The 72,089-nt window shown below is 42.8% G+C and overlaps 1 protein-coding gene across 3 annotated transcripts; it reads left to right on the top strand.

Moving 5' to 3' along the window:
• The first annotated feature begins 19,844 nt into the window (after window positions 1-19,844).
• Window positions 19,845-43,300, top strand: MAB21L3 (mab-21 like 3). 3 transcript variants are annotated; one of them, XM_012458877.3, is made up of 7 exons: window positions 19,845-20,114; window positions 20,656-20,907; window positions 29,803-29,943; window positions 33,033-33,324; window positions 36,523-36,701; window positions 37,202-37,396; window positions 42,237-43,300. In XM_012458877.3, exons 2-7 carry the CDS (start codon window positions 20,860-20,862, stop codon window positions 42,468-42,470), a joined length of 1,089 nt encoding a protein of 362 aa, XP_012314300.2. In that variant the 5' UTR covers window positions 19,845-20,114; window positions 20,656-20,859; the 3' UTR covers window positions 42,471-43,300. The 3 variants fall into 3 exon arrangements, with proteins under 3 accessions (XP_012314300.2, XP_064228730.1, XP_064228731.1); XM_064372660.1 differs by having other exon boundaries at window positions 20,653-20,907; XM_064372661.1 differs by lacking the exon at window positions 19,845-20,114 and adding an exon at window positions 20,131-20,461.
• The last annotated feature ends 28,789 nt before the right edge of the window (window positions 43,301-72,089 follow it).

The following is a 72,089-nucleotide window of genomic DNA, read 5'->3' as shown; positions in this document are numbered from 1 at the left end:
CAGCTTTGTTAGGGGTGGCAGGTGAGTGACATAGACTCTACGGCATCCCTTGATTATAGATAGCCTTGATGTGTTGGCTTTCCCAAATGCCAGTTGTAGACATGATGAACAGACTCAGGACCCCTGGTTAGCTGGGGTGGTGCAGGCAATGGTGATAGCTGAGGTCACACATGTTTTCTCCCTCCTGGGTGCTGTGCTGTTATACGTGGAGATGCTATAATGGATTGTGTTGGCTGGCTTCCAGCCAGGAGGTGGCGCTTGCAAAACAGCATGAGCTGTGGTAGTAGTGGTGGGATTTGTGCTTTCCTTCTGTTACCCAGGGAAGGTACTCTGGTTTCTCAGGCAATGGATGGGATCATAAAGCTCCCAGAAGTTTCTTTTCTTTGTGTTAAGCTACCAGAGTGGGTGGAGGGGCAAAATCAGGTGGGGACTGCGTCGGGCAGGTTCATGCTCAGAGACAAACAGTGGTTCCGGTTGGAGTTGGGGGTCAGTTCTCTGACCACTGGGGTAATGTTCCAAAGAAGAGCCTAGCTGCTTCTGCTGCACAGAAGAGTTTGCACAGGGAGTTGGGAGTAGCCAGTGTTTGTAAGCCCTACCATGATCCCACACACTTGGCAAGGCAGATCTCACACTCACAGTTTTCCACTAGTTAGCAGCGAGCTAAGCTCCAGGTTGTATATGCTCAGAACTCACGAATGCCCCAGGCCATAAACTTTCTCCCACAGAGATAGCAACCAAGGCTTTCAGACCACACCCTTCCCAGACACTCAGCTCCTGCACTTGTGGCTGCAACACACTTCCCACTTACTCCCTGGCCTTGGCCAAGGGAGTTCTTCTCCACTCAAGGTTATGTGGTGAGATTCAGTTGGGAGCTTCTTTTAAACTGCAACCACTGCCCGAGTTAGTTGGGAGACTTCTTTGAAGTCCTCTGTGAGGCAGAATAAGGAATGGCTTCTCTTGGTTAGTGCTGGAGACTGGGAACACATGCAAGGCACTTCCCACTGCCACTTCTACTTTTATATTCCTTACCACTCACTTAACCAGCTCCAGCACTGGGCAGGTTTAAGGCTTTCCCCTGTGGGCTGGATTTCCAGGCCCCGCTGTGGGGCTGTGTATCACCCTTTCACACTCTGGGGACTCAACAGTTTTTTGCCTGGCTTACAATGTAGGCTGCAGCCTGTTCCTTTCAAAGGTTCTGTGGACTTCAGTTCTCCTGTTAAGTGCCTGTGTTGCTTCTAGGAAAAAAAGTTCACAACGTAAATTTCTACACACAATTTTGTCTTTCCAAGTAAGGGAAGCATGTGCACATAGCCTCCATCCTCCTAGAAAAACAGCAGCAACAACAGCAATAAAATGATTTTGTTCTTTATTTTATTCTTCTACTATTCTTTTAGTCATTTGGTACAATGCCCTGTGAAGCCATCTGATCCTGAACTTTTCTTTCTAGGAAGTTTTTTGGTTACTAATTCACTCTCTTTCATTGTTATAGGTCTATTCTTCTTGAGCCAATTTTGAAAGGTTTTATCTTTCAAGAAATTGGTCCATTTAATTTAGGTTACCTAATTTGTTGACATACAGTTATTCATAGTATTCCCTTATAATACTTTGCATTTCTGTAATATCAATAGTGATGCCGTATCTTTCATTTTTGATTTTCATATCTTGAGTTTTCTCCCTTTTCTTCTGGTTATTCCAGCTAAAGTTTTGTTGATTTTATTGATCTTTTTAAAACAATCAACTTTGAGTTTCATTGTTTTTCTTTACATTTTTAAAATTCTCTTTTATTTATTTTAATTCTCATTTATTACTTCCTTCAGCTTTCTTTGAATTTGGTTTATTCTTCTTTTTCTAGTTTTTTTTTTTTTCAGGTGGAAAAAAATTATTGATTCAAGATTTTTCTTTATTTTTATTTTATTTTGTCTTAAGGTTATACCTGAATTTTCTTTATTTTTAACATAGTCACAGCTATAAATTTCCCTCTACACACAGTTTTAGCTGCATCTCAGAGATATTGGTATGTTGTATTTTCATTTTCATTCATTTCAAGGTATTTTCTAATTTCCCTTTTGATTTTATCTTTGGCTTATTATTTGGGATTGTATTACTTAATTTTTACAGATTTATAATGTCCCAACTTTCTTTGTTTCAGGTTTCTAATTTCATTCTATTAAAAGTAGAACATAATTTGTATGATTTCTACCCTTTTAAATTTAAATGTTGTTTTATGGTCAAGCATATGGTCTCTCCTGGAGAATGATCAATATGCATTCTGGAGGAAAGTCTATAATGCTGTGGTTAGGTGAACATAATATAGATGTTTCTTAGTCTAGTCAGTTTATAGTGTTATTCAAGTCTTCAGTTCCTTCTTGATCTTCTGCCTAGTGGTTCTATCCATTATTGAAAGTGAAACATTAAATTATTATTGAATTTTCTGTTTCTTCCTTTAGTTCTGTCACTTCATGGACATAGGATCTTTGCTGTTAGCTGTGTATATATGTTTATAATTGTTATACCTTTTTTTTTTTGAGACAGGGCCTTGCTCTGTCACCCTGGCTGCAGTGCAATGGTGTGATCTCAGCTAACTGTAGCCTCCACCTCCCGGGTATAAGTGATTCTCCCTCCTCAGCCTCCCGAGTAGCTGGGACTACAGGCTCATGCCACCATGCCCAGCTAATTTTTATATTTTTAGTAAAGATGGGTTTTCACCATGTTGACCAGGCTGGTCTCGAACTGGCCTCAAGTGATCCGCCTGCCTTGGCCTCCCAAAGTGCTGGGATTAGAGGCATGAGCCACCACACCTGGCCTTATAATTGTTATGTCTTCTTGATAAATCAACACTTTTATCATTTTAAAATATCCTTTTTTGTTTCAGTAAAAATGTTTATCTTAAAGTATATTTTGCCTGATATTAGTATATCCACTCTAGCTCTCTTTTGCTTACTGTTTTTTTGTTTGTTTGTTTTTGAGATAGTGTCTTGCTTTGCTTTGTCACCCAGGCTAGAGTGCAGTGGCATGATCTCTGCTCACTGCAAACTCCACCTTCCAGGTTCAAGCGATTCTCTTGCCTCAGCCTCCCAAGTAGCTGGGATTACAGGCACCCACCACTGCACCCAGCTAATTTTTGTATGTTTAGTAGAGACAGGATTTCACCATTTTGGCCAGGCTGGTCTCGAACTGCTGATCTTGTGATCCACCACCTTGGCCTCCCAAAGTATTGTTTGTTTTTTAATCCTTTTACTTTCAACCTATTTGTTTCTGACTCTAAAGTGCCTGCCTCTTGTGAATACCATGTAGTTGGTTTATGGTTTTAAAAATCTATTCTGTCAATCTCTGCCTTTTAATTAGCATGCTTAAAATGCTTACATTTAATGTAATTGCTGATAAGGTATAATTTACATTTGTCATTTTGCTATTTGGTTTCCGTATGTCTTATTTTCTTTTTGTTCCCATATTCTACCATTAACTGACTTCTTTTGTATTAGTTATTTTCTATTATACCATTTAAAAGTTCTTGTCATTTATTTTTCTATATAACTTTTTTTTTGAGACAGAGTTTTGCTCTTGTTACCCAGGCTGGAGTGCAATGGTGTGATCTTGGCTCACTGCAACCTCCACCTCCTGGGTTCAAGCAGTTCTCCTGCCTCAGCCTCCCGAGTAGCTGGGACTACAGGCACGCACCACCACGCCCAGCTAATTTTTGTATTTAATGGAGATGGGGTTTCACCATGTTGACCAAGATAGTCTCGATCTCTTGACCTAGTGATCCACCCTCCTCGGCCTCCCAAAGTGCTGGGATTATAGGTGTGAGCCACCATGCCCAGCCTTCTATATAATTTTTACTTATTTTCTTTACATAGGGATTACAGGTAACATTCCTAACTCATAACAATCTAATTCAGATTGATGCCAACTTAAGTTGAATTGGATATAAAAACTTTTCTCCTAGTTCTGTTCCCTAATCCTGCTTTTATGCAGTTATTGTCATACAGATTACATTTACACTTTATTTGCCCATAAACCAAGATTTATAATAATTGCTTTTTACAGTTGTTTTCTAAATCAGATAAAGGGAAAAAAATTATAAACAAAAATATACATTTGTACTATGTTTTATATACCTTTATTGATGCTTTTGATTTTTTTAATGTAGATTTATGCTACTGTCTAGTATTCTTTGATTTTAGCTTGAAGGACTCATTTTAGCATTACTAGTAGGGCCAGTCTGCTAGTGATAACTTCTCTGTTTTTTATCATCTGTGAATGTCTTAATTTCTTCAATTTGAAAGATAGCACTGCTTAGTATAGTATTCTTGGTTGACGTTCACAACAAATAATATGTCTTTATAATTGTTAAATATGTGAAATTCTTATATGTATTATTGCTAAATTGTTTTACATATGCTAAATTGTTACTATATTAATAATTCTTGATTTGAATGCCAACCAAGTAAACCATATTAAGTTTTTAGGTAATGGTTTTTAGGGTTTTTTTCTTTTGTTTCAGCACTTTGTGTATGTCATTCCACTGCCTCTTGTTTCCATGCCTTCTAAAGAGAAATCAGCTCTTAACCTTATTGAGAATCCCTTCCTTGTGTGTGACTCATTATCTTTCTCTTGAGGCTTTCAAGACTCTCTCTTTGTATTTCAGCAGTTTGATTATGATGTGTCTAGGTGTGAATCTCATTGAGATTTTTTTACTTGGAGTTGATTGAGCTTCTTGGATGTGTAGATAATGTTTTTCATCAAATTTAGGAACTCTTCAAACATTCTTTGCCCTTTTTTTCCTCTCTCTTCTTCCTCTGGGACTCCCATTATGCATTTGTTAGCATGCTTGGCTGTGTTCCGCAGATCTCTGAGGCTCTGTTAATTTTTACTTTATCCTTGTTATCATTCCGTTCATCAGACTGGATAATCTCAGTTGACCTATGTAAAGTCTTCCAATTCTTTCTTCTTCCTTCTCAGATCTGATGACAATCTTCTCTGTGATTTTTAAATTTTAGTTATTGTATATTTCAACTCCAGAATTTCTGTTTGTTTTTTTTTTTAATAAATTCTACCTCTTTATTGATAATCTCTAATTGGTGAGACATTGTTCTCATATTTTCTCTTTAGTTTTTTAGACATGATTTCCTTTCATTCCTTGAACATATTTAAGACAAGTGATTTGAAGTTTTGCTTAATAAATTTGATTTCTGGGCTCTCTTGGGGCAATTTCTATTGATTACTTTCTTTTTCCTATGTATGAGTCATCCTTTCTTGTTTCTTGATATGTCTTTTAAGGTTTTTTTTTTTGTTGAAAACTGGATTTTTTAAATAATATAATGTAGTAACTCTGGAAATCAGATTTGTCTCTCCCCGGTGTTTGCAGTTATCACTATTTCATATAATTATGAGTGTTAATTTGTTTAGTGACTTTTCTGAACTTTTTATCTTAGATCATAATAATTCTGTAAAATATGTGTTATTTGTTGAATGTGGCCACTGGTCCTTGCTCATTAAGCTTAGTGGTCAACTAATGATTACACGGATATTTTCTTAACCACCTGGAACCAATAGGTTTTCCAGCCTTTGTCAATGGTCTCTGTTGTGCATTGGAGTATGCCTTTAACGAGCAACCAGACAGTTGACAATTCTACCTCAATCTTCACTTCCTGCTTATGTAGAACCTCAGGTTATCAGAGGTGAGAGCCTAGGGCCTTCTCAGGTCTTTTCTGAGCCTATGTGTATAGCCCTGGGCATTTGTACAACCATATGTATAGGGTATGGTCTTCTAAATTCCCAGAAATATGTAAATTTTTAAAGCCCCCATGGACATCTTATTCCCTAGCTCTTCTTAAAAAGCTCTTTGGTCAGTGTATTGTTTGTCCTGTCTATTATCCACCTCTTCAGGCAGCCATGAAGTTAAACAATTGCCCACAATTATTTACACAAATGCTCTCAGGGAGAAAGGCTGTCTGCACTTGGGGAGCAATAAATCAGGTGAAATAGACAGCAAATGAAGTCTCCTAGAGAACAAGTAGCCAGGTCAAATAATGATAATTCTCTGGAATGAGACTTCAAAGGAACTCTAGCCCTCTTCTTTGTCTTCTAGTGACTGCCAAGTACTAGTTTTCAACATGAGTGTGGGCTGTTAATTTTCAAGGCTACTGTGGAGCTGAAGAGTAAATTATGGGACAAGTTAAAATACCACAAAGCCCACTCTTCTTACCAAGATTCAGTTTTTTTTTTTTTTTTTAAATAAATGCTCCCAGATTGCCATAAGTCTTTTGTTAATATCCTGATTTCTGAGAAAGTTGATTCTGCCAATCCAATTATTGCCAGTTTTCTCATTATTTTTATGAATTAAAGAATGTTGGAGGTTTTTACTCTGCCATTTTCACTGACATTACTTTCCCCATGCTTTTTTTCTTTTTTTAGAGACAAGGTCTCACTCTGACACCTAATCTGGAGTACAGTGGTGCAATCACAGCTCACTGCACCTTCAATTTCCTGGGCTCCGATGATTCTCCTATCTCAGCCTCCTGAGTAGCTGGGACTACAGGCACACATCACCAGAGCCCAGCTAATTTTTTTATTTTTTGTGGAGACGGAGTTTTTCTATGTTGCCCAGGGTGGTCTCAAACCCCTCGGCTCAAGCATTCCACTTGTCTTGGCCTCCCAAAGTGCTGGGATTACAAGTGTGAGCCATCGCATGCAGCCCACTTTGTGCTTTTGAACTTATTTTCTCTTCCTAGATCACCCTTCCCTTCCTAAACTCTTGCATGAATTCTTTCCACATTTCAATTATTTGTCTGTGTCTCTCTCAACACTAAAATGGACCTTTTCTATTTTATGAGTTTGCAACTCTTCAGTGTGGTGCCAAGTTTAATGTAAAGAAAGGTGTTATCAGTGTTCTATAGCTTAAATTAAATGCACACAGCTATCTTGGAAGGCTTACAGGGAGAAAATGCACACTCCACTTACCAAAGGAATAAAACTAAGTTGTTGGTAAACCTCTACATAATAGACAGATATGCCAATTATATATTCTTCTGCCTACCATCCTAGGAATCTTTCTGGGAGTAGTTGGGCCTTAGACAATTCAGGGTTATAAACTATATGAAGAATAATCACTGTGTGCCCAGCTTGAGGAGAAAAACTATTATAAATCTCCAGTAATTTCAGCTATGGCTGTGTCATCTCAATCTGAAATATAGAAGATATTTGGTTGAGAAAACTTATAGAGGTGGCTTATCAAAAGGAGTTATGGTGAGCTATACTGGCAAGCAAGCTAAGGTACAAAGAGCTGTAGATGTGGTTGACCTATATGCCATTTCTTTCATTTCCTTTCTGATAGAGCCCTTAAATGACTTCTTTTCTGCACAGTGCTATTCAGTGCTACTTTTTATCTTAGATCATTTTAATCTCATTGAATGATTGAGGCAAAGTTAAACAGCTGGGAAGCTGAGGGTGTGTATAATTTTGCTCTTAATTGGTTGTTACAGAAGAAACCAGAATCTGAGCACTGCTTGGTGTCAAAAGCCTAGAAGCCTCCTGTGCTAATGACTGGCTACTCAATGTTGTAATATGGCAAGAATTCACCAAGTGACAAGATCATTATTTGAAATAAAGCCACATGAACTAGGGATAAATGTCTGCTCTTTACTCCTGATTGGTAGTATCCTGGCTGCTTATGATTGATAGGGTTTCTCATGGTGACAGGAGAGAATGAATTGGGAGGTGCCTGTGATAGGCACTGCATTATGGAATAAAGGAATTTAACCTACATACTATCTAATAGGACTTTGTTAATAGCCTTTCTTTGCATAGGGCTTGAAATGTCGAGTTGCTCCATCTGATACTAGAATATAAAAATGAATACAGTAAAAGTATCCTGTAGTTCTGCAAATCAAAGTTATCTCTGTTTTTATGCCATATTCTGATGACCCCAAGGAGGCTTAGGTACTATGGCAGAAACTTGGTAGTGAGAACCATTGTAATGTTTTTATGATACATTTAGAAACCAAAGCCAAATGTAAAACAGCTATTTCAATTGGTGCCAGTCATTTGGCACTTTGTTTCATGACTTATGAAATGTTTAACAATACAGTCTAATTGATGTTTAGGTATCAAACGTCATTCATTTGTATTCTTTCCTATACTGTTGTGTCTGCATAGGCTGAACTTGACCACTTTTATTGATGGAGCTCCTGCCCAAAAGGCCAAATTTTATTTTCTCAACATTGATTGTAGATTATAAACTCCTATAAACTTATGGTAAAAAGCCATGTTCTCTGGGTATTTGGTTTCCTCAATCATGTTCAAGAACAAATATTATGGTCTCTGAATAGTGAAACCAAAATGCGTGATCTAAGTATTCCTTTTGGTGATAGTGACTCTAACATTCACTTTGAGAGGTTTTGTTATTCTTTCTCAGAAGAAGGACAGGGTATTATCCCCAAGGTAAACTTTGGGAGCTTTCTTAGCTTCCCAAGGTCCGGAGGGAAAGCTTAGAAGAAATCTTTCGGTTCCTAATTCAGATGCCTGAATCAAGAACTCTATGTTATCATGACTGATCACCAAGAGACTGATTTGAAGATTACCTGCCAGGCTTCCTAAAGAAAAATAATAAAGGAGGAATTGAGGTGGTGGTGGTAATAGTTAGCTTCCTATGATACTAGGATTGCAACTCCTTAGTAAAGAGGGAAGAGAAATCTGTCCAAAACTTCTGGTGGAGGGCGGAAGAGTAGCAGAAACGTGTCCCCAAAAAGCAAAAAACTCACCTTTCAGAAAATACCAGCTGATAGGTTGTTGTCCCTGCCTGAGGTAATTGATTGGCGGGTAGTAGGGAGTGCAGCAAAGGGTGGTGCCACTAAGATGTCTTTGTCTAGCTCTGGGAAACCCAAGTGAGTTCTTCAACAGAGGTATATGAATCTGCTTGGGCTGCCACAATAAAATACCATAGCCTGACCTGAATGACTTAAACAACAGAAGTTCATTTTCTCACAGCTCTGGAGGCTAGAAGTCCAAGATCAAAGTAATTTCAGACTTGGTTTTTCCTGAGACCTTTTTTGGCTTTCAGATGGCCACCTTCTCGCTGTATCTTCATGTGGCCTTTCCTCTGTGCACGTGTGTTATCTGTCTTCCTCTTCTTATAAGGATGCCAGTTTTATTGGGTTAGGACTCTTATGACCTGACTGAACCTTCATTGCCTGTTTAAAGGCTCTGACACCAAACACAGTCCCATTCTGAGGTACTGGAGGTGAGGACTTCAACATATGAATTTGTGGGTCATAGTTCAGTTCACAACAAGAGGAGACACTGAAGTTCACCGTTGGGAGGAGGCAGGGAGCACACAACAAAGAAGCTGTGATTGATGTGGGAGCTAACAATCACCAAAGTGTGGTCACAAGACCTCAAGTGCAGGCAAAAGAACTGAAACTGGGTGGGGAGGTTAGGACTCAGTGTAGCTTGCTCCTAATGCAGCAGGAGACGGAGACAGCAGTAATGACAGCATGATAGAAGGAGAAAAGCTAATGGAAGCTGGAGAAAGCCATTAACGCGTCCAATTAGCCAGAGATCTGTGGAGCACTCAAGAGAGTACTGAGTGGTGTAAGACGCAGACCCAGACATCAGAGCACACACAGGACCACATGAGACCATGTGAAAAGTTATTAAATGCAGAGAAACGATCCAAATAGCTACGAGTGTTTTGTTGAGCCCTCTTTGTGCTCAGTGGTGAGCCAGGCATGGAAGTTAACTTGTGAGCCCACCAGACCTGGCCCCTGGCCGCTGTGGCCTCCACTCCAGGGGTGGAGACAGATCTTGGTCTAATGGCCACACAGATTATTTCAAATGGTGACAAGTGCTCTGAACGCAAAGGACAGTGTAATGGGATTGAGTGCAGCAGAGAGAATAAATTCTGATCCCTCTCAAAGGAATTCCGAGGGACTGAGAGGTAGGTTGAGGCCTCACAGGTCAGGTAAGAATCGAAGGCACTTTGTTCCAGCAGACAGGGTCACATGTGCTAAAGCCTTAAGTGAAAACTAGCTTTTAAAGGAAAGGTAATGAGAAAACGTTTCTGTTTATATAAATGAGACATACTTATAGAAAATGTTTTTTACACAAGAGAGTATTTTTAAACTACCTGAAATTTTACATTCTTGAGATAACATTTATTCCTATTTTATTGGTCATTTTGAGGGGTGTGTGTGTGAGAGAGAGAGAAAGAGAGAGAGCGAGAGAGAGAGAGAGATTCTTCTTTTATGATCTTTTGCCTATATTTTCTATGGGATATTTATCTTTTTTTCTCATTTGTGAGAACTCTTTACTGGCACATATAGTGACCCTTTTTCTTTATTTGCCTTACAAGTATTTTATCATAAAATATTATTTATCTTTTCACCTATATAGTATCTCTTATTGACATAATTAGTTATAATGTTTATATTTTCAAATATATCTATCTTTTCATGCATAGCTTCTATATTTCTTGATTAAAAAGTTCATCCTAATCCCAGGATTATACATAAATTCTCTTAAAATTTATTTCAAGATTTAAAATTTTCAAATGTATTTTACATTAAAACTATAGTGTGAGGTAGATTTTAACTAACTTTGCTTCAAGATGGAGAGCCAATTTTTATATTATTATCCTTTCTATCTTGATGCTTTTGGAGAAATAATTTTTTTAAAAAAAAGGTCATTAGGGCTAAAACTTTAGGGGCGTGGGGAAGATAATAGTGGGAGATGAGAGCTGAAAAACTGGCAGGAATCAAGTCATGCAGGGTCACGGGAGCGTAGAAAAGGACTTCAGAACTTAACGATGTAATTCCATTTAAGAGGCTTTCAGCAGAACAGCACGATTCAATAGAAATTTTAAGACCACTCTGGTTCCAGTGTGAAAATGCTGCAGAGACAGAAATGAAGACGTGGAGGGACACATAGAAGGCATTGCAATAGTCCAGAAAAGATATGATGATGACGTTGCTTAGAGACGCAATGGCAGTGGTGGTCAGGAGGAATGGATAAGAGCTGTTTTAGAGGTGGACAGGATTGAATGGAAGAGTGAATGTGGGAGGTCTGAGAAGGACTCAAAGGTAACTTTAATTTGGGGATGACGGTGCCTTCTTGATCTTCATAAAACTGGAAGAAAAGCAAACTTAGGGGAAACATCAAGAGTTTCGTATAAAAGAGATGAAAAGAATCAGAAAGGAGCATTGTGTAAAAGTCTATGGCAGTACATTTGAAAGTTTAGAGGAAATGGATGATTTCTGAGTCAAATATAAACTAACAACATTGATCCTAGAAGAGATAGAAACTTAAACATATCATTAGCCATGGAGCTGTTCAAAAATAGTTGAGAGTTTTGATGTTTAAAAAAAGCCAGGCCAAATTGCTTTAGCAGCTGAGTTGTATCTAACCTGTAAGGAAAAGACATTATTTAAGCTATTCTGGATGATTGAAAAGAATACAGTAGGCCGGGCATGGTGGCTCATGTCTGTAATCCAAGCACTTTGGAGGCCAAGGTGGGCAGATCACCTGAGGTTGGGAGTTCAAGACCAGCCTGACCAACATGGTGAAACCCTGTCTTAAAAAAAAAAAGAAAAGAATAGAGTAATGGCAGCGTTGTTTGTTTTCAGGCAGAAACCCAGAGGCAAAGAGCATGCTGATCAGAAGCAGAGTTAAGTTATGGCACATTCATACTATAGACTATTATATACCTATTTACAGAATGAATTCTATCTATAGCTATAGACATGGCAGGCTGAAGAGGTGGGAATTTTCCACACTATATTTTAAGGACACGAGAACAGAGAGAGTATATACATAATATTATCCTATTTTTGTCGGTTTTTTTTTACACACAAATGATATGGAAAATATTATCCTATTTTTGTAAAACGAAACAACCAAAACAAAACCTAAATGGAACGTGGTAGTGCTGAATTTTGAATTTTCAACTTATCTTTTTATATCTTTGAGTGTGTGTGGGCATTTTGTTTGTTTGTTTATTTGTTTGTTTGTTTGAGACAGAGTCTCACTCTGTTGTCCAGGCTAGAGTGCAGTGGTGCAATCTTGGCTCAATACAACCCCCACCTCCCAGGTTCAAGTGATTCTCCTGCCTCAGCTTCCCAAGTAGCTGGGATTACAGGTGCCCGCCACCACGCCTGGCTAATTTTTGTATTTTAGTAGAGACGGGGTTTCGCCATGTTAGCCAAGCTGATCTTGAATTCCTGACCTCAGGTGATCTGTTCATCTCTGTCTCCGAAAGTTCTGGATTACAGGCATGAGCCTGGCCACTTTGAGTGGTTTTACTTGTTACTCTGAGAAATTTTTTTATGATAAGAATAAAAACCAATCAGTGAGGATTTATCTATGTTGATTTTGAGAAATCTTCAAGATATTTAAATAGAAATGCTGGGCGGTGAAGATGCTATAAGGTCTGATGTTTGGAAAAAAGGTGTGCACCAGGGTCATCCAAAGGAGTCACACCACCCAGGCGTTTGAAGTAGTTAGAGTGGATGAGACCACAAGGTGGGATGTATAGGTGAATGAAGTTAAATTGAGGACCAAACCAGGAAAGAGATGTTCAGTGGAGAAGGAAGAGCCAACAGAAGAGACAGAGATGGAGCAACCAGATATGCCATGGGGAAATCAGTGTTTCTGGGACAGCAGACGTTAAGTGGTCCAGGGCTAAAATGAACTTCACCTTGCTAGAAGTAGTCTTCATGGATGTCTCAGAAGGCTGTAAGAGAAATAAACGCCAGCTGCCTTCACTTCCTTTCCACCCCCAAACAGAATTAGCACTTTTCATAGCTTCTTTCTAAGATGCATGAGGGCAGTTACTTATAAGTACTATTAGCTCTCAGGCTTAAACATCATCAACTGGGAGTGGAAGAAACTGGAGCCAATCTATGAAGCCAATGCCTATGGACAAGACTTTGAGAAGCAAATTTTTCTAGTAGAGACATCATTGAGGAACTGAATGGAGCAATTTGTTAGAGAGGCCTGTGTTTATTATAGACAATACCCAGCATCCTTTGCAGCAATGATTCCTGTTAAAATGCAAGAAGAACGTACATGTCTCTTAGACACTTGTCTTACGTTTCTTCCCTCGTTTTCCACTGCCGTTACCCTAGTTCAGTGCCTAATCTGCTCACCGCTGAACCAGTCCCCTCCCTGTGGTTCCTTAGGGTTTCGACCTGATGTTATGCAGGTTGCATACTGCACAAGGATGTCTGAGTGAGGGGCAGGTGGGGCTGAAATCGAACGTGCTCTGCCTACCAATCCATGGATGCTTGTGTAGGCCCGCTGCTTCCTGGAGAATTTTTCTCACGGGAGTGGCAAGCTCATGGAGCCTTGACCCTGCAGGGCTAGGTTCACCCAGAGGGGTTGCTTTCACTATTAGCACAGTGATGTTGAAGTGGCTAGTAGCAGCCCTGAGTCCCATGGCAACAATGAACCAGACACACTCTCTGCCCTTAAGATTGACAGGTTAGTAGAGATGGATAATTCCATAGACAACTAGCTGCAAAGCAAACACTTTAAAGAACGATTGCTATCGTATCACTCTTCTTTCAAAATCCTTCAAAGGCTCTCTATCGCCTTCCTTAGCCTTGAATTCAGAGCGTTGTGTAATCTCTCTAAGCTAATCTGGCATCCTCTAGGTGAACAACTTTGACCCCTGTCCCTGAGCAAGTCTATGCCTGTGCCTAGCTGTTATTTCTGGCTTAGGACACCCCTCCCACCCACCTCTCTGGGCAGTCACCTCTTCAGTGTGCACTCAGCCTTCCCGCCCATGCCTCCCTCAAGCAATTATGACTGGGGCCAGCTGGGACTCGACCCATTATTACAAGGCTGAGGACACCCAATCTTTATGCTTTGGTCTTGACACTCTAATTTTACCTGAAGCAGGAATCTATGGAATCAGTAGGATCATTGGATTTTCGGTACCCAGCACAGGACTTGTACCAAGAAGGAGTGCAATGGGTTTGGTTGTCTAGTCTGAAGCTTCTATTAACATTTTCCAACATACTTTCAAATATTTCTATTAAATGCTTGCCCTTGAATTTGTGTAGCTACCTTGAAAAGATAGATGTGTAATGCGAAATGATTTATGAGTGTTCTGTTACTGCCTCTGACCTACATGTATTTTTATTTCTTTTTTATTTATATCTTTTCTTCCTTAGCATGCGACACCTTAATAAAGAAAGCCAACACAGAAATACATACTTTACAGTCATACTAATAATACTTTTCTGCTTTTAGACATTCATGCACTGAGAGTGGGTCTATTTTCCAATCATGCAGATGAATGTTGACAAAACTGAAAAGCAAGTAAAAAAGAAGCATCAAGAAACGAGTTCATTTTATTTGATTTCGAATAGCAGTTGTAGCATTTATACATTTTTCTGGTTATAAATAGCATATGCTCATTGTAGAACATGTATTAAAATAAATTCACACACACACACACACACACACACATACACAGCCGTAATTATTCCACTATCTAAAGATAACAACCATTGATTTCTTTGTGTTCCTCTCTGTATAAATGTTTTTCCTCTAAAATCTTTTATAGTCTTATGTTGTTCATTTTGATTTATTACCCGTTTTGAGTTAATCTTTATTAACTTCATGTAATTCGGAGGTGTGAACTCTATATTAAGGTTTATTTCTTTTCCTATGGAGGCCCAGTTGTTCTGACACCACCAGCTGGAAAGGATAAGTTTCCTCCACTAAATTGGGTTTACACGTTGTCAAAGATCAAATGGCTATATTTGTATGAGTCTATTATTGGACTTTCTCTTTTGTTCCATCGATGTCTGGGTCTATATCTTCGCTCTGGGTCTTTTTAAATTAAAACACAGACATATTGGTCATGTGTCATGAGCAATAGAGGCCAGAGGGAAGAAACAGTTCCATATGTGCCCAAGAACTGGCAACAATTACTTCCTCCAACCAGCTATTCCCTGTCACCTCCTAACTCAGACAGCACAGAAACTGAGTTGAACAGCTCAATAAAGTTACAACTTAGATTCATGGCATAACAACTTAACAAAACCAAATGTCGGCTTTTCTTTTTTTCTTGAGAGGGAATCTCGCTCTGTCGCTCAGGCTGGAATGCAGTGGCACCATCTCGGCTCACTGCAACCTCCGCCTCCCAGGTTCAAGCATTTCTCCTTGCCTTAGCCTCTTGATTAGCTGGGATTACAGGTGCCCACCACCACACCCAGCAAATTTTTGTATTTTTAGTAGAGGTGGGGTTTCACCATGTTGGCCAGGCTGGTCTTGAACTCCTGACCTCAGGTGATCCGCCCACCTCACCCTCCCAATGCTCTGGGATTACAGGTGTGAGCCACCGTGCCCGGCCTTGTCGCTTTCTTAAATGCCTTTCTCACTGTCAGTATTTTTCTGGTGGTGTCAACTGAAAAATATGCCAGCCTCACACGGCTCAGGGCAGAGGGAAAGGAGTTGCATACAGACTTAAGGAAAAGTTTCAGATAAAAATACAACTTTTTTTTTTTTTTTTTTAAACCAGGAAGGAAAAGGTGAAAATGGAAACACCTTTTACTATTTGATTTGAAAATAAAGTGTCATCCAAACCATAGCAGAAGCTTCATTATATTGACAACTGATCTCTGTTAAAAATAAGTTTCTGGGTTGCCCTCCAGCTTGCACCATTTGAATAAAGAAGATCCAGAATGACATTCTAGTGCATAAAAGTATAGACGGGTGGGCACGAGGAGAGACGGAAACAGATAAAGATAGTCTCCCTTCCCCCAGCCCAAACCAGGATCTTTTATGATGGACGATTTTGTGACTAGAACAGGTCATCTTTGCAGCATAGAGAGCTGGAGTTGGCATTGCTGGTTATATCTCATTCTTTCCTATTGATCACAGGCTCTATAGTGGTAGAATTGTTGGTGTTAAATAAATTTTTATTTTCTTTCTTCAGTCTAATGTTGGGGAACTCGTTCTTTCTGCATGTATTGTGATAATAACTGCAGCGAAGAAATAATGTACTTTTAATTGAAATGGCCAGATGGAGCCATGACTTTTACAAAGACATGAAGTTTTGGCTTCTAAGATCTGTATGGCGTGTTCTAATTATTGGTCAGTTTTTCAGCATTCCTGACACCTTTTGGCTTCCTTCAGGTACAAAACATCTTATCCGGTTGTTTTGTGCTTTCTGAGTTGAAATCAGCCTTTCCAAGGAAAAGTTTCTTATTTCTTTTCTCCTTTTGTTGTGTTCCCAAATGAAGTAATGGGAGCTTACTCATGATTTAACTTTACTTTTCTTACTTTATATATGCCTGCAGATGGGAGACAGAATAGGATTAGATTGTAGAATAAGAAAAGGGCCACCATCATTTAGTCATTAATTCATGCATGCATTCATTCATTTATTAAGCAGCTGCTATATGTCAGATGCTGTTTCCAACAAGGTAAATCTTTTCTTTCAAGGAGTTTTTGGTACCACAGAGGCTAGATATAAGCAAAGCAGCAAAATGCAGTATGATAAGAGCTAAAGTAGGAGTTTAGCACTGGGTGGCTTAAGAGCATTGTATAGAGTCCCCTACTCAGCCTTGAGAATCAGAGAATGACCTGGAACAGGTAGCAGCTAAGAAAAATCTTGGAGAACAAATAGAAGCCCAGTGAAGGGGTGGAAAGTAAGGGGAGAATCCAAGCAGTGAGTATTGTCAGTGCAAGGTCCAGAGAAGATGGTGAGGGAGGGTTCTTTCAGGGAACTGTAACTAGTTTAGTATTGCAGGAGTGCAGGGTGCAGGGTTGAATCTTGTGCATAGTACAGTGTTGCTTAAAAAAAGATAAACAGGCCATACATGATGGCTAACACCTGTAATCCCAGCACTTTGGGAGGCCAAGGCGGGCAGATCACAAGGTCAGGAGTTCAAGACCAGCCTGACCAGCATGAGGAAACCCTGTCTCTACTAAAAATATAAAAATGAGCCGGGCATGGTGGCGCATGCCTGTAATCCCAGCTACTCAGGAGGCTGAGGCAGGAGAATTGCTTGAACCCAGGAGGTGGAGGTTGCAGTGAGCCGAGATTGTACCACTGCACTCCAGCCTGGGTAACAGAGCAAGACTCCCTCTCAAAAGAAAAAGAAAGAAAAAAGATAAACAAATAACCCCAACAAGTTAGAATATCTCAGGTAGGATATATACTCTTGCATCCACCACAGACCCCCACCCCTTTCCATTGTTCTACTCTATTCTGATTTATTTGATTACCTACCTGACCTATAATTTGCATTTGAGACTCCCTACCTTTGAACGCAGACCAAAGATCAAGTTCAAACGATCTTGATTACCATGTCAAGTGTGAAAGGAGAGAAGACCCCACTTTTTGGTGGAAGTGTGAAGACCAACCCAGTGAACAATCCTACCCACCAGGTCAGACCAGGAGAGTTACTGACATACAGTAAAAGAAGGATCTTTCATATGGAACCAACCTAAGTGTCCATGGACCAATGAGTGGATAAAGAAAACGTGGTACATATACACCATGGAATACTACTCAGCCATCAAATATAATCAAATTATGTCTTTTACAGCAATTTGGTTGGAGCTGGAGGCCACTGTTAAGTGAAGTTACTCAGGAACGGAAAAACCAAATACCTTATCTCCTTATTTATAAGTGGGAGCTAAGCTATGGGTATCCCAAGACATACAAAGTGGTATAATGGATTTTGGATACTCAGAAGGGGCAGGGCGGGAGGGAACCAAGGAATAAAAAACTACATATTGGACACAGTGTATACTGCTTGTGTGATGAGTGCACCAAAATCTCAGACTTTACCACCATACAGTTCATCCACGTAACCAGAAACCACTAGTATGCCAAAAACTATTGAAATAAAAATTAAAAAACAAAACAAAACAAAATCTAAACATCCCTACAAAAAAGGATCTTTTTCCTCGGGGGGTGAAATGGAGTATAAAGACAAATATTTTTTGAGTTCTTACCATGTGGCAAGTACTATGCTAAGTTTTTTTTTAATCAGGCCTTTCTGTAAAAGAAGATAGCAGTCACAGGTGAGTGTATATAATTAAATTTATAATTTGTCGGGTGATTTTACACATCTTAAAATATTATATTTATTAGAATATCACATTAATGACATTCTAATAAATGTCACATTAGTGACATTCTAATAAATAGTTATTTTGCATAATGTTTAACATAATCAAATAAGCATTCAGTAACACTTAATAAGGGCCAGTTGTGTGTTAGGTACTGAGGCTTCTCTGGAGATATGGAATAGACAAGGCCCCTGCCTCGAGTGGTTCACTACTGTGGACTTCATCACATCACAGGTGATTATCTCTGTCTGGTCTTCTGCATTGTCAGATTTAATCTGAGTCATCCGGGATTACCGGAAATCTTTTAAAAAGTCAGAGTTTGTAACCCTGGCAAACTTTAACAAATTTGCATATTTCAGGTTGATTTGGATCAAGCTAACCTTCCTCCTCCTTGAAATTAAAATCTCAGACACTAAGTAAATCAGTAACAAACACTGATGCTGGTAAACCAGGGCTAGCATTATCTCCCTGAGACTTCTCACACTGACAGCATAGGGTATTGAATACCTTGTTAACCCAACTTTTAAAAATAAGTTCTTACTCTTCACAATAGAAACTGAGCCAAAGCAGTTTACATTTCCATACTTGTATTTGGTGTGAGTCATAAGAAATGAGGATATTTATTTTCCAAGGAAGGAAGAGAACCTGAGCTAACTTTGAATTTCCTCAGTGGCCTGGCCTACAAGTGCCTTAAGCTTACTGTAATTCAATCCCTTTTTGCCGGATCCTTTACCCAATTACCCAGATATCTACATCTAAAAAGAAAGCTTGTCTTCCTCAATCTGTCAGACAGGAGCTGTCAGAGAGTCTGTATTTGTGGGACTGCCCTGTATTTCAGAGCATTTAGCCATAAGGAACTGTATCACGGAGTAGGGAGCTAGACTGTGCTCCCACAACACAGCTATTCCCTGGATACGGCATCCTGGTAAAATCAGACTGCGGTAGCTTCCCTGAGCACATGAATATTTCTTCATTTCCCAGCCGCTCAGTTGCCCTGTTGGTTGCTCACATCTGGCGATTGTTGCTGGCAAGAGAAGACTGCAGTTATAACATTTTGATCAGCTGAAGTACTAGAGCAATCAAGATAGGGCAGCCACAGTTGCAAAAATGTTGACAGGTGTCTGGGGTAACCCTTGAACGTTAGGAAATACCCCACCATAGGAAAGTGACTCACAAGTTAATGATTACAGTGAAAACGGAAGTCTCGACAAAAATGAGCACATGGGAGAAACAGTGGGACTTTGGTGATGTTGAAAATGAGGCGGAGAGAGAATACTAAATTGCAAGTTCAGAGAAAGAGGCTCTTGCTCAGTCTGTAAAAAACGAATAGTTTGGGACTACTATGATAAGAGAAGCCCAGGGAATAAGTTTTGAAAAACTTGGGAGTACTTGATATAAAAAGGAGATTTAGAATTACATATAGAAGCAAATGGAAAATCAAGGCTGTTTTGAGGGGTGCCATCAGAGTGTCACTGGAGAGGATGTAGTTTACAATATTTGTATCAGGCTCTGCACTGGCAGGAGTTTCTGTAGAAGCTGAACTGAAAGCTGGGACTCATAATGTGGGTGGGGCACAGAGCAGCTAGGGAACTGTGATTTGGCTTTTGCTTGGGGCAGAGTATGGGAAGGTATGCAAATGCTGGGGCCCCAGATAGCGGAGTGGCCTTGCAGGCAGCACTTCCAGGTGGGCTTGGAAGCACCTGCCTTTGCAACATTGCTCAAAAGTAAGCAGTGCTCCCAGGAGGGCTGTCATTTCTTTAGATTATCTGATAGCAGACTCCCGTGATGTTTACCAGCTTCAAGGAGATCAGACCATTGTGAAATTTTTTTTTCTTCTGTAGTAAAACTAGCCCCAGCCAGCCCAACTGGGAATTTACTGCCGGAGCTATTTTCCAACGTAAGTTTTGCTGGCAAAACCAGACGTTGAGTGTTCCCTCGACTCTCAAGGGACCTGTTTACACTGACTTTATTTTTACTGCCAGCTTTCAAGTTGGAAGAGGGAAATTACGTTTAAAGGTCAGCAGGTGAGCAGAAGGATTCCTGACCGGCCATTCCTGTGTGTGTGCGCGCGCCTGTGTGCCCTCTGTGTACGTGTGTGCGTGGGTGTATGTGTGTGCATACTTTTCCAAATGCTAACTGTTGTGCTCTGCTGTGGTTGACAAGACCTGATCACTTGTTTGTGGGCATAATGATGGGTCCCAGGCTGGTTGTTCGGCAGTTTTTTATTTGTTTATTGTAAAGAAAGTAAATCAATCTGTGGGATTTTCTGGATTGGAGAGCAAGGGGTATTTACTGTCAACAAGATAAGGACGAGGAGATATAAGACACTGAGTTCCACGGTGCATCTAGTGTCGGGACAGAAGCATAAAAGGTGGGGAGAAGCCAACTACAGGGTATTTCTAACTTGGATGGAACTTTTAAGTACTTGGGTGGGAAATACAATTTGGAAAATTGCTCTCTGCTCAAAGAACCAGTCAATATAGCTAAATAAGGTATAATTAAGTTGGACTCAAATTCAATTTAATCAACTCTTCTTTTTAAATTTTTAAAAAAATTTCCCAGAAGATGACAGATGGATTTTCACAATTTGGAAATAAAAACTTGAGTGAAAGGTTTGGAAGGAAAATCTCTGGTCCATTACACATTTCCGGAAAAATTCAGTACCCAGAGACTCACATTACTGGGAGTGCTATCTACTCGTGAGTGTTGTACTCCATTGAGAAAAAAAACCAGGAAGTTGCTGTTCTACTCAGGATTGACCAAGAAGCCATGAAATCCCTTACTGTGGGAGACTTAGAAGATTGCCTGCTGAATAAGGTAAGGACAGACCCGGTCTCTCCCACGCACCCCCTCCCCATTCACACTGCTCCCAACCAAACCTTGATCCAGAAAGGATCTCAAGCTGTTTCTAAATATACATAAAATGCTCCTCAGAAAACAGACTGTCACCCATAACAATGTTTGGGGACTTCACATATTTCAGTCTTCTCTTTGAGGGTTCAGTTCCCAGAGATGTGCTCGGTATAGAATATAGAACAGAGAGTTGGAATCTGGGGGGATGGGGGTAACTCCAGCTCTGCAACTGACACTCGTGTGGTCATGAGTCACTTAATCTGCCTGAGCCTTGGCCTTCTTCTTTGTAAAATAGGAATAATAATAGGAGCTTCATGGGGTCTTGGGAAAAGAGCAAATGAAATTAAAACAAAGCTTTTTAAAAACTGAAACTACTAGGTTTTAAAATATTATAATATTTTTAGTACATATCAGTTAAGAATTGAATTTCTTCTAGATGGTTATAGACTGTCAAAAAATGTTAGAACTTGAAGGTATCTTAAATATTATCCAGTTTAAGCCTTTTCATTTACGGATGAAGCTACTAAGGCATGACGTTAATGTTAAAACCAAAATAGTTAAATTGACTAAGAAGTAGGAACTAGTCTGCAGTTTTCATGCCTTTACAAGTACACAAAGCAAAGATCCTTGTCCTAGTGATAAGCAAAGTGTATTTTGTAGGCAGAATCATTAAGAGAAATAAATAAGGAAAACCTGGGATGATAAAACTGTAGTAAACAAAGTGATTTCCCATTATTCCTCCCTTTGAGGATTCTAAATGGTAGAGATACTAGCTGGTATTTTTTTCCATGGGTCCTGTATTTTTTGTAAGAAAAAACTCCAAAATCTTTATCATAGCGTTCAAGTAACTTCGACTGCTCTTTCTACCCTCCGCTCCCCCTGCATTTCCAATAGCAGAAATCCTAAACAGTGCTCAACATGTTGAATCCAGCTCGTGCCCATGTGTTGTTTGGTCTGTAGATTATTTCTAATATTTTTCACAAACATTTCAAAATAGTGAGGTTTTGCATAGAAATGGAGATTGCTGTCTTTGAGGGGGGAAAAAATCAGAATATTTGGCAACCACAGGTCCCAATTTCTTGCCTGGAAACCGTGTGCCAGGGCTGAGTGTTCGTTAGCCAGAGCACGTGCTGGCCACGTCTCAGGAGGCTGAACACTCCGGTATCTGACACTTGCTCCTGGTCCCCGCTGCCTCTCTCACATGCGTCTCCTACTCCATTCCTGTAGGTGATTGAGTCTCCCACTTCTGCCCAACAAGAACTGGGCCGTGAGCAGTCCAAGGGCCCCAGCTCCTCCTTGCCACCTTTCCGGCTCATATTCATCCTTCAAACTCAGAGTTCACCTTCTCGAGACAGAGTCCTTGACACCCAGCACGAAATGTTTTTGCCCACATATTCACTCCCATTATAATTAATATTACTGGCACCATTTATTTGGCTATGAGTTGTGTATCAACTCCTCACACTTTCCTATTATCATCTTGATTGGCAACTTACATGTCAAATCATTTCATTCTTTATAAGTTTCTGGAGGGAAGAACAGTGTCTTGCATGTCTTTCTTCTCTTTGACATTCACAGAGTATCTTGCATATATATGATCAGAAATCTCTTCGGAGTTCATTAAAGATAAGGCAAGAGAGGCCGAGGTGGGTGGAACACGAGGTCAAGAGATCGAGACCATCCTGGTCAACATGGTGAAACCCCGTCTCTACTAATACAAAAAATTAGCTGGGCATGGTGGCGCGTGCCTGTAATCCCAGCTACTCAGGAGGCTGAGGCAGGAGAATTGCCTGAACCCAGGAGGCGGAGGTTGCGGTGAGCCGAGATCACGCCATTGCACTCCAGCCTGGGTAACAAGAGCAAAACTCCGTCTCAAAAAAAAAAAAAAAAAAAAAGATAAGGCAAGAGTGGTGTGGAAGCTGACAGGTCAAGGTGCATACAGGATCTCATCTAATCTAATCAACAGCCACGTGATGTACAAATTGCCTCTGTTTTTACAGAGGAGAAAACAGAGGCTTGTGGAGATTAAATAACTTGCCCATCCAAAGTTACACGGCTAAATTGTGAGGGTGCTGAAGTTTTAGCCTCACCTTTTTTAGTCCAAAGGCCGTATGTCCTCTGCTAAACTCCTGTATGTCTCTGCAAACACATATTAAGCACCTGCTTTGTACAAAATGCTAATACTTAGTGCAAAATACTGTGTTTGAGGGAGACCAAGGCCTGAGATGTGGCCTGCTAAATGAGAGAGAAATTTTGATTTTGGTCTCTAGGATAGCCGTGTCCCACCTGCAGATTTTGCACATAACTCCAAAGGAAGAAGGAGGGAATTTCACGTGCAGTCAGGCAAATGCTTGATACAATGCATGGCGGACCGTAAGGGATGCAGTAGAGATTTCAACAGATTGCTGGGGGAGAACAGAGATGCATTAGGTCTGATGGGAAAGGTGTCTTACAGAAAGAAGAGTGGAGACAAAGCCTTGGACGAAGTGTAGGGTTTTAATAAGTGGAGAAGTATAGGAAAGGTCTTCAGGACTAAGGGAACCCCATTCAAACAGTCAAGATGTGTTTCATTCCCGGTCAACTTTTTCTTTTGGAGACGCAGAACAGTGCAGTGGTTACAAATACGGGTTTTGGAAGGATGCTACCTGTGTTCTGTAACTTACTAACTCTGGGAACCCGGGAAAATTACTTAAACGTTCTGAACTTTGGTTTCCTCATCTATAAAATGGGGATAATCATAGCATCCACCTTAAAGAATTATGGGTAGGCACGAATGAGCCTACCCTTACAAAAGGCCCTGCACACAGGAAAGACTCAATAATCTCAGTTCTACAGTGCTGCTGCTGCTGTAACTTCTGCTACGTCTGGGGGCTGCAAATATTCTGTGTGGCCCAAGCATTTGATTCATGGAAGAATTAGTCTAAAAAGGAAGGGATATGATGGTGGAAAGCCTATTTTCTCATATGTATCTATCACTGGATTTAACTTTCCATTTCTCTAAATTATTAGCCCCTGAAAGACGGAGATGTTACTTGTTTTTGTTTGGTTGAAATTCTTTTAACTGATGATTGGATTCCATGCAATTCCAGAATTAAAGGTCTGACTTCTTGTTTTCTGGAAGGAAGTTCTCAGTCTTTTCTTCCCAGTAACACTCATCAGGAACGACATACACATAGGCTGCCTGCTCATGGGTGTGACCTGTGTGCCATTCCTGGCACGCTACTTATTGCAGCCACTCTGTCTCTCTTGCAAGGAAGCGTATCGGAATGTGAGTGAGTCAGAGTGATATTATTATAAAGAATAACCTTGAATTCCCATAATTTATATTTGAAACAGTAAATTATTCACAAACTTGAGCTATTAATAGCAGCAATATTCACAAACTTGAGCTAATAATAGCAGCAAGTGACTTGTGGGGCAACAATGAGCCTGATGCTGTGGTTAAGGAGGAGGAGGGGAAAGGGGCCCAGGAAGGGACATGGACCTGCAACAGCGTGGGGACATGCCTGGAAAGAGCGAGGCCCAAACAAAATTTGTTTCCGTGTTTTGCCATGAACCAGGTTTGGCGACAAGGCTGTCTCAAGGCTGCCAAGCCCCACTGCCTGCTTTTCCACACCCTGAAATGAACTTCTTGCTGTATCTGCCTAGGGTGTGGCCAGGATAAGTGGAGAGAAACAGTCTGGAGATTCTGTGTTGTCACACCATGAGGGTGACAAGAGGTGTCTGGGACTAAGCCTGGAAACCCTCAGCACAAGTCACTTCTGGGCCTACCAAATAGCGCAGTGACGCTGTGTGGGTAAGAACTTATTGCAGGAAGTGTAGCCAGAGACGTGATGAGGGACGGGGCTGCCAATCACCTAGTGAGAAAGAGGCTTCCACTCAGGTCCCACAGCAGGGGCTTCACTGTCTGGCCCCTGCGGCACGACGCTTTGTGCTTGTGAGAAGCCAGAACACTTGCTGATGCCCAAATACACGGAGACTTAGGACCCCTTATGTCGTGAGCCTTGACTTTAAATTGAAGGCATTTTTAGGTTCAGGAAGAGGATAAAGGGTAGGCGGTACTTCTGGTACATCAGTACTTGAGGATGTGGCAGAGTGTGATGGAAAGAAGAGTTGGAGGGCCTGTTTAGTTCTGCATCTAACTGCTGGTGTGATGTTAGGAAAGCCGCCTGTCACGCTGGTCCTCCGTAAAGTCACACCAGACAAGGCAATTTCTGAGGTCTCGTCCATTTCTAAGATCCTGAGTCTAAATTGCAACAGAAGTGATGGATGAAGAAAATTAAAACTGGAATTTGTGATTCTAGGTCTCAGAAAGCATTCTCTTATTCTGACTTTCACCTTTGGCAATCAAAACAGGTCGTAAGGGTGAGCTAATAACCTGTGTAGCACATGAGAGATTATAGTTATTTTCCAGGAGTGTGTGATCCTGTCCTGCCTGGTAAGAATTTCACCATCAAATGAGGGCACAATTTGGCTGCGCGTGGTGGCTCATGCCTGTAATCCCAGCACTTTGGGAGGTTGAAGCAGGTGGATCACTTGAGGTCAGGAGTTCAAGACCAGCCTGACTGACATAATAAAACCCTGTCTCTACTTAAAATACAAAAAATTAGCCAGGCATGATAGAGGGCACCTGTAATCCCAGTTACTTGGGAGGCTGAGGCAGGAGAATCACTTGAACTTGGGAGGCAGAGGTTTCAGTGAGCCGAGATCGTGCCACTGTACTCCAGCTTGGGCAACAAGAGTGAAATTCCATCTCAAAAAAAAAAAAAATGAGGACACAATTCATTTGTTGAAGAGATTTACAATGAAGTACTTTTTCCAATCGGCTTTCTTCACATGTGTTATGTACATACATGCACACACATGTACATGCATACACACATGCATGCACACTCTTAAACTTCTATTAGTTAAAGATGATTTGATGGTGATGAACCTTTCATTAGTTTATTAACTCAGGAAAAAATATATTTACATGTATATGTGTATATGTATAGATACACACACATACATATATTCACTGCTATGTTCCTAACATTCAGGTTCTATGGAATTACATCAGTGGGGCTGGCAGATTCAGGAGGCTCGTCTTGGTCTTCAGCATATTCTGAGAACTTAACTTAGAGAATACTGTTTCTCAACAACTCTGCCTGCAATGTTCTGTCTAGTTAACTCTTGTATTACTTTCCCCACTGTACCTGATCAGGCTTCAGGTCCCTGAACTTGCCTCATGCTCCCTCTTCTACCACTAGCTTTATCTGTTCTTTATTCAGGCTGGAAAATGTAGCCCACTGCTAAAACCCTCCCTTGCTTTTTATCTTTCTCCGGCTCTTGCCCAGCAAACTCCAATCTTAGCACCTCAGCTCTTACCTTTGGAGGGCTAAGAGGTGGTGCAGATCTCACAACTGAGCTTACTGGTATCCCACAGCCTCATGGACCCAGCCTCAGCCGAGTCTTGATACTGTCTGGCTATCTTTACACATGTACCTAAACAGTCTCTCATTCCTTACAGCAGCTGTTTCACCAGTCTATCGCCTGACGTCTCTTGCCTTCCACTTCACTCTCAGCTCATCAACATCGCCCACTCTATAAAGAAAACAGACATCAGACTGGAAATTGCTCAGATTTTCAGTGCTCCCTACCCTTTTACCTGTATCTGCGCCCTTTTCCCCTTCTTTCCTTCTGCCACACCAAGATGAATTCCTCACTCAGGTTTCTGGATGTGCACGACTCTTTTCGGGTGGGAAATCCTTACAAAATGGTTTTGCTCTCTCTTCTGTCACCACTGACTCTTTTCTCTCAGTATTTGAAAATATTTAAGCCTGTGTATCATGTTGCAAACCAAAACAAACAAGGAAAAACTGTTCACATCCCTGTTGTTTTAGTTTTGCCCCCAGGTAAAAGTTCCTGGAGGAGTTGCTCACCTCTGCCTTCACTTGGTTGTCCTCCATTCAGCCTCGACCCTCCGCTTAATGCCCACTCCTCTCCACTGTTAATGCGAGTGCCCAGCATTCCCCCAACACAGCGGTCGTATTCTAGCTGTCACACTCCACGGACGTTTGGGGGCCTTGACTCACTCAGCCACTTACTGTTGACTTTGTTCTTGAAATCCTTCCTCTGCTTTTGAGACCTCTCACTGTTTATTCTCCCACTTCACCACCTCCTCTAAGGTGATTATATTCTAAAAATATCACAGGAACAATTGCACAGGCGTGAGGAACACAGATTCTCTCTTTGTGCTGCTCATGCCTGTGCAATTGTTTTCTCTTTCTGGAGCAACCTTCATGCTCCTGTCTTCCTAGAGGACTCCTACTAAGCTTTCAAGATACAACTCCAACACACTGTGCCTCCAAGAAGGCCTCCCAACCTCCAAACTGGGTGAAGTGTCCTTTTTCTGTGCATCCATAGCATTTGTGCAAACCTCTACCTTGCACTGGAGTGCAGTGATGTTAATTTCCAGTTTATTTGTCTTGCTTTGTCAAGTTATCTAGAAACCTTGTGGCAATATGTGTGCACAGAGCCCAGCATAAAATAGATGTTCTGCTAAAATTACTCAAATAAGATTGAATCACGACACAGAGGGGAAGTCCTGAGCTGGAGAGGAACCTTCATTTTGGGCTTCTAAAAGCTTTATTTTAGTCATTTATTATTTTTTCCATAATAGCATCCCGACACTTGTATTCTGTACCTATATTTGTCTTCCTAACTATTGTCAATGCATGGCTGCATCTATTTTATGCATTGCTGTGTTCCAGCATTTAACGGTACCCACCACAGAGCACGTGTTAAACAGATACTTACTGATGAACTGACTCTACGTGTGCTACACAACATGTCTACAAATAGGTGCACAGTCACATTCTTATTCTAGGTACATGTGAAGTTGGCTTCCTGGTTGATGGGAAGTATGAGTGAGATTTCAGGTGACTGGCCTAGTTGATAACTTAATTTAGGAAAACAGGAATCTCTTTGACTCTGGGTGTTGTGATCAGTTTATGGATGTCTCAAAATGCCTCTGAATATGTAGAAACAGCCATTATACCATAATTCAGAGATTCATGGATGGGCGTTAGATTGAGATGTATCAGATATTGCTTAAAATTGGTTACTGGCTGAAGGAGCCTCTGAAGGCAGCAGCTTGTAGGTGCCTCCTGAGCAAATGACAAGGAGCCCCCTCCATTTCAGAAAAAACTTGCAGACCCTTCTGTCTCTTATTTGGATGTTTCTGTGTCTCTCCTGGAGTTTACTAAAAGTTCCTTTGTGTTTACCACAAACATCTATTCCCCTAAACCTTAAGTATCTGATTAGTGTTCAATTTTCTGTGAGAATTTCCCAGTTCTTGGTAACTCACCGTGGTAACTCTCTGTCAGCAGAAACATAAATGCATGCCTTTTCTTAAGGGTCTAGAAGCAAAACGCAGGGGTGAGTACAGAGACAAAGAGAACCATCATTTACTGATGACGTCGGTAGGAAGCAAGCTGCTGAGTGCTGATGCAAGTTAAGAAGTTTAATATTCACACCCGGGGCAGCAGGCGTGACGGTATCATGGTAGAGTCTCAGCATGGTTTACAAAGCCCTGTGTGATGACCTGGCCCCTGCCTTCCTCTCCAGACTCACCTCCTATCACCTTCCGTTTGCCCGATCTATCCACAGTGACCTCGCTGCTAGCCTTAGAGAATTGTCTACTTCAGAGGAGGAGCATGGAATCTGCTCTCCTAAGCTGTCCTCATCCTCGCTCAAATATCACCTCCTTAGAGAAGTCTCCTTTGTCCATTGTCCATCCTAACTAAAACAGCTGCCACTTTATTCTCTAGTCCCTCATCATATTTTGTTTTTCTTCATGGGACTTATCATACCTGATATTATATTATATATATACACACATACACACCTACACACACATATCTATAAAAATGTATATATATATGGAAATACATATATATGCACACATATGTGTGTCTGTATATGTATAATGTAATATCAGGTATAATACTGTATATTATGATATTGATATTATATATTATAATTATATATAATATATTATGATATTATATTTACATATAGTTCTGTATTTTCTTTCTTTTTTTTTTTAATATATAAAGATCGGGTTTCACCATGTTGGTCAGGCTGGTCTTGAACTCCTGACCTCTGGTGATCCACCCACCTCGGCCTCCCAGAGTGCTGGGATTACAGGCGTGAGCCACTGCGCCTGGCCTTATTCCTGGCCTTATTTTCTTTTTTTTTTTTTTGGAGACAGAGTCTTGCTCTGTCTCCAGGCTGGAGTGCAGTGGCGTGATCTCGGCTCACTGCAACCTCCGCCTCCCGGGTTCAAGCAATTCTCCTGCCTCAGCCTCCCGAGTAGCTGGGACTACAGGCACACACCACCATGCCCAGCTAATTTTTGTATTTTTAGTAGAGACGGGGTTTCACCATGTTGGCCACGATGGTCTCGATCTCTTGACCTTGTAATCCACCCGCCTCGGCCTCCCAAAGTGCTGGGATTACCGCGCCCGGCCATATTCCTGTACTTTCAACTAGAGGGCAAGTATCTACACTGTTCACTATTGTCTTAATCACTGTTGTGTCCCCAGCACTGGCCCGGCACCTGCTACATAGTAGGTCCTAGATAAATATCAAATGAATGCATCTGTTACAGAAAAGAACAATGAGGCCCCAACAAGTGTCTCCTCAGTAGAGTCAGACCGAAGTCCATCTCCCCTGCGTCTTGGGAAGGCAGGATTTTTGAACTAAATTCCCCCGGTCACCCCTCGCTGTTCCCTTGTCTCCTCAGTTTCTTATGCCAGTGCCTTGGGGCCCACATAGGAAATAACCACCTCTGCTGATCCCTCCTACACCCAGGTGGACTTGAGGCGCCAGCAGATTTCCCAGGCTGTGCAGGAGGTGCAGAAAGTCGTTCATCATTTGACCACAAATATCAGCTCCCAAGACATTAGATTTCAAGCCGTGCCTTACTCTGACACGTACAATGAAAATATTAAGGTAAGTAAGTCTCGCTGTCTCTAAGCGCCACCAGCAGAGCCAGGACACTCGGGCAGGGGGATCTCAGTATGTGACAGATGCTCGCCTCACTAAGAATACTCAAAACAATTCTTTTTTTCACAGGTACTCTTAGTTTTTACTATTTACAATCACATTTTATACATGCCATTTCAGCCAGCGTTGTGGTTTATGCCTTTAATCTCAGCACTTTGGGAGGCCGAGGTGGGAGGACTGCTTGAAGCCCAGAGTTTGAGACCAGCCTGGGCAACGTACTGAAATGGCGTCTCTATAGAAAATGAGAAAAAGACAGATGTTATTTCCTTTGAGCCCCCACATTCCTAGATGAGAAAAACTGGGCTTAGAGAAGTCAAATGACTTGATCAAGTCATGTCAGGCACTAAAGCCAGAACTCACAATAGAGGCTTTTGATTTCAAAGCACATTCCGCAGTCACAATCAAAGCTCAGTTAAACACACATTCATTTACTAACCATCTACTTAATAGATTGGGGGTGGGGTGGAGGGAACCAAGGGCTTCCACAAAAAGACAGTTGAAAGTAATTGTCTAAAGGTTGCAGATGGGGACGGAAGAAAGTGGAAGAGGTGGCACGCAGAAGCTGCAGGAGCAGGCTCGCAACCCCTCTCCCTGCTGAGGAGTCCCACCCAGTGTAAGCCAGTGGGTAACACCAGCATTCAGGCAACGCATTAGTGAGGGCAGAGCTTTACACACAGAAACGACCTCACTCAAACCTGTAAACCACCTGGTGGAAAAGACTGTCTGGTTATCTCCATTTTAGAGGTGAGAGAAGTCAGGCTCTGAATCCCCATCATTCTTTATCTTGATTTTTCTTATGCCACATACCTCTTTCACTTTGTATTAAATTTGTATATACTCATGGCCCATTTCTCACAACAGACTGCAAATCCCTTGATTGTAGAGACCATGTTTACTGATCGTTTTGTTCCTAGCACCCAGCAAGGTGTGTGGCCCACGGTAAACACTTATATGGAATGAATGAATAAATAAATGAGCAAAAGAATTAGTACCTGAGCAAAAGACCATTGCTGGCCCATTATGTCTCAAAGTTGGTGGACCCAAGAACCACTAGAGAGATTTTGGAATTTGTGGATTTTGAAACAGAGTCAGATTGTTGGAAATTAATTCCAGGGTGAAAATTGTAAAACTAGATTGAATCCTGGAATGCTAGCATATCATCTGCCCAACTCTACCACCCAGGCCAATCTAACTCGAACACATGTAAACCAGTGACTAGAAATAGACATATTACATTACTTTTCTTAGCACTATACCCGAGGAAATTTCTTTCAGTGGTCCCACTTAGAATTCATAGCTTAAAATGTATCTTGTGTTTACATATGTCATGTCTTACATATTAAACTTTGAAAATAGTTACAGCATAGGATATAAAATTGCTTTTATCTTAGATCAAATTCAACATGTTTTTTTTTTTTGTTTTGTTTTGTTTTTTTTTTTTTTTTTTTAATAAAGATAGGGTCTTATTCTGTCACCCAGGCTGGAGTGCAATGGTGCAATCATGGCTCACTGCAGCCTCAACCTCCCAGGCTTACCTGAGCAGCTGGGACTACAGGTGCAAATGCTGCCATGCGTGGTTAATTTTTGTATTTTTTTTTGTAGAGGTGGGTTTCGTCATATTGCCCAGGCTGATCAACAAATATTTACTAAGCACCACTTATGTGACTAACAACATGATCGTTGCACTTTTGAATTCACGTAAAAGTGGATTGAAATAATGTACAGATCTTAAATTCTGTACTTTAGATGTTTTTTCCTCTTTTTAAATCCAACCACCTTTTTATGGGTACCAGAAGTTATGTAGATACATCATCTAAAACATCAAACTATTGTTTTCTCAGAGTTAGGTGGAAACGGCTGGAGCTGATTAGGGTGTTCACCCCTCAGTGGGTCAGTGACTGGTCCTGGGCAAGGGTTAACCAAATTCCACGGTCAGAGCTTTCCATGAAGAGAAGCAGCTGACTCCCAGCCGAAGGTGTACATGAAGTGGGACATGGTCAGAGTTCAGGCTCCTTTGACGGCTCTGTATACTCACTTGCTCCATCCCTCGGCTGCTGGTCTGACTGCTTTCCCCCAGTCATTGCTTCACTGGTTCCTGGAGAAGGGGATTAGGTGGATTCTGATAGTTTGCTTTTTTTTTCCCTTTAAACTTAGAATCATCTCAACAGCTCACATTGTCTAAACAAACAAGCTTTCATTTTGCCTTTGATTTTGGAAGGGTTAGTCATGAACACTGACCATGGGTTATCAGAACAGGCCAAAAAAAAAAAAAAAAAAAAGGGAGCCATTTTACAAAATCTTTTCACCTCCCCTCCTATTACTTCTTACCTTTTATTTGTGTCAAAACGTTCACCATTCCATGTCATTCATTCTTGAGTGAGTACCAGCTTAGGGTAGAGAAATAATAACTGAACAAGCTGTCAAATGACCTAAACTCGAATTCTGACTCTTCAATTTCCTGGCTGTGTGTCCCTGGAGAGATCTCCAAGCCCCTCTGCACCTTGGATTCTTCATCTGGAAAATGGCACTTTTGGGAGACCAAGGTGGGTGGATCATCTGAGGTCAGGAGTTCAAGACCAGCCTGGCCATCATGGTGAAACCCCACCTTTAAAAAAAAAAAAAAGAAAATGGCAACAAACTTACCTTACTGTGTAATTATGCAGTTGAAATGGTCAAATGCTTTAGGATTACAGTGCTGCATCTTCATGAAACTCAATGCATATTCATTCTTCCTTCTCAAACTTCAGATCTCCTGTGAAGTTCCTGGTCTAGTTCATTGTCTTTACTTGCAGATTCATGAAATCATAAACTCAGCGAGTTAATTTACCTACTCGAAGTATTTACAGTGGGTCAGTGGCAGAACAAAGATGTAATCCACTTGTAACACCTAGGTCTAGGTCTCTGTGTATCTGGTCACACTGCTGAGGGTGGAGTGGTTAACAGAGCTGCCTGGCGAGACAGGTTGGCTCCCAGGATGTCTGTTACTTCCTGAATCTATTAACTCATGCTTGTTTTCAATCCTTTCCTGACCCCAGGTTTTGGCCCCCAGTCAGTTCCTCATCACAGTCCCAGTAAAAGGCCTGGCCGGGTACAAGGAAGCCAGGGAGCAGCGCTGGAGGTACTACACCCTGCAGGGCACCAGGCTGCCCTGCCCCTTGCGAGACCCCGAGGGTCTGCAACAGTGGCTGGAGGTGGATCAATTTATGAAGAGCCTGTGGCAGTGGCATGAGACAGATGTGAACATCGATGGAGACATTGTACCTGCCAAGGTCCTCCTGGTGTTCCGGAAGCTGGTGGAAAACGCAATCAGAACCTGTCACCTCTCAGGTGAGCTGATCGGGAGCAAGTACAAGGGAAAATTGCTGACATTCCCCTTTCACTCTATAAAACCTCTGCTTGGGTGTTGTCTGCAGCTCACACCCTAAATTTGAGAAAGTAATCATGTGCTCTTTACATTTATTTAATCCTCAAAATATGAATCAGTGTTTTTTTTTTCCTGCTGTTAATGCACAGATGATTGGAATTCATACTAACAAAATAGTCTTGTGACTTTAAGAAAGTTACTGTGCTGGCATAGTTATAAAATGCTGTGGATTATTAAGCCTTAACCAGGCCTAAAAACTTAAGCATACTTTTTTTGAAAAAAGCAAATTATTCACAAACCTCAGGTCTTCGTAATTAGCACACTTCTACTGCAGAACCTCCATCTGTCTGCAGTACCAGTGTGCTGATTCCACATTTGGAAACCACCGACTTGTACCAAAACACAAAATCCAGGAGCCATAAAGAACTGATTAAGTTTGACAACTCCAAAGTCTTAAGCTACCGTACAATACAGCATATGTACACATTACACACACACACACACACACACACACACACACACCCTTTTTGTTCACACAAAGTGAAAAAGTGAATTTCAAACTGGAAATGGCTAATTTTCTTAACTTTTTATATTTTCTTTAAATACAAATAGAAGTTTATATTTTATAAATTTATTTATAAAATATAAATTTCTATTATTTATATTTAAAGAAAATATAAAAATTTATAAAATATAAATTTTAAGAAAATTTATGTTTTCTTAATTTATAAACCAATAAGAAGAAAGATAAGCTGACCAACAGAAATAATTACCAAAAAAAAAAAAAAAAGGAATCACAGGAAACTAATACAAATGGCTTGAAAAAAATAAAAAAAGGCATTCTGTCTAATGTATATTTCAGCATATATTAGAATATACTAATATTGGATGCATTAAAACGCCTAACCAGTTAAAAGAAATGAAAAGTGTGATCTCGCTTAGTGTCGAGTGGGCATGGTGAAATGGGTATTTTCATGTTGTTATTAGAAGTGTAAATTGGTGTCTCCTTTTTAAAGGGCAATTTGTCTGTTTTTTATTTTTATAATGTGCTTACTTGACAATTCAACAATTCTAGTTTTAGAAATGTATTTCTACAAATACACAAAGAAATATGCACCAGGATATTCTCTGCCATAAGTTTTATAATAGCAAATAGCTAGAAGTAATATAAATGGCTAACAAAGGAAAATTGGCTAAATTGAATTGCGCTATCTCTGCCTCCTGGACTACTATGCAGCCTTTAAGAAGAACAGACACATGCCCAAGCATATATGCAGAGCTATGAAAAATGCATGTGCTGGATAATTAAGTGAAAAACCAAACTGCTAAACAACATGAGGTTCCATCTGTGTGAAAATAAAAAGATGTATTTGTACGTACATTTGCTTGTCTAGATGAATAGTTATGAAAATTTCCATAGTGGTAATAGTTCATGTTTAATAGATTTTTTACTAAGTAGAGTAAATTTCATGGATTATTTAGTTTAATCCTCGTAACCACACAATAGAATAAGAATTCTTTTCCTACCTGTTTTAGAGATGAGAAAATTGAGACTTAGCAAGATTAAGTCACTTCTGAAGGTCACACGGCTCGTAAGCAGAGCCAGCTACAGAGCAGGGTGTGGGCCGATGGGCTGGCTCCAGCACCCGCTCACCTCTTACGCTGTGCGACATTATTCATAGTGAAAGTGCAAAGCAGAATTCAGACTGGACCAGGTTGACGAGGTGCTTTCAGTAAATAATGCTAAAGTGCTCGTCGTGTCCCTGTCTGGGCAGCTCTGATGAGATGCAGACAACAAGCCCTTTATCCCACCCTGGCCAAGGAGAGGAACATTTCCCTTTTGAACAGCCTAACACAATTAATGTGCTTCCATTTTCTTATCTGTGCAAGGAAATGCAAAATAATAGATTCCTATCTATTTCAAGAATTGGGATGAGCAGAGAAGGATGAATAGGTCCTGATCTATTCAAGACTGCTTATCTTTTTCTGTAATGAAGGCCAATAAACAAACAAAAACTGTATCTTTTGAAAGAAGGGGGAGCAAATTAGAAATGAGGAAATTCTAATATGTGAGCTGGAAAACTCCCAGATGCATTAGTTTACTCTTCTTCTCTTTGCCTGGTTAGAAAACGAGGCAATGGATGCTTCTTTCCAGTCACCTGATCCTTGAAACAGTGGCTGTAACGTGCTTTGATGTATTTTGTGGTTACAGGGGTTTCTGATGATAGGTACCTCTGAGACTCGGCTAGCTGAGTGGATGGTAAAAACAAATACCATCTAAGAGACTGAGGCTCAGATAAAAGATACGTTAAGCCAGATTTCAACAAAGGCATATGAATATATAAGGAGGCTGATGCTGTCCCTAACCAGTGTCAGAACATCGAGGTGAAGAGGGAAAGAATGGCATTTGACCTTCCCTATGTTTGCATTACTCTGAAAACCAACATTTAGATGTTTGGGTGGAATGGAGAAGGATATAGAAAAATAGTTAGGTTTCATTTTACGGTAGCAAATACAGACGGTCCCCAACTTGCCATGGCTCAATGTATAATTTTTTTACTTTACAAGGGTGTGAAAGTGATACATATTTAGTAGAAACTGTACTTCAAGTACCCATACAACCATTCAATGAATTCCGTGAGATATTCAACACTTTATTATAAAATAGGCTTTGTGCTAGATAATTTTACCCAACTGTAAGTTAATGTAAGTGTTCTGAGCACATTTAAGGTAGGCTAGGCTAAGCTATGATGATGCATTTTCAACTTGCAATATTTTCAGCTTCATCAGGATGTGACCCCGTTGTAAGTCAAGGAGCATCTGTACTACACTTCTTCTTTCTATTCTATGGCTTTTACTTTCAGTTGAGCCTTCTGAAAAGAATCTATTAATTTAAAAGGAAAGGTACCATAAAAGCCTTGGGATTGGGAGAGGAAGAACAACCCACCAGCAGTGAGACTTCTTAGTTCCAATGCTGGCTAGCTGACCGACCATCTGGTTTTGATGTCAAGGCTCGATCTTTGACATGCTACAGACACTGTGAAAGTTGCCACACCAGTTGCAAGGAGCTGGTCAGAGCAATGCTCACACATTCCTTGTTTGAACACCTGTACTGTGCAAGCCCTTCTCTTCTCCTTATGCAATTGGTCATTTCCCATCAGGTAAGGTCAGCATGCTAGGAAACCGCTCTGCAGTTTGGGTTGCCGTGGAAACATCCGCATATCTGGTGGAACTGGAGCTGGTCCCCGCAGTGGAGATCCCCACTACCTGGTCTGAGAAAGCCCGGTGGCCTCGATGTCTGCAGCGCTGGCCTTCCCAAGAGAGAGTGGAGTGCATCAAGGTATCAGTGGGCGGGACCCCCGCTTGCCAGAGCAGTGATGCCAACAGCTTAGCCAGTCACAGCATTACTGACTGCCAACAAGTTTCCGAAGGATAGTTGAGGTGTCACTAGATCAGCAGTTCTCAAAGTGTGGGCCCTGCACCAGCATCACCCAGGACCTTGTTAGAAATACAGCTTCCCGGGCCCGGCTCTGGACCTGCTGAATGAGACCCTGTGAACAGGGCCCAGCAATCTGTGTTTTAAGAAGCCCTCTGAGTGATGTGATTCTGATGCATGCCCAAGTTGGAGAACTGCTTCAGGAGAGGAAGTGGGTACCACCTTCTAACTGTCCACATCCAAGGTGGCTTGTGGTCTCCGTGACTCCCCCTTCTCATCCCCACATAGGATGTGCTGTCTGCCTGGTGCCAGGTTCCCCAGATCAGTGGACTGCTTCAGATATGGCTTTCTATACCAGTGAGCATTGTTCTTCTCATTTCCCAATATTTTTCTCTTTATTCCAGTCATTTGGATTTAACTTGTTGGCCTGTTCAAGTTATCACTGGCAGCTGAGCTTCTTCCGTGCTGAGCAGGTGTTGCTGGAACAGCTGGATGACGATGGGGGCTGCCGTAGGAAGTGTTTTCAAGTCATGAGGCAACTGAAGGAGGACGTCTGGTGCCCGGGGAACAGGCCGGTCATCACATCTCACCATCTGCAGGTGAGTGTGGGGCCGCCGGGAGAAGGCCCAGGGGCAGCTTTGGAGAATGACAGGATAGGTCACTCTCCCTGTGGCCTCTGTAGAGCCTGGCCAGAGCCACTCAGAAGGGGTGGCATGTGTGAAAAATTCAGGATAAGGCTCTAGTATCTATATTTGCCATCCAATAAATGATTACTTATTATGGAAATACATAAGAGTCACAACACCCCTGCCCACGGTAAAATTTCCTCCTCCCTTCCCTTTCCCAATTCTCTTCTCTCTCCCGCTTTTCTTCTCCTCTCGCTTTTATTTTACCCACCAAACCAACCCGAGTGCCCGCTAGGTGCCAGAAAGCCTGCTGAGGTTCAGAAATAAGTTACAAAATGTGGTGTGTGCGTCACACTTTGATGGCTTCATGTTTGCTCCGGCCTTAGAACCAACTCCAGTCTAAGCACCACTCCTCACACACACAGACCCACTCACATGGAGGGGAGCCAGGAAATGCAACACAGCAGCCACCACACAGGTGGGGCCACACGCCTCTTTCCAGGATCCAACTCATCAGGCAAGGATTTTCCCTTGCTCTGCCAGCACCTGCCTCCCCTTCCCCTAAAGCCAAGAGTACACATTCATTCATGCCCTCACTCATTCATTCAGCAAGCTTTTATTGAGATTACTCTGGGCCAGAGGCCTGCCCCATTACCTGCTGTGGGCTCAACCCCTGCAGGCGCAAAGGTGAACAGACACAGATGTGGTTCCTCACTCGTGGCACTTCTGATCTAGCACGAGAGATAGACATGGGTGAGGCAAGCCCGTGGTGCGTGTAGAATCACACAGTGAGGAAGCGCAGGAAAACGGGGAGCATGGCTCTGTGAAGGCTCAGAGCAGCGGAGCCTGACCTGGACTGGGCAGTCCCTGGAGCGGTGGGCTTTGACCACCCTCCCGACTCCCTCTTTCTCAAATTGTGTACCACACAGAATCAAGTGGACTCTTATGTAGCAGCTGTGTGCAGCCTGTTGGGGTGGGGAGGTAGGAGACTCTTGCAGGACACCCCAGCCAAGCCTAGCTAGTGTGGGTCCAGGAGCTTCAGCCCTCCTCCCTGGCCCCAGAAAGGATGGACTGCCTTTCTACTCAGGTAGTCCCTGGGGCGGTCACCTATCTGTGAGGTGCCTTCCTCACATACACTTGCCTGCTCCTCCTCTCATTCGATGGACAAAACCGTCTTTCAGCCTCACATTACTGTGTCTGCTGTAAAGTAACTTATTGAAGGACAGATACCACATTGGTCTTGTCCAGCTAGCATGCTGACCTTACCTGGTGGTCTTGTTCATTGACAGATGGATGAACGACACCCCCAGTATCTCCCAGTGCTTTGTAGATAGTAGCTCAGTAAATATTTGTTGAGCAGATGAATGAGTGGCTTCACATCTTACTTGGCTTTTCTTTTTTTTGTGCAAAAAGATGAAGTCTTGGCTTCACATTCTTATCTTTCCTGATAACCTGTCTTTTTTGACCTTGGAAGAATCTGTTAACATCTCATTCACAGGCACTGGGGCTTTTCTCAACATGCCCTCAAGCACACTCCCCTAAAAACGCACAGGCTGTTCTCCTGGATGGAGGGCATGTGCTTGCAGAAGATACGGTGATTCGTTCTGTGGATTTAGCTTCTCTTGCTTTCCTTTATACAGGCCATACTAAGAAGAGGCAGAGTTGAGAAGCAAACTCAAGTCTATCTCATATCAAAACCTCATATTCTTAACAACCGACCTCATTCCCTCTCAATTAAGATGGATAGAAATACATTCAGTGACATGAATATTTCAGGCAGGATTGAATGGGGCATCAACGGGTCTTCCAGCCCATGGCTGCTTGCAAATCTATACACCCCACAAGGGCTGACTTCTATTCTGATGGTGCCTAAGTCACCTAGTGGATTTTAAGGCAACTTAAGGATTCTCTGTTTCAGTCCTCCTTGACCACCTGCATGGCACAATACAATTGTGTGTTCTCAAGGATGGGAATGTTTTTTAAGGGGACTATTTCTGGAGTGAGATAAACAGAAACAGTGCTAACTGCCTTTTTCTCTGGTCTTCTATGCTTAGTCCACAGGCAGAATTATCTCCCATTTAGGCGTTCCCGCCTGGAAATGAATGTGGCTGGTGACAAACGTAGTGTTAGACACCATCGCAGACGATGACTTGAGTGTGTTGGATCCTTGCCAAATCTTCATTTTGGGAGAAGTAGAAGAGGCTGGAGTGCAAAACAGCGTTAGGGAGCTGTGGCACTCAGACTCGCCTCGCCTGAGGTCTGACACTCTCTTACGAGGCCCTCACCTTCTCCCCAAAAAGACTCTGCTCCAAGACAGTTTCATGTGAAGCCAAAGCTTATCTTTCATTGGCTTATTTATTCCTGAAACCCACTCAAAGTCCATTGGCTTGCTTATAATGAGCTTAATGGCCTCAGTTTGCTTAGGGAGATAAAACCTTAATTAACAAGAAGAATTAAAATCTTTTTCTGATATCTAGGTTATCTTCACTAGCATGAAATTATCTCTAACTCATTTATTCAAAATAATATAATCTAAATAGTTGCTATGAATGTACAACTGCTCTAAAAATAGACTGTATAAAAATACTCAATATCTAAACCATAACATGAATGGATAATTCATTAATTCACTTATTCAATAAATGTTTACTGACTGCCTCTCGTGGGCTAGCCTCTGCTGGTACTGGGTGGCTTAATAGTGAATAAAAATAGGCATCAGCTGGGCACGGTGGCTCCAGCCTGTAATCCCAGCACTTTGGGAGGCTGAGGCGGGCAGATCACGAGGTCAAGAGGTTGAAACCATCCTGGCCAACATGGTGAAATCCCATCTCTACTAAAAATACAAAAAAAAATTAGCTGGGTGTGCTGGCATGTGCTTGTAGTCCCAGCTACCCGGGAGGCTGAGGCAGGAGAATTACTCGAACCTGGGAGGCGGAGGTTGCAGTGAGCTGAGATGGTGCCACTGCACTCCAGCCTGGTGCCTGGTGACAGAGCAAGACTCTGCTCAAAAAAAAAAAAAAAAAAAAAAAAAAAGGCATCATTCAGGGCTCTCATAAAGTTTATAATCCAGTAGGGGAAATGATAAAATTAATCACATAAATATAAAAACTACTGCTGTTGTCACTGCTTCTTATGAGAAGTACATGGCTAAGAGAGTGTGTAATGAGTGTACTAGGGAAATTTGATATGATGGACAAAGAAGGGAAAGAGGTGTGTCCTTTGCAGCAGAAGCAGGGTGTGCAAAGGCCCTGTGGTAGAAGGGAGCATGAAACGATTGATGTGGGTACATGGAGACAGCAAGAGAGGACATGGGTCAAGATGAGTCTGGAAAGGAAGGCAGGGACAAAACCTTCTAACCCACACCATGTTAAGGATAATGTTTTTAGCTAACAAACAATGGGAAGACCTCGAAGTGTTTTAGATGAGAAGGGAAGTCGATGTATGCTTCAGAATGATCCCAGTGGTAGCAGTGTGGATGGTGACAGTTGGGATGGTGGCAAGAACAGGGACAGGCTGATGAGATGGCTACTGCAGAGGTCCAGTGAGATGTGGAGGCGGTGGAGGGGGATGGTAGAATAACACTAGAGGTGAAGATGAGTGGGTAGACTCCAGAAATACTTAAGCAAGAGGATTGCAGGACTTGACTGGGGGTGGTAAGAAAGAAGGATGACTCCTACGTTTGTGTGTTGCACAACTAGCTAGTTAAGCGACTCTGGAGGCAGATCAGGTTTGTGCAGGAAGAGCAGGGGTTCAGTTTGAACACATTGGGACTGAGATAACCTTCAGATACCCATGAGATGCACGGTAAGGAAGTCAGAGGAGAAGTCTGGGTTGGAGACACAAATTTGCAAGTCATTCATATGTAGTGAGAATTAGAGCCGCTGCTGTGGAGGGGACACAGAGCTGAGGCATGAATGCAGAGTGAGAGGAGAAGAGGGCCTCGAGCTGAACCTCCAGAAACTTCACCTCTCACAGGCAGGCCAAGGAGCGTAAGCCTGCCAAGGAGGCGCTGCAGGGCCAGGACAGAACCCAGAGAGGTTGGACAAGTGAAGGATGCTTGGAATCAAGTGAAGGATGGCTGAGGAGGGAGGGTGTGGGGGTTCTCTGCTGAAAGATCAGGTAAGGTGCAGGCTGACAAAGGCCTGTTGGATTTAGAAACATGGAGATCACTGGGCCTTGATGAGAAGAGCCTTTGAGGATTAATGAGAGAAGTATCCATGTTGGAGCGGATTGAGGCGAGAAATGAGAGGAGAGGAAATGATGACAAATAATAGAGCCGACTCTTCGGAAAAGCCTGGATTTGCAGAGGGAAGAGTGAGGGCGGGAGGCGGCTGAGGGGTCGGGGTGGCCGGAGAGCTTTCAGCTGGCGTAAAGCAGTTGAGGAAGAGGGTAATCGGTCATATACAGTTCCCGGAAGGTGGGATCCTGAGCCCTGTGGAGGGGTCAGCCCTACAGGCAGGAGAGGCAGAGCAGGGAGGAAGAGAGGAGGGTGCCGCAGTGGGCAAGATCTGTCTGGTTTGGGAGGATGAGGGGTTCCCTTTTCCCTGTAGAGTAGAAGGCAAAGGCATCGCCTGGAGTGGAGACCATGGGAGATGTTGGAGGAGGGTGAGGGAATAGATTCGGAAGAGGGGTGGGGTTGCTGATAAACGGCGGCCCACCTGAAGCTGGGGATTGTGAATTCATGGCAGATTCAATCTGCCCCCGGCAACTCTTTTCTCCCTCCTTCCAAAGGCACATAAGCTCATTAATTGTTTCCAACATATCCTCCTCAATTGCCTGAAACCATGTCTGACAGCACTTCTTCCTTCCACAGACCGTGCTCTTTTGGACCTGCGAGAAATATCCCCACTTTAAAGATTGGCAGGTCTTCAGCAAAGCGTTCCTGCGCCTGGTGAGGAAATTGCACAAGTGTGTGAGCCAGCACTTCCTGAAACACTATTTCGTCCGAAACAGCAACCTCTTTCAGTGCACCAACCCCATCGAACTGGACGCTGTGGCCCAAAAGGTGTCCACTTTCCTGAAGAACCCCCAGATTAGCCCACCCTGATGGCTGCCCCGACCTGGGAGGCTCTTGGACATTTTATTCTGGCTTGTTTTCTGGATGGTTCCTCAGTCAGGTGCCAGGATCCTGCCTAGGAAAAAGACCACAAACAGCAGTGGAAATTACGTCAAACCAGTAACACTTTGCAGGTGGGGGAACTGCCTCAGGATGCCTGGCCCAGGCCTCCCTAGAGCCCAGCAAGTATTTCTGCCCTAGCTACTTCTCCTGGGGACGCCTCTCATCAGGCTTCCTCAGGCTCAGATTCGGAATTGGTGACAATTTTGAACTTAGTTTCCTTTGTTCAGGCTCTGATCGTCTCACAGTGAAGATGGAGGCAGAACCCCTGGAAGGCCACATATGAGTCTGCTGGCCAATTGTGTACCCAGCCCACCGATCATTGGCGCATTCTCCTGCCATGTGCAGAATGGGAATGTTAATGTACCTACCTCTGAGCAGGGCTGGGTGCCTATGACACTGTGCTGGCGCCTTTTCAAGGGGAAGGCACTGGATCAACACAAAGTGTTACTGGTTGGTTGAGCAGCTGGTGTTTGCATCCTGGATCTGTACCCACAGCAGTGATGCAAAATTGCACCTGATGAGTTAGCGAGCCTGTGCTTCCTTGCTGCCCTCCAGCTTCCTTAACATGTGGGTCCTGAGGTTCTGTTTGCTTCCTTGGTATTCTCTAAGCAGGGAGGGACCGGTTTTGATGACAAGCATAAGTCAAAGATAAAAGCACAGCTCTTGGCCTGATCCCAACCACAGCCCTCTCTTTGCTTCCCATGCCATGGGTCATGAATGGAACTTCCTTATGTGTATGTAAATAACCTAGTACTGTGGTCTGCGTGGAGTGACCTTGGTGTCTGTCACCGCTCAGTGTGTTCCTTTGCTCACCTCATTCACTCGCTCACTCATTGACAAGTAATGCTCATTAGGCACTGGGAAGACAGCAAGGAGCAAGGTGGATGAGGACCTCCCCCTGGGGTTGCCGCCTAATGGTGGAGACAAGAAATGAACGACAGATAAACACGCACAGTTATTACGAATGGAAGCAAGTGCTCCGAAGGAAATAAATAGAATGTTGAAGTAGAGTCCACAGAAAGGTCCCCGAAGGATGAAAATGCAGATAGCTGAAGAGGAAGGAAAAGTGACTAAAGGCAAGCCTGGGAGGGCTGGCATGAGTCAGAGCAGCTGACTTGTAAAGCCAGGAAGGAATCAGTATTTTATTCTAAGATCAAAGGTGTGACATTTGACCTCTCCAGAAGCAGAGGAGTCTCAGGATCTGACTGCATTTTAAACGATTGTTCTGGTAACTGCATGAAGCAGGTCTGGGGGCTCACACAAAGGCCGGGACACTGGGTGCTCTTGAGACACCCATTTGGAATTTGACGGAGGCCCACAAAGTAATATACTCTGTATGGCACAACTAATCAGGAATTCTAGGAGTTCTCGATGAGATCAATGTTGTTTTTTTTTTTCTGGTGTTTACTTAATACTTCTCAACTCAAGGGACTCCTTTATTACTTTTGAAGATTTTTGCCAAAATGTCTATACCAAAGATACATTTCTAAAGCATGAACTACTGATTTTGTTTTGATGAAAATGAACATTTGAAAATAAAAAGAATTATTTTTCAAACGTACTGTAAACAAATAGTGGGGTCCCAAGGCTATTGCATAACAAATAATGATTTTAAAATACTGAAAAAAAGGATTTCCAAACCTACAATGAGTTTACAATTTTTGAAAACATGAAGGCCTGGTGCAGTGGCTCATGCCTGTAATCCCAGCACTTTGGGAGGCTGAGACAGGAGCGTCACTTGAGACCAGGAGCTGAAGACCAGCCTGGGCAACATAGCCAGACACTGACACCCCGTCTCTGCAAAAAATTTAAAAATTAGCCAGGTGTGGTGTTCAGGAGGCTAAGGTGAGAGGATCCCTGGAGACCAGGAGCTTGAGGCTGCAGTGAGCTTTGATCGCACCACTGCACTCCAAGCCTGGGTCACAGAAGGAATCACCTAGAGGGAGACTCTGTCTCTAAAAAAAATTTAAAAAAAGAGTGTATGAAATGATGAACAAACTAGCATTTTGATAAACCATCAACACTTGTTTTCAAATTCTCATATTCTTCTATCTTAGGAAACATCATTTTTGAAAAGGTGGCAAATGTAACACATATTTTTTTCTTTTTTCTCACATAAGGTCAGTGGAGAGTAACATTTTTAAATGGAATCTTGGCCGGGCGGGGTGGCTCGCACGTGTAATCCCAGCACTTTGGGAGGCCAAGGTGGGCGGATCATCTGAGGTCAGGAGTTCCAGACCAGCCTGGCTGACGTGGTGAAACCCCATCTCTACTGAAAATGCAAAAATTAGCTGGGCATAGTGGCGTGGGCCTGTAATCCCAGCTACTGGGGAGGCTGAGGTAGGAGAATCGCTTGAACCTGGGAGGTGGGGGTTGCAGTGAGCAGAGATTGTGTCACTGTACTCCAGCCTGGGTGACAGAGAGACTCCATCTCAAAACAAAAACAGAACAAAACAGAAAAAACCAAAAACGAAAGTCATAAGCAACGTTTAAAACAGCTATACAGTCATAGAATTGTAAAAGTGAAAACTGACTGGAACATTCGTTGTTCAATATACGTATATATGTGTGGAGAGGAACTGACATGCGCCACACAATGTGATTCCAGTAGATTCTTCCCGTCTTTCCTAGCAGATCTGTTGAATTTTGGAGGAAGTGGGGCTACCTGCAGCCTCCTGCGTATTCCCAGTGCTGGCCAGCAGAGGGTAGCAAGGGACCACATATGAAAGTAGCCAGGTCCCACCCATTCTGATCATCGAAGCCCAGCAGGTGTCACCCTTCTCAGTCCCTAACTTACACCTGGCCCCTCGAGAGCAAGGAGGAGTGGATTCCAGCTCATGCTCAAGTTGTTGACCTTTCCTGCCATTTTAGCCTAGATTTACATGTTTCTCCTTAAAGCCCAGATTTTAGAAGGGAGGCTGTAAGAGGACCGTCCATCCTGGCTCCTGGAGCATTCAGTTCCATTCTGTTTGCTGGGACAGCTCAGAAAAGTCTGAGAATATTACTCCTTTATTCTGTTCTGTTTTTTAAAAACATTCTCCAAAAGACCTTTCCATCCTTCTTCACTCTTCAGGCCGAGGACTAGACGTGTAGAGGAATGGTTGGTGTTCAGCCACTGCAGATGACCTGCTTGCGTCCACATCCCAGTTCTGATGCTGAGGAGCTGCATGACCTTGGCAAGCTGTTTGACCTTTCTGTGTCTCCAGTTCCTTCTCTGCGAAATGGGCATTGTGATGGCCTGAATTGTGTCCCCCGCAATTTATAAGTTCAAGCCCCAAACCCCCAGCACCTCAGAATGTGACCGTATTTAAAGAAGTGATTAAGTGAGAATGAGGGCTTTAGCTGATTCAGTCTGACAGGTGTCCTTAAAGGAGAGGAGGTGAAGCACATGGAGAGATGGCAGGGCTGAGCATGCACAGAGGGCAGCCATCCACAGGCCAAGGAGAAAGGCCTCAGGAGAAACCAACCCAGTCCACACCTTGCTTGTGGACCGCCAGCCTGCAGAACAGGGAGAAAGTAAATTCCTGTTTCCTAAGTCACCTCATCTGTGGTATTTTATTGTTTTCCTATGGCCCTAGGAAACTGTTACAGGCATCATGAGAGAATATATACCTCGTAGCGTTAATGAGAGGAATAAATGGAATGATGGATGTCAAAGGCTCTTAGTTAAGTACCCAGCGTGGGATAACTGCTGAACGATCGTTTTCATTTTAGATACCTACCCTCATGCCATTTGCCCATCTCATTCCTGATAACTGTACCAGACCATATATAAATTCTTTGTAAAGAAAATAGAAACCATCATGGGGAAACATGAGAAAATTCCACTGTAAATTCTGTAAGCCCATTCTCCCCTTTGTCCCTCTTGCTAAAATAGAGGAGGTATCTCCCTGAAAGGCCAATTTCTCCACATGTGTCAGCTCGGATGCCTCCCAGCTCTTCAGGCTTTCCGTTTATTTCCTGGAGTTTCCTCCACATCCTCCCACAACGGCCACCTCACTCTCTTCTCCCCTTTACTGTCCAGTTTCCTGAGTTACTACATGTGTGTCTCCACCTACTCACCTCATTCACTCTTTTTTTTTAATTGTGAAAGATATTTATACATGTGAGAATCAAATCTTTTTAAAGAATAATAATAAAACAAGCCGGGCACTGTGGCTCACACCTGTAATCCCAGCACTTCGGGAGGCTGAGGTGGGAGGATCACGTGAGGCCAAAAGTGTGAGATCAGCCTGTCAACATGGCAAAGCCCATCTCTACCAAAAATACAAAAAATTAGCCAGGCCATGGTGATACATGCCTGTAGTCCCAGCTACTCAGGAGGCTGAGGTGGGAGAATAGCTTGAACCTGGGAGGTGGAAGTTGCAGTGAGCCAAGATTGTGCCACTGCCCTCCACCCTGGGCAACAGAGAGAGACCCTGCCTCAAAAGGAGGAGGAGGAGGAGGAGGGGGAGGAGGAGGGGGAGGGGAGGGAGAGGGGGAGGGGGAGGAGGAGTAGGAGGGGGAGGGGGAGGAGGAGGGGGAGGGGGAGGAGGAAGGGGAGGGGGAGGGGGAAGGGGAGGGGGAGGAGGAAAACAAACACCAGTATACTACACCTAGGTGAAAAATAGCACATTGTGAGTAAATAGAATTCTGCTTGCTTCCCCTTCCTTCTCGTAGCCTGTTCCCTCCCAGACATAGGTAATTGTAGATGTCCCAAATTTTATGTCAATCTTCTCATGCTTTTCTTTATAGTTTCATTTCCTACCGTATTTCATTGAACTTAAGCTCCCAACATTGTAAGATGCATCATTATTTCAAGTCTAAGAAAGCTGCTTACAAAATGAATGGTTTGTTGACAAAATTTTGCTTACAAAATGAATCTCAATTTTGAAGTGATTGAAATGTCAGAAAAGGAGACATGGCTTAGAATCAACAACATATCATCTGCATGCATCCCAAATTGTGTTTTTAGTTTTGACTGTTTCATCTACCTAAAGGCTTTACAAACATGAAATCATAAAGTCTTCTGTGATTGTTTCTCACGGCCACAGAGAAACAGTCTTTTGAGATTGATTTTATGCTTTTGAGACTCCCATGCGTCTTCATGAAGCTGTCGTTTATTCCTTTTCACTGATGAATAATATTCCACTGTGGGAATCTGCTGCTACACTTTATATATTCTTGTTACTGTAATTGAACATTTGAGTTGTTTCTAGCTTTCGTGATTCGAATGATGTTTTTATGCTCATTCTTATATACCTTCATATACACGCGAGCCTTTTAAGGGTCTATACATAAGAATAAAATTTAGGTTCACATAATACATTAACGTTTAAATTTACTAAATAATGTCAAAATATTTCCAAAGTGATTACACCAATCTAAATTCTCCATTTCACTGTGGGCAGATTTTCAGCTCCATTACAATGGAGCACATTTTGAATCTTGTTTAAGGAATCTTTCTCTTATTTCATGTTATGGGAGTGCTCCTACATTGTTCTCTAGAATTTTGCCGTTATGCCTTTTGTGAGAAGCAATTTTTCCTTATTTTTCCTATTCTATTCCAATCATATTGGGATTATCTGTTTGCTTGAAAGGTTGGTATAACTCACATAAAGAACTAGCTGGACCTTCAGTTTTCTTTGTCAGGAGATATTTTAACTATTAACTACTAATCTTTTTTTTTTTTTTTTTTTTTTGAGATAGAGTCTTGCTCTGTCTCCCAGGCTGGAGTGCAGTAGCATGCAGCCACAATGCCTGGCTAATTTTTGTATTTTTAGTAGAGACGGAGTTTCACCATGTTGGCCAGGCTGGTCTCAAACTCCTGGCCTCAAGTGATCCACCCACCTCAGCCTCCCAAAGTATTGGGAGCCACCACGCCTGGCCAATCATTTTCTTTTAAGGATAAAGGAAATCTAGGTTTTCCCATTTCTTCTTGAGTAAGTGTTGTTAATTGGCATTTTGGTAGGAATTTTTTCATTTAAATTTTCAAATTTAGTAACATAAATTTGTTCACAATATTTTATTATCTACATTTTGACACATTTGTTCTCGTTTTGATAACTCTAGACATTTATCAAAGAATAATTGGGTTTTAAACTTTTGCATATTTTATGTTTATTTTCTATTTCATTAATTTATATTCATGTCTTTGTTTTTTTTCCCTCTAATTTCTTTATGTTTATTCTGATATTCTTTTTAATAACTTCTTAAATTAGATGCTTAGTTTAGAAATTCTCAGCCTTGGCCAGGTGTAGTGGCTCATGCCTGGAATCCCAACTCTGTGGGAGGCTGAGGTGGGAGGATCACTTGAGCTCAGGAGTTTGAGACCAGCTTGGGCAACATAGTGTGTTTCCATATCTATATTAATAAAATAAACAAATAAATAAAATTTAAAAAGAGAAATTTCTACTCTTTGTTCTTTTCTAAGTATAGAAAATTTTAAATGCCTTTTTAGTGCAATTTCACAGGTTTTGGTATAATGTACTTTTATTGTATTTAAGTTCTATTAATTTTCTAGTTTCTACACTAATTTTTAAAAAAATTATATCCAAACCTATTGGGTTTTCTAGTTACATTTTTTTATTGATTTTTCACTAAATAGCACTGTAATAACAGAAAGTGATCTGAATGACCCCAATCCCTTGATATTGAGGACAGCCTTTCAGCCTAGCACTTCTTCATTGTTCTATGTACATACAAAGAAGATATACGAGTTTAGTTGTAATGTCTAATAAATGTCAGTTAGATCATACAGTGCTCAAATTTTCTATATTTTATGGATTTTTGTGAGGGCTGCATTTCCTAACATTTACTGAGAGAGTTGTTTTAATATATCTCATTAGGAAAATGGGCTTTTCAATTTCTGTTCACAGTTTTGTCAAACTTGTGTTTAATGTACATTGAGACTATATTATTAGGGATGTACTGGTTTAAAATTATTATATCTTCCTAGTTAATTGAAGCTTTTTCACTACAAAGTGACCTTTCTAAACTCTTGTAAACATTTGCCCTAAATATTGATTTTTGTCAGCTATTAATACAATAATATCACTTTATTTTGGCTAATAGTTGCTTGGTATATATTTTTCATACTTTAACTTTCAATCTGTTTGTATCTTTATGCTGTTGATAACAGCATTTTTTATAAGTGGCTGATTTTTTAAAAATTCCATCCAATGGTTGAGGTCTTTTGACTCTATGTTTAGTCTATTTATATTTATTCTAATTGACAATACATATGGATTTATTTCTATTCTCTTATTATTTACTTTCTATTTGACCTATTTTATAAATCTTCTGCCCCTACCTTTTTGCATTTTTAAAATTAAGAGATTTGTTTCTTCTTTTTAAATTTCTTTTTCTTCTGATTGGCTTGGAAAGTCCATACCCTATCTCTGTCCTTTTAATGGTTACCAAGACTATTTACATATATAGACTAAATTCTGTAGATTAAAGTCTAAAGCTAATCAATACCTTCATTCTCCTATCTGATAAGGACTCGAAGGCTTTGGCTGCTATCACTCTCCCTACCACATTGTCTGCTGTTGTCATCCTGGATTTTGGTTCTAGCCTATTTGCCACTCCCCTACACACATACACATTTTATGCACATACTAGCCGCCATGTGTACTGGTATGTACACACAGTACATACTACTATGTGTACTAGTAGTACTCATAGTACTACTCTTACTTGCATCTTGGATTTTCTATTAGGAATCATTTTCCTTCTGCCTGGAGTAGGTGCTGTAGCATTTTTCTATAATGAGAGTATACACGAATAAATAGTTTTTATTTGTCTGAAACTGTTCTTACCTTTATTCTTGAAAGATAGTTTCAATTTTATGTTGAAAAACAATTTTTTCAGCATATTGAAAATTTTTTCACTGTTTTCTGGCTTCTATTGTTGCTTTTTACAAGTCAGTCATTAGACTATGTGTTGTTTCTTTGAGCAGTACCTGCCTTATTCTATCTGGGCTCTTATAATTCTCTTTCTCTCTCTGTCTCTGTCTCTCTTTCTCTTTTTCTTAGATTTATTAGTCCTCATGAATCTGGGGAACTATTTCCAGTAATTCTGGGGAATTATCAGCCCTTAACTTTAAATACCGTTTCTTCCCCATTCTCTCAGTATTCCATTGTAGAAGGAAACTCAATGTACATGTATAACACATTCTACCATTCTACCCTCTCTTTTACCTTCTCTTTTTAGAATTGGCATATTTTTTATCTCTCAGATTTGCATCCTCAATAATTTCTTTGGATATATCTTCCAATTGACTAATTCTCTCTTCAGCTGCATCTAATCTATTACTTAATCTGTCCACTGAATGTTAAATTTCTGTTTCAGTTCTTATTTTTAGGAAGTCTATTTGGTTATTTCTCAAACCTGCCTATTTGTTCTTTAAGGTCTCTTGTTTCTGCTCATATTTGTAAGCTTCTCTTTTGTTTAAACATAATAAACATAATTGTTTCACATTTCATATCTGAAAATTCTGTTTATTTCCCTTAAAACTTTATCAGTAGGAATTTGTTTGACGTTTGCATGAAATTGAGGTATCTAAAAGGATTTGCTTTTAATTCTGCCAGTTACCCAAGAGCATACCAACTGAGACCATTTAAATTAAACTTGATGTTTGTGGTCTTTCAGGCTAACGGGTAGATGAATCCAGATAGAAAACATTTGAGGCTATCTGATGGTTAAAAATCCTTACGGGATCTTTTTCCCCTCCTTCCAGTGCTAAGGTCAAAGTAAGCAAGATGCCTTCTTTACGACAAGTTTATTTCTCATTCACCCTTATTCTGAGAGCATGGGCATTTGAGCCAAATTTAGGCAAGGGAATCTTAGTCAATTCCCTACACTTTGCAGGCCATAGATATTCTCATCTGTTCCCTAGTCTAGTACAACTGCCCATGAAAAGTTCCAGATTTCTAGGATCAGCAAAACCATCAGAGCAAATCCTGGTTTTGCTCTCTGCTCACCAAGGGTTCTTAGTTTTATTTCATTTGTGTGGTCTGTGCATTTCTTACTTTCCTTCTACCTCAGAAATACATTTGTAAAGGTTTTAGAATTCACATATTTAACAACATTTTAGCTCTTTCAGCTGGGAGGTCATCCAGAGCGCCTAATCTGCTATAGTGCTGGGTACACAGGAAATTTCATTCAAATGCCAGCTACAAACTCCATTCAAACATAAACTCTTCCCACCCTATATGCAAAATCAAGTGCTACTTCTTGCTTCTCATTTTATACAACTTCTTAGAGCATTAGCAGCCCCCTCCTTCTTGCATCCCTGTTTTCTCAGTCCATGTGACACCACTCCCTGCTTCTCCTTCAGCTCCTTCTGAGTCTCTTTTGACTCCTTCTCTGCTCTCCCTAAATCTTATCATCCCCCCTAAGGGCTTGGTCCTGGGTCCTCTTCTTTTCAGACTCTACACACTCAGCTTAGCAATTTCAGCCACTGCTGTGGTTCCCAGTACTATCCCACTCCACATATGCTCACGTACAGAGCTCCAGTCCCACCCTCCTGTGCACTGCAGGTGGTTCCTATGAAAAGCCGCAGCCTGATGCTTCACAAGCAGTTCCAACAAAATGAGGGGCAACGTGACTCCCAAGGGAGAGCACCCCTCACTTTGCTCTGGCATAGTCATGCAGTTAAGAAAATTCCTCAAGCTGATACTCTCCAGGCCATCAGTAGCTTTAAAGGCAGCATTTCTATCTTTTCCCCTTAATTGTACAAAGGAGGCTCTTTTATTGGAATACCTGAGTACAACCTTCTCCACTATCCAGCACTTCCAAAGAGTGAAGACAGAAAGGAAAGAAATAGACTGGCCAAATGTGGGGTAGGAATGAAATGAAAGGGAGACTAAAAGTCATTTCTTAATGTCTTTTGTACATAAAATATCAAATATGATGGTAAACATAGCCTAAAGAAAATTTGTTTTCACCCACTGCTGCCTCCTTAAAGAAAAATAATTTTTTTTTTTTTTTTTTTTTTTTGAGACAGAGTCTTTCTCTGTCACCAGGCACCAGGCTGGAGTGCAGTGGTGCAATCTCAGCTCACTGCAATCTCTGCCTTCTGGGTTCAAGCAATTCTCCTGCCTCAGCCTCCCAAGTAGCTGGGACTACAGGTGCGTACCACCACACCCAGCTAATTTTTGTATTTTTTAGTAGAGACAGAGTTTCACCATGATGGCCAAGATGGTCTCGATCTCTCGACCTCGTGATCTGCCTGCCTCGGCCTCCCAAATTGCTGAGATTACAGGCGTGAGCCACTGTGCCCGGCCAAGAAAAATTTTTTAAAAGGTCAAATATAATAAGTGGGTCTGTGGTATTTTTGTAACCTGAAAAAAGCCAGGGACATCACTGAGAGTCACTGTGAGGATGTGAAGAAAATGTGTGTGGACTCTGTGATGTGCTGCTCAGGTCCCTCTGGATGGAGTGATGGGCTTATTTCCCAGTGTGATCCCAGTGTCATTCTTCTTGGAGGATGACCTCACTGAAGAAAACTGCCTCACCCAAAATCACTCCCCTTCTAGGGGCAGCCAGACCCAAAGATTGATCAACGTGGGTGTATAAGGGCCCAGGCCCCTCACCCCAACTCAGGACAACTCTGAAGGCCTGTTCTCAGCTGTAGAGCTTCCTAAGGATTGGCTGAGGCCTGTGTTGGGCTTACGTCACAGCTCAGCTGTTTCCTCAGCTCCACCCTGCTTCCTTCTCCTGCCTTCACAGGTGTTGCTGTTCAGGGCACTTCCTACTAAACATTCCACTACGCATCATTATCACCAAGCTGCTTTCCAGGGGTTTCAACTTATGGCACCACGGACAGACAGTCTACAGGCATCCCTTTAAAATCCAGCTCTGCCCTTTAAAGTGTGGCGGTCTTGGGCAAGTGTCTTCATTTCTCAAAATGCTTTTCCTCATCTGGATAGCCTGCAGGATTGCAAATGTTGGTTGCCCCATCTAGAGTCAGACCACCCTGGGTTGGGATTCTAACTCTGCCACTTGCTAGCCAATAACTCACTAAATTTAGCAAGACCTCAGTGTCCTTGTCTGTAGAACAGGTAGAGATTACGTCTTTTATCTCACTGAATTCCCAGTGTGTAGCACACAACAGGCAACCAACAACCCTTCAATAAATAAACAGATGAAACTTCCAGCCGGCTGCCCACCAAGAACCAACACTTTTGTTTTAAGCATTTGCTGAAACAAATTTCACCAATTGCTTTAGAGCTTCACGTTTCTTGACATGGTGTCGGATATCCCGGGGATTATTTTGCCCCCATATATTATTTGGAATTCCGGTTTTCCTTCGGTTATTCAGCTCATGTTACTCATCTGCTTGCAATCCTCCAATCTCTTCCGGCCTCATTCATGCTACAGTCCCAAAAAAGACCATCTGTCTCCCACCACGGTGAAAACTCCATAAGAAGGGGCTTTATCTGCATTTTCAGGGTGGTATCTTTAGAGCCTAGGACAGAGCTTGGCACATTAGTAAGTACACAATTAATATGTGTTGAATAAAAATGTTTTCAAGACTTCTTCAAAAACTATCATTTTAGATCTCCAGTTTCTTAGACTTTTCATTATTAGTTTCTTTCTTTAAGCAATAGAATCACAGAATTCTCTATCTTAAAGATACAGTAGAAGTGTTTAAAATTATTTTAAAGAAAATGTTGAGTGGGTTTGATGAGGCCATACAGACTGAGTGACTGTCTTGGCCTTTACAGTTAGGATGACTCCCAGGCCAGTCCTCTTTCCACTAAACCACGAACTGAGGTAGTTTGTAATTGAAAGTCTAAAATAGTTTTCCTTTCAGAAGCCCTTGAATCTTCTAAAATGCAAACCTAGGAAATGTAGGAAATGAAGTTTAACTTAGACTGTGACCAGTGACACATGTAGGACCGTCCTTCCCTGCCTGTGTCCTCTGCCCTGGCTGGCTTGCCTCGCCCTCCTCCCATGCTCTCTCCCTCATGGTTATCAGGACATCAGCCTCTGGGGTACCCCTCATGGGACACATGGGCTTTTTTGGTCTCTTCTCCTCGCCCCCAAAGAGAATTAAAAGAGTCCCATCATTTCTATTTTCTGAATTCAGAATATATTGGTAGATTTGAAAGAACACAGAAAAATTAGAAAAAAAAAATAGCTGTAATCACCACAGAAGAGGTGCTGGTTATCAACTGGGCCAACCCCTTCATTTTACAGATGCGAACGCAGAGGTCCAGAGAGAGGAGGAAAAATGATTTGCTCAAAGCAAATGCATTATGTCCAGGTTAAACTCTTGACTTTCCCTCTCAAAGCTCCCACTGCCTCAGAAGACAGTGTCGCTTTGGCCACATGCTTCCTCCAGAGGCCCAAGAGTTAGCCTTGAGCCCACCACCCACCACGTCCAACCCACCAGCACATCCCTTGGCTCTCCTTTCTCAATGTAGTCCACGTAGGCATCCTCATATCCTGCAGGCCAGCCCACCCCAGGCCAGGTCATGCCTCTCCCTTCCAGACTGCTGCAGACCTACTCTTGCTACCACACCGCACCCCAGTCCTCCCCACACGAGAGCAAGGGTGGCCCCTTCAACCTACAAACCCAATCATGCTTATTTTCCCTGCTCTCATTCTCCCAGTAACTTCTCATCACTCTTAGAAAAAAAAATGTGAAACTCCCTACCAAGGCCCACCTATGTGATCTGACCTGGGCCATTCTCTTTTTCTTTGCCAACTACCACACTCCTTCACCCTGTTCTAACCACACCACAGTGGCTTCCTTGCTTCCAACACCCAAGCTCCATCCTGCCCAAGACCTCTCTACCTGTTTGCCCCTTTGCTCAGAAATCCCATGCCCCATATGCTGACATATCCCAACCCTCTCCGACAGCCTAGCACAGCTAGCCCCCCAGCACGCTGCCCTGCACCACACTTCACTCTCCTTGTAGCGGTTTGCTTGTTCCCCTATTAGAATATAAACTCTATGCAGGGAGAGAGCTTGTCTTGCTCACTGTTGTGTTTTATCTCCTGTACTTGGAGCAATGCTCAGTAGCTAGGAGCTCAATGAATAGCTGTTAAATAGATAATCACATGAAGGAATGGATGAATAAATGAATTTGCTCCATGACATGTATCTGCTTTGTGGCAGGGCTTAGATTTGAATCCAGGTCTTCTAATTCTCAGGCCAGGCTCTTTCCTCTACGAAGTAACATTTTGAGAGTTTGAAGAATCCCACATCTTTAGTTTTAGAGAAAGAAAAATTGCCTCTGGCTCCAGAAGCCTGTTTTCCCAGAAGGGCCTGGCTCTCCTCCCTGTGCAGAACACAGCTTGATGCAGCAGCGCTTGAGAATGCACACTCATGCTGCAGAGGGGCCAGCCTGGCAGGCCACCACGGCAGCCGCTGACAACTGTGGGCACTGGTGCATACTTTGTAGCAGGTATTTGCAGGACAAGTCTAGCTGAACTGGGCTCCAAAGTGCAACGTGTAGACTGTGTGAGCAACACACACACACACACACACACACACACACACACTGCATTTAAACAAAGCACATCAGAAGAGAGTTCAGGCTTTCACCCTCCCTTCCTGTCAAGCGCAGAGACAAACAGTAGTGGTCTCATTTCCTCTCATTCAACCTGCTTTATTTTTGGCGGTGTGACTTTCTTTGGGGATCGTATATCTTATGTTCTCAGGCTTTGTAACCTATGAATCTCCTGTCAGGACCGACCCACCAATGCTGGAATACAAAGGCTGGAGTGAGCAGTGCTCCCTGTGAGAGAGAATGTTACTGCAAATGAAAAAACCACCTTCACCGCCTAAGCAGAACTCTCGCTTCTAATGAAAAATGTAACCTCCCTCATTAGTTTGAGCACTCAACACCCTGGGGTGCTTACTACAGAGTACCCCAAAGTATGGTTTAGGCCTGAGGGACCGGGTGAGCAGGGAAGGCTGCACCGGTGCAGGGACAGGCACAGTCTGGGTCCTTTGGTGGCCGGGGGTACGAAGGGAGCAGAGCCTGGGCTCCGTCCTCTCCTGTGGTCACAGACCCTCCATCGGGCCCCCGGCCCCTCTCTCCTCCTTTCCCCTGCCTCTTTCCAGGATGTTCTCCTTTGCCCAGTGAGATATGAGGGGCGTCCAGAAGGCTCCCTGTCCTTGACTCTCTCTGTCCGGGGGCCCGCCATGTGTGACCTGTGCTGTCTGTGACCAGGCCACAGGCTCTGGAAGGAGCCGGGAGGAGCAAGAGAGCTGAGAGTAGGCGCTCCCGCTTGTGCAGGGCTGAGGCCGGTGGGGAAGACGCCCGGGGACGAGGGTGTGCGGGGCGGCCGCCTTGCGCGCCGCGGCTCGGAAGCGGCAGGGGGCGCCCGCGGCTCCTCGAGGCGCCGAGCTGGGAATGGCTGGGGAAATTCCGCCGGCTGGAGGCAGAGCCCGCGCCGGAGAGCAGGCCAGGACACTGCGGACCCCAGCGCCGCAGTCCCGCCGCCTCCGCCCACGCTGGTCCTGGGAGGCGGAGGACGCGAGGACGGCGGCCCCCCCCACCGCGCTCTGCAGCCTGGGTGTGACCCTCAGCCCACCCAATGCCCAGAGAGGGGCCTCTGATCTGCAGGCTCCACCCAGCTCCGGGCCCTCTTTTCAGTGGGGAGTCTTTACTGCCTAGGACTGGGGTCGGGGCAGGGGTGGACAGCTACCCGCGTATAGATACTGGCTCATCTGGGCGTATCTGTGCTGCTGCAGGGCGCTCAGCCACCTTCCCTGCAAGATTAGCGGGGCTGGGGAAGACAGAAGAAAGATGCTGTGCTCTTATGGACTCCTTTTCCTTAGACTAACGCCTACGAGGAAAGGAAAGGAGACGAAAGGGAAGGGAAGGGAAGAAGTAAAGCGCTGGATCACCCCGAGAACAGTCGTCGTGGTAGGAAGGTCGTAAAGAGGGTGGGTGGGTCAGAAAGCTCCAGGAAAGGAAAGGACAGGACGCCAAGATTTGCAGATACTGCCTATGTGCCCGACACATATTTTAGGGGTTTTGTGCTTGATCTCATTTAATCCCTTCAGCACTCCTTTGAAGCAGGTGGGCATCATAAACCCATTTTGCCAATAAGCACTTGGAGGCTCACAGAGAAAACAGAACTTGCCCAAGGTCATGGGCTGGAGTGGACAGAGCCATATTCTTTGTGCATTTGTCATAATGAATTCCTTACAGTGCAGATGACAGGAGAGGCATGAAGACAGAGGACCAGGGGGTCCAGGAGGAAGACTCAGTCCTTCTGCTGGGCCCTGCAGCCCCGTGAACCTGGCAGGAGCCGAGAGAGGGAGTTTAGCAGAGAGGGACCCAGAGGCACCCTCTGTGGGTGCTGTTCCCTGCCCTTGACATAGAGGACATTCCCCAACATGGACATGGGTCAAGGTCCTTCCCTGAAGGTGGAATGGGTGGAGCTCGTAATGTGACGAGAAAGGCTTAGAATTGCCCTAGGCTAACATTTTCCAGTTGTACCTTTGAACATTCTAAAAAACCCTCAAAAATCACTTTCACAAAAGTTAATCATTCACTCTGCAGGCCAGATGACCTTTGCTGTGTAGTTGGGGTTTTGTTTGCTATTCTTAAAAGTCCTGTAGTTTGTAATTGGACACATGTCCTTTAGGTGAAGAAGAAAATAATTTAGGGTCCAGTAAAAGGCTTGGTTTTCTTTTGCCCTCCATCTCCCAGGAGTTTAGAAACATTTTCTCAGTGAGAGGTTATAAATTGAAGACTGAAAATAAATTAATCTTCCATGGCTGTGGCCTTCATGGAGTGCTACATACAGAAGACCCCAGGAGACAAAAACATATCAAAACCAAAACGCGAATAAAATCCAAGCCCTCACCAACCCTTCACCTGATTCCTTAGGCCCCTGCTCCCATCTGAGTGGCTGCTAAGTTTACCGACAGAGAGGATTTCAAAAATATCATTGGCACAGTACTCTAGTCAGCCTTGCCCTTTGAGAGGTGCAAGTGAGGAGCTTTTTTTTCTATTTTAATATTTCAATCACCTAAAAGTTAACTGACCTCCTATAATAATTTGGGAGGTCAAATCGGCTATGTGAACTGGACAAGCCACCTAACTTCTTTAGGCCTCAAATTCCCCTTCTGTGCAGAGGCTGGGGAGCGAGCTCCAAGTTCTCTTCAAAGGCTAACGCTCTGCAGCCCATAATCCTGCAGGTTGCCTTAAAAGGCTCCCCAGCTCTGTTCCATTAACTATTTTTGGCTCAGTGATTAGAAGGCCTCGTCGGGCCACACCCATACCTCTGACATTCTGACAACTGGCTGGACATTTTCACTAGGCATCCCACTGGACACTCACTCAAAATGCACAAACCAAACACATCACCTCCCTTTCCCTCTCCTCCTCTCAGCCTAACTCCTCTGACTTCCCTTTCTCTCCTCCAGGCATTGAGCTGGGGACATCAATATAATCTTTAATGTCTCGCTATCCAACAGCTTCCACATTCCGTGAGTTCCTGAGACCTGAATATCTGCGAAGAGTCCTCCTCTTCATAGTCCTACAACTTCTGCCCATTTCACATGGGCTCTTGCCACCACCCCTAGCATGCCCACCAACCTCCTCTCCTTTCTCCCCCGACCCTGACACATACAAATATCACTACCAGATCATTGCACTCAACCACAGTTCCGGCCTGCCTCTCCCCTGCTACAGAAACTTGGTTTTCTTTTGCCAGCTGAGCAAGCAATTGCCACTCAGGGTCTCCACGATATAGCCCCAGCGTAACTTCCCTCCCGCACCCATTCCCTATACTTCAGCCAAACTTAGAGAACTTCACCCACAGGCCGGCTTTTCTCGTCTGCCTCCATACTCTTCACATTCTGTCTGGAATACGCACAGCTCCCATACCTGCCTATAAAAACTCCACCTCTTCATCAAGGCCCAGTTCAAACGATACTTTTACCTTGAAACTTCCCAGGAGAACACACTAAGGACCAATTTCTCATTTGTTTATTCAGCCAACAAATATTTATTGAGCACCAACTATGTGCCAGGTTCTGTTCCAGGCCCTAGGAATTCAATAGCAAATAGGAGGGATGTGTTCCTACTCACAGGGAGCTTGCTGTTGGTGGGTGACAGAGCAAAAGCAAACAAACGAATAAAGGGTATATCCTAGTGAGGGCGATGGAGGCGCTCTTGGAGTGGTCGGCCTTTATTACAGTCTCCTTGTAACACGCCTTTTTGCAATCAAATACTACCTTGCACACTCTCGGAGGGAAGAATCTGAGTCTCATTTATCTTTGTGACTTCCACAGTGCCTGACATCGCCCCGTCCGGGTAATAGCCCTTCAGAATGCATTTGTGGAAAAAAGGGAAGAAGGAAGGAAGAGATGGAGAGAGGGAAGCAAGCAACAAAGAGAAGGATTTGAAAAACATTTAAACAAATATGCCAGGTCAGCAGTGAAGCACCTATTAATGTTTTATTAAATTGAGAAACAAAAGGAAATTCTCATTTTGCATTTGTCAACGTTTATCAGCTTTGCAATCTTAGAGGTGGCTTTCAGTGTAAGAACCTCGCTCGAGGTAGGAGAGGCGATACGGGGCAGCGGAAGGGCACTGCGCAGATCTGGGATTTAGTCCCTGCCCTGCCACGTAAGCGTTGAGAGGTTTTGACAAGTTCCTGAATCTCTCTGAATTTTAATGTCCTCATCTGTAAAATGCGGGTCGTAAAACCTGCCTCACAGATTTGGAAAACTAAGTGAGACAGTATGTGACAAGTTCAGCACCCCAAAATCATAAAATTGATTCAGGAGTATCCTAGGTACTTGTGCTGGCTTTGTTTGGAGGACACGAAAGTAGGCTATCTGCTTCCAAAGGCAGAAACCCTTTGGATATAGGAATATTTTAAAGTATTATTTTCAAATCTCTTTTTATCAATTCTTTTTTTTTTTGAGATGGAATTTTGCTCTTGTTGCCCAGGCTGGAGTGCAATGGCGCGATCTCGGCTCACTGCAACCTCCGCCTCCTGGGTTCAGGCAATTCTCCTGCCTCAGCCTCCCGAGTAGCTGGGATTACAGGCACGCACCACCATGCGCAGCTAATTTTTTGTATTTTTAGTAGAGACGGGGTTTCACCATGTTGACCAGGATGGTCTCGATCTCTTGACCTCGTGATCCACCTGCCTCGGCCTCCCAAAGTGCTGGGATTACAGGCTGGAGCCACCGTGCCCCGCCCTTCTCTTTTTATCAATTCTTAAGGAATTCTGGGCTCTCAAGATCACCCCAGGCTGCCTGAGAAGCGACTGGGTTCTTTCTTACTCTCCCCTAAAAAATGTTCTCTCAGAGTTGCACTCCTTCCAACCATTAGAATTTGTTGCTTCAAGCACAGGAGCCATACAATTGCCTTCTCTACAAAGCATGCCCTGTTGCCTCCTGCTCCCAGAAAATATAGCATAAGATGAAGTCATCTCTTGCCCTGGGCTATGATTTGCTAGTGCCAGTGTGTGAAATGTGGCTTACCTATACCTTCTATTCACCAAACACACATTGCCAAGACCCTGCAAAATCTCCCTTAGCCCCCTGCCCTATTCCAATATTGTCTCAGACTCAGCTTTACATCTTCTGTGCCTTCTAGAATTCACTCATCCCTGTACTCCCAGTGTGAGACACATTCCCATAAGATTAGAATGGAAGCAAATGACTTAGCCTCCAGATGTTTCATCCTGAGTTAAGCCTCTGGAAACACATTTTCACTCCAGCACCATGTGCTTTCAATAGGGTAAGGACTATGCTGGTGACCACTAAGAAATCAATTTGCCCTTTGCTTGTCCAAAGTGTCCAGATGGGCTCCAGAGTTTTGGCAAAAGTTCCTTACAGCATCTTGAGCTGTTGTTCCTTTTACAATGAAGACCACTGAAAATGGCTCTTGGCCATCGAAATCTGCTTCTCTGACAAAGACAGCATATATGCAGTTTCTTGGACAGATAACCCTTTGGATATTTGATGAGTGCCCACTGAATTAAAGAAGGGGGAGTTAGTCAAATATAAGCAATCTTTCATCAGCACGTTCCTCACTCAAGTGTTCCCGCATATCACCCCTCACCTCTCACTCCTCCAGACCACCTCAATTAACCAGGACCCCAGTGGGTATGTTTCCCGGTTTCTTGGTCTCTCTTCTTTCCTTAACACACACATGATTTTTTTTAATGGGTACGATTGAGAGGAGTAAGGTGTCTCTGAGATAAATGTGTTTTTTTAACCTTTCCTATGGTGCTGATATCAGACAAATGTTTTAATGAAGTTGCAGGGAAATGGAGAGAATAGAATGGAATACTCTGGCAGCTTTCGTTCTTGCCTGAGAGTCCCCTTGCCCCTCGACTCCCACCTCCCACCACTTACTTCAAACGTGGTGGAAGAGCTCACAGTCGTAGTAAGAGAGATAATCACAAAAGGAAAAGAAGCACCTGGAGAGCAGGTATCGAACAGGTGGCGAAGACTTCTCTTGTGTGGGTGAGCTGCTCTCTCGATTTTTTGAAGGTTAACTGGAGCTGGAGCTGCAGAGCTGTGAGTTCCTGCTCCCACTGGAAACCTTCTCCAGTGAGGCCTGGAGCTGCTGTTCTTGGGTGAAATTGCTCCTGGGCTCACTTTCTATTCAGGGAACACAGAATTTCACTCTGTCACCATCTGGGGGTTTAAGAGCAGAGTCAGGGAGAGTCAGTGAGAACCTCTGCTGGCAGGGACCTTCCACCGAAAGCCTGGTCCTGTCGCAGGGCTCTGCTCATTAGTACATATGAAGCCATCTCACTTCTCTAAGGCAGTTTTCCCATCTGTAAAAATGGGACTAATGATACACACCTCATATGGTTGTGTTTGAGAGAATTATGTGAAATGTGTTTGAAAGCACATTGTATTGAAAGTGTAGTACAAGTGCTGGTTACTGTCATCACAGAGATAACACACACAAAAGCATGTATTTTTTTCAACTTTATATTAAAAATTAAGATATAGTAAAACTGGTTTGTGTGTGAACAATTTTATGAAATGTAATACATGTATAAATTTGCATAATCGTCACCACAATAAAAATGAAGAAGAGTTTTGTCACCTAGTCATTCATTGAAGAACATTTATTCATGGCGTATTATTATTTTATATATTATTATTGTATATATTTTCTATTGCTCGATTCAGTTTGCTCTCTCTGTGTGTGTGTGTGTGTGTGTGTGTGTTAACAACATTTAATATGTGGTCTACCCTCTTGACAAATTTTAAGCATATAATACAGTATTGTTAATTACAGGCACAATGTTGTATACCAGAGCTCTAGAATTGATTCATCCTGTATAACTAAAACTTTATACTCATTGAATAGCATCTTCCTAGTTCCCTTGAGGGATATTGTTTTAAACTTTTCTTTTTTTGTACTGTCTTTCTCTAGTATCAGGATAATGCTGGTTTAATAAAATGGTTGATAAATATTCCTTCCTTTTTTCTGGGAAGATAGCTGTTATTTCTTGTTGAAATATTTTCCAGAATTCATCAGTGAGACCATCTGAACCTAGAGATTTCTTTTTCAAAGGATTTTTAACTATGAATTCAATGCCTTTAATAATTATAATACTATTTATATTATCTATTTCATGATGGCTAGATTCTAGTAGATTGAAATTTTCAAGAACTTGGTGCATTTTTGTCTAACTTGTAGGATTTGTGTGTGTAGAATTTTTTGTAATACTCTGTTATTTCTTTTTTTAAACTGTCTGTAGGGTCTGTAGTAATACTCCTTCTTTCATTTCTGATACTGGTAATTCGTATCTTCTTTTTTAACTGAATATTTACCAATTTTATTAATCTTTTCAAAGAACAATTTTTTGGTTTTATTGATTTTCTCCATTGTTTGTCTTTTTAAAATTTCATTGATATATACACTTATTTTGTTATTTCTTTCCTTTTGCTTGCCTTGAGTTAAATTTGCTCTACTTGATCTAGTCTTATAAGATGGAAGCTAAAATGATTGATTAAGCACCTTTCTTTTTTTCCTAAAATAAGCATCTATTTCTATAAATATTCCTCTAAGAACTGCTTTGGGTACATCCCACACATTTTAATACATTATATGTTCATTTACATTCAGTTCAAAATATTTTCTAGTTTCCCTTGAGACTTTCTCTCTGATCAAAAAGTTATTTAATAATAGTGTTTTGACTCAGTGTTTTATGACTTCCCCACATGTGCTTTTAAAACCGTTAAACCTAGGAAAGTTGCAGAAATCTAATGAAGTCATTATTTTTCAAACTAAATCATTTATCAAGCACCTTCTGTGTGCAAACCCTTAGGCTAAGTACTGTTTAGGGTATAAGGCTGCATGAGTTTTAGTTCCAGCCTTTGAGGGGCTGGCAGTTCAGGAAGGGAAGCAAGATATCCATAAAAACAGGTGGGGTGTATACTGGTGAGAGACACATTCTGCTGTGTGGGTCATGGTGATGGTGCAGAGCAGCTCTGTAAGAGGGGTCTCTTCCAGCAGAGGTGTTCAAGGTTAAGGGTGTGAGGTAGGACTTTTCAATAGGTAGTATTTCCATAATGAAAGTTTTAGGGAAGGGCCATTTCTAGTTAGTGGGAGCTTTGTCTGAAAGTGGCAGTAGCTCCTGCCGTTTGGGCACCTTTCCCTCCCAGTGCCCAGTCAAGCCTGCTGCCACTTGGCACACTTGGCCTGCTCAGTTACACACATCTTGGGAGTGAATTAATCAGACTCACTAGACTGAGCTTTCTCAAAAGTGAAAGCAGCTCTTAAAGCCTATAGAAAAATAGACATTTTTCATTGCTTTCTGGACCAGCAGAGGTGACGTTGGGAAAGGGGACAAAAATAAAGCTAATATTGAAAGAGCATTCTACTTCCCACACATCCTGCAGTTTCAGAGATAGAGTTTGTCCTTCTGCCTTGTCAGGAATAGAGCTAAGAATCTGCAACTCAAGGATGCAAGACAATAAAGCAACTCATTGGCAGAACCTGGAGCATGCTGCCACTTTGTGAAAGTAAATAATATTAACTTTAGAATTTTGGCCTTTCTGGCCTTCAGCAGCAAGAGGAATGTTGGGGTCACTGAGGCCAAAAAGAGTGGAGTGGTGAGGAGAGGAAAAGGAGGTATTTGCTTCATCTCTGAAGGCACTGGCTCATTGTGTGAGGGAACAGAGTGGGAAATAAGAGGTAAAAATAGCTCCCATCCCTTTGAGACACATGACATCAACCAACAAGAAAGAATTCTGGGGAAAGTAAAAATTGACAAGCCGGAAGTCCTTGTAACCAAGTCTTTTTCATCCTTCCTCATATTTTTGGTCATATTTTACCTTCTTCCCCATTTTTCTTCAAAAACCGACTTATAGGATTTGCTTTCAGCACCTGGGAAGAACTGACTAAAAGCAATGCTTCCGAAATTTTTGGAACTTACACTTTTTTGTCATTTTTCTTGCACTTGCATAATTTGGTTTTTAGTGAAGAACGATTCATGTATATGTTGGTGACTTAACAAGAAAGAAATACATTTTAAGTATTTTAGGAAAGATTTATAGAACATGAGAACTAGATTTAACTTTATAGGAAAAAGATTTTTTAATGGTTACTTTCTCATTACATTTTCTCATTACAAGTTACTTGAACTCTCAAAGTTTCAGTTTTTTTTTTTTTTTTAAATCCGGAAAACAGAAATAATAATACCTACCTCATGGGGTTGCCATGACATGGGAAAGATAGCAATTTAAGAGTGTCAGCTGCAACTGGACAAATGTAGATCCCTTGATACAGATATGGTCTGCATGAATAAATCAACAACAGAATAAATCAACCCAATGCTTTGTGAAATCTTACCACGGAACTTCCAAACAATGCTATGAAATCAGAATTAATCTTGGTACCTTAGTGACCGGCCCCAAAATGAAAGGTCGATATGACCTGTTTCCTTGTGCAAGTAACTAATCTGTTCTAAAGAAAAATAATTCTAAAGCAGACAGAAGTTTTGTGACAAAACAGATTCTGATTTATGTAAAAACAAGACTTCCTAAGGGATTTTATAATTTTATGGTGCTTTATAGCTTATAAGAGACTTTAACCTGCCTCATCTATTTTGGATTATCAAAATCATCCCCAGAAAAAAAGCTGGAAAGGGATCAATCACCTTAGTTTTACAAATGGGGAAATAGAGGCGTCAAAAGCACAAAGAACTCATCCACAGGCCAGGTGCGGTAGCTCACACCTGTAATCCCAGCATTTTAGGAGGCTGAGGTGGGTGGGTTGCTTGACTTCAGGAGTTTGGGACCAGGCTGGGCAACATGATGAAACTGTGTCCCTACCAAAAATACAAAAAATTAGCCAGGCATACGGGCATTTACCTGTGGTCCCAGCTACTTAGGAGGCTGAGGCGGGAGGATTGCTTGAGCCTGGGAGGCAAAGGTTGCAGTGAACCAAGATCATGCCAATGCACTCCAACCTCACACCTAATAAAGGCTAGGAGTAGCCTCACACTCAGTCTTCTACGTCCAGTTCTAACTAAGGTCGCTTTGGCTTAGGAACTAAAGTTAAAGCTATTCCAAAGTACGATTGAACCCTTTTCTACTTATGGGTATATTTTTCTGTTTTGCTACATATAAAGTGGCTACAAGTCCTTGAGTAAGGGTTTAGAAGAACATTTGATTAGTTTTTATGATGAGAGTATATAAAGTTTCACAAAAGTTCTTGAAGTACAGACGTGTGAATAAACTCCCGATGTATAATGGGGTTGAACTGAAGGAGAAAGAGATAGTCAAGTGGTCTTTCTGTAGGGCTGCTCTGAGTTACTGCACAGAATGCTGCTGTGACCTGAATGTTGGTGTCTCCCTCCAAATTAACATGTTGAGACTGAACACCCAACATAATAGTATCCAGAGGTGGGGAGTGATGATGTCATGGGGGCTCCCACCCTTATAAATGGGATTGTGTCCTTATCAAAGAAGTGAAGCTGTTGTGCCCCTTCCACTATGTGAGGACACAGTAACCAGGCACCATCTCTGAGGACCCTCTCCACACACTGAATCTGCTGGTGTCTTGATCTTGGACTTCCCAGCCTCCAGAACTGTCAGCAATAAATTTCTATTGTTTATAAACTACCCGGTCTATATTATTTTGTTATAGTGAGCCAAATGAACTAAGGCAATGCTAACCAAGCCTTTCCATTGCACCATTCCTGCTGTTTGGTCGTGCATTTTCAGTGAAGCCTGTCGACATGCAGCTTTGTGCCTTTCAACATTCAGCACGGGACAGGACTTTCAGAGGGCTCTGGCCTACCCAAAAACGATTTTGATCCATTTTAAGGGATCAAAATTGTTGAGTTGTGAACTTTTTCTGTAAGGACCAGAGAATATTTTAGACTTTGCAGGCCTCATGCAAACTCTTTTCCTTCTCCTCCTCCCACTCTTCCCAACCCTTAAAATTCTTTTTTTTTTTTTTTTTTTAAAAGCAACAACAAAAAACAGTCTTAGCTTGAGTTCCAAGCCCTCAGGTGATCTTCCAGTTCCTCCCGCTCTGGCAACCCTACTGAGAACTCAGAAAACACAATAAGCTACAGCAGGTCTTGAGGCACTATACTTTTCTGCCAATCCTCAGCAGCACTGCTGGGCAGATCCAGGGACATGGAGGCCTCTGTGTGTTGGGCACCATGCCAGGGACTCAGGCAAGAACCTAAGGGGGTCCTTGCCTTGAAAGTCCAGGGATGCATTCTCATTTCTTTTTCTCCTTGCTGCCTAAACAACTGGATCTATGAAGGAATTGGTTCTCTAATGTCTTTTCTTTCAGTGAATTCCCAAAGCAGTTTTATTGCTACCAGAAAGTAGCAAAAGAAAAGCAGCAAACAGCCAGCACGTGCTGTGGCAGTTTTGGGGGGCCGCGCTGCACACTGCTACCTGTGCTCCCTTGGGGCACAACATCCCTGGTTCCTGGGAACTAAGTGTTGCTAGTCTCCACCACAGCCATTGTGACGACCAAAAACATACACGCATCTGCACACCCCTCGTTTTGAGAATCACTGAGTTAGTTAGACTAGGAATTTTTTTGTTTAGAAACATTTTGCCCGATGACAGCAAACTACGAACTGCAAGCAGAATTTGGTACGGAGTTGGTGTTTTTATGACTCTCAAGCTAAGGCTGTTTTTGTTGCTGCTCATTTTTAAAGGATTGGGAAGAGTAGGAGGAGGAAAAGGAGAAGAAAAGTTTGCATGTGGTCTGCAAAGTCTAAAATATTCTCCGGTTCCTTACAGAAAAAGTTCGCAACTCAACAAACATGACCAAGTGCCTACCTACCACATGCTGGTGATAGAGTGATTGATAAGACATCATTGTGGTCCTTAGGAAACCATAGTCATGTGTGGGAGAAACTAAATGCCCTATAATAGCACGTGGAATGTATGCAGTGATTGGGTTATACATATGTTGCCACAGAAGCATAAAAGAGGGGCACCTAACTCAGCCTTGGGGACTTAGAGCATGCAGATCAGGGGAGTCTTCCAAGAGGAGGTGACAGGTCAAATGAATCTGGGAAGAGAAGTAGGTATTAGGCAGGAGAAGGATGAAGTGAAGCTGAGGGAGGATGGTGAGGTGGAAATGACAGTGGAGGGAGATGGAGAGAGGTGCAAAGCTGTTAGTGGACCACACCACAGGGTGTGTCGAGAACGGAGGCTGGGGAGGAAGCAGATGCTGCTGCGAAAAGACTTTGTGCCTCACAACCAGATGCTTGGACTTTACCCAGGTTCAAATGCTGACCCCACCACTTAGTAGCTGTGTGGCCTTAAGCAAAGTATTTAACCTTTCTGCACCTTGATTTCCTTATCTGTCACATGTGGTTAGGGTTCATGTCACAGAGACGCTGAGAACATTAGATAAATAAGACGTACGATGCATACAGAACTGTGTCAACCAGTAACTGGCCTCAGCAAATGCTCATGACTATTGTCTCTTACTATGCTATAAGCAACAGGAAGGCATTAAAAAGCTGCGAGCACCTACTATGTGCCTGTCCCTCCATTGGCACTAAGAATACAGTGATCTTACTTGTCTAATGACATCTGTGTGAGACCTAGACCTTGCAAGAATACAGGCAAAAAGTGTTCTGACTATGGAGTTCCCTGGTGCCAGCTCCCACCATGTTCAGGATGCGGTCCTGCTTAGGAGTCAGCCTTAGAGCAGACATTTGCATCTGAAAGCCCAGGAAGGCGGCGCTGCAGAACCAGGGCATGAAGGACTCCTTCAGTCAGGAGCCACATGCTTCTTTCTTTCTCCTACAAGGAAAATATCAAACATGGCTTAACAGTGGAGAAAAGTTTCATGTCATTTTTGCACTAGACTCATACTACATCCTGGGCAACATTTTTTTTTTTTTTTTTTTTTTTTGCCTCAATGGCCCCAACAAGTCATCAACTCTCTGAATGTCTTAGGGCCCATGCAGTCCTTAAGTGCGTCTCTCCTTCTTCACATGAAGGAAAAAATCTCTTTCCCTGAACATGAAGTCCAATCCCAGAGCATACGTCACCCTGGAAATGGAGTCCATAATTCAGGGAGGGCTTGTGTAGGACAGAAGAGGAATTACTTCCTACTCTTTCCTGTGGGTTCTCGCTCTGCTTGCTCTGCCCCAGCTCTGGGCACTGCCTCCCACACAGGGCCTACAAAAGAGGCAGGAGAGTAAGCAGCACTTTGGAACAGACAAGTCTGTGAAACCCCCCACCAATTTCTCCTGTTGCAGTGCAGCGAGCAGAAACAACTTCCCTCCTTCTGTGAAGCCCCTCAAAGGCTTCTGAGTTGGTGGCCCCACGGGTGGGCGACCTCTCTGTGTGGACCAAGGATGCAGCACTTCACTGAGTGTGGCGGCTCCCATCAGTCACACCCTTGGCTCAGATTCTGCCTTCTCCACCGCAAAGCAGCCTGGCACAGACAGCTGGCAGCCTCGGCCACCCAGCCTGTGTGCCCTGGGAGTTGGGCACTGAATATGCAATCTCTAAGTGCTCTGGGCTTCGTTGAGGAGGAGGACATTATCTTTGATATTATTATATAATAATGAGAAAATGTTCCTGCCTGCTGTGGCTTTCTGGCCGAGTACACTGTGCTCTGTGAGGAAATATGGTTACAGGAATTATGCTCTTATTTATCGTCCCTCCAGAATATCAAAGTTGACAGCACAGAGACACAGGCCTGCGGTCATCTCCAGATCATTTTCCTGTCCCCCACTTCCCCTCTCCTGGCCATCATCACTTACTCTGCCTCCAGCCCTGGGCCTCAGGCCCCTCACTGTCCACCCATTTCCTCCGAGGGCAATTTCCTCATTTAATTCTTACTTAGTCCTAGAAGTTAGGTATATTACGTTTTCATTTTACAGTTGAGGAAGCTGAGGCTTAGGTAAGTAATTTGCCCAGGGTCACACAGCTAGTAAGTGGCAGAGTACAGAGTTTAACTAACTAGGCAGTCTGGCTCCATAACTTGGGCTTCTAATCCTGGCTATTCAGGCTTCAGGTTTGGTGCTTTTTCTATGTGGGCACCATGATACTTGGCACCCAGAGGTGGAGACGCTGGAGACAGGGAGCACTGTGGATGTGCCCAGCCACGCAGCCGCTTCTTGGACAAATCCCTCCCACGGTGTGAGTGTCTGAAATCCCTACGGCAAGCCCAGCACTTCCAAAGCACTTCCTGGGATTCCCAGAACCAGCTTTGATTTGAGCAGCTAAGCTATGGGCGACCAGCTGCAAAACACCTGGTTCCGGGCCAGCTCTCTGGGCATGGCCAGCAGTGGGCCATGGGGACCTCGCCGGGAACATGCAGTCCACACGTGCTGGACTCTGTCACTGGGCATCTCTGGGCGTGGGGCTGTGTGTGGGTGTAAATGGACAAATGTGCATCTCCCCACGGCGAACCTCACTGTGTTGTCATGTTGTGTTTTTGCTTTTGTCCATTGGCATGTGTGCGTGGGAGGGGACTCACACCTAGATATGGGCGTATACTCATATGAGCATACGACAGACATGTCAGAGCTCATGTGAAAGGGGGTGGGCTGCGGTATGCAGCTGTGCAGCCATGTGTGTGCATGTGGATATGGCCTCCTAATGGTTCTCCACCCAGTTGTGGCTTACGGCTGCCTTGGCATCTTCCCCTTTTGCTACCCTAGGATCCCTGGCATGTTCCAGTGTAACACGGGCCCTGCCTTGCGGAGACTGGCAGTTTGGTGCTCTGTCGGCCTGCCTTTGTTCCTGCAGGGCGCAGCTCCTGTCTGCTTTCCCTTGTCTCCCATTGGTTTCTGTTCATCTCTCTTGCACCACCCCAAGCCTTGCTGACTTCTTTCTGGCCACATGGGAAGGGAGCTGGCAACTATTCCATTTGGAGGCAGTTTTTGAACCAATGAAAATGCAGTGCCCAGAAGTCCCTGGAGCCATGGCAGGCCTGTATCCATGAATTTCTGCAACCCACACCACCATCTCCTTCTGCCTCCACCCTAGGCGGGCACAGCTCATGGTTGAGGGCCCTCCCTGTCTAGCCGCTCTGCCTTAGACTGGTTCCCAGTGGAAAGCAGCATCACTCTCCGGCATGCGGAGAGCCTCTCCTCTAGGTTTCTGGGGATTTCACTCATAGCTTCCACATTGCCCTGCAAAGCTGGGAGACCTGGGGACTACAGGGGCCATTAAAACTTGTGAATGTTCAGGTTTTAAAGGAAAAGATTCTAAGCTGCTGATGGGGTCTTAGGAGAGAAATGGCATATTCAAAGAGGCAGATCTGGGAGATGTTTTCTGCAGCCTGGCAGGGAGAAGCAGCTCTTGGCACCAGCTCTAAGAGGCCTGATGCAGTGTGACTCCCTCTGCAGCAGCACTCCTCCTGAGGCCACAGGCTCCCCATCCTCAGCAACCCCTGCCCCTGCTTAGGTCTCCCCAGTGTGTGACTAGCCCTCAACGCTGCTCTTTGGCCAGAAGGGCTGAGGCAGGGTGCCTCCAGGTGGGGACTTTCTTATGATGAGGCAAACAATCAGAAAGTTCTATGACCCTGGACAAATTGCTTAAGTTCTCTGTGCCTCGGTTTTTCAAATTGCAAAATGGGAACAGTAACCGTATGTACGTCACAGGGTTATGGTGAGAAGTGAGTTCCTCTGTGTAAAGCACTTGTAACAGTATCTGGCTTGTAAGCACTCAAAAATTGTTTGCTATGTTAAGACTATCTCGCTGGTCAAGCTGCCCTTTTCCCTGGGTCTGCTGGATTGGGGAAGAAGGGAGGGGCAATGCCTTTCCATCCCAGGAAAGGATTCCCAGTGACCTGGCATTGCGGAGCACATGCAGGCTGCCTGGTGGAAACAGCCCTGAGCTGCCTTCCTGTCAAGACAGGTGAGGACTGCAGCTACCACAGAAACACAGCCTCCCAGGACATCCTGCCTCTCCCTGCTCTAATATCTCTGAATTCTTTTCTTAAAGGTCAGCAGAGCCGAGAGACCCCTCTGGAATTATCACTCTTGTGATAAAACCAGCAGACCTAGGCTCTAAAAATAAACCTTAATAAGATTCTAAGTAAATACTTTCTCTACAACAATTCAGATCACGATTCCTTTCGTCTCCTAGAGCAATGT

The sequence above is a fragment of the Aotus nancymaae genome, unplaced genomic scaffold (assembly GCF_030222135.1).
Source record: "Aotus nancymaae isolate 86718 unplaced genomic scaffold, 86718_ANA_hifiasm-v0.15.2.pri h1tg000007l, whole genome shotgun sequence".
NCBI lineage: Eukaryota > Metazoa > Chordata > Mammalia > Primates > Aotidae > Aotus > Aotus nancymaae.
This window is presented reverse-complemented; position numbering and strand designations above follow the sequence as displayed.

What these genes read in the sequence shown, in the direction of transcription:
- MAB21L3 (XM_012458877.3), top strand. Translation starts at nt 20,860, where the DNA reads ATGAAATCCCTTACTGTGGGAGACTTAGAAGATTGCCTGCTGAATAAG. An exon ending in AAGATTGCCTGCTGAATAAG is followed by an intron (nt 20,908 to 29,802) that starts GTAAGGACAGAC and finishes TCCTACACCCAG; the next exon opens with GTGGACTTGAGGCGCCAGCA. An exon ending in CGTACAATGAAAATATTAAG is followed by an intron (nt 29,944 to 33,032) that starts GTAAGTAAGTCT and finishes TCCTGACCCCAG; the next exon opens with GTTTTGGCCCCCAGTCAGTT.